We start from the raw sequence: 72089 nt of genomic DNA, 5'->3' as shown, positions 1-72089 counted from the left end.
GTGGAGCCTTTACCTCTATACACAGTCCTTTGCCTTTCTTGAGATGTTCCAAAACGAGGACGACTATTACTTTACTTTGGTAAACTAAATAGTTACCTTTTAATGCATTTTCGAATAATATCAAAAAACTTAATTTTTTAAATATATATTTTGCGCTAAATGAGCCTCACACAAATTATTAAAAGTAATAATTTTGCATGTTATTAAAGTACACTTACGTTAGCTGTGTGTACCATATCCATAGCGCCTAATTTTTAAACATTTTGCGCTGCGTTCCAGTCGATAGCCGTCCTTACAAGCAACACTATCCGAAGCAGAAAGAGGTCGTCCTCCAAACAGATTATTGTAATGGTTATTATCCAAATTGCTGCCAAGAATAGAGTTGATCAAGAGCATGTCTTTTTGTTCGAGATGACCAAAATCAGAATTTGTGGACGAAGTAGGCTCTTCATGAAAGCCAGGCCAGTACGGTATATAATCGTAAGGCGAAACAACTATATTTATCTCATGTGGACTACGCCAATCTGGTTTCTTAGGTTGGGGATAATAATGATTCAAGTACAACCGTTGACAATCTGTCTTTCGTGTTAGAAAGATAACTAACGCTAATGAAACAAAGAACTGAATTTGGAAGACATAATCATCTTTTCTTGTCTTGTTTCTGCTGCCGAATTAATTTATCGCACAAATTTATGTAAAATTCATACTAAAACATACTTAAACACATTTTTTTTTTAAATATCTGAATTACTGGCAAATATTTTAGTATTCTATATATTAATCGAAGGAAATACTTCTATTTTTTAAAAAACGAGACGAGAAATGTCATGTTTGTAGTCGACTCGAATTTTAGAATGTACTTCTTTTATCGTGAGCAACACTAATATCTGTGGTAGAAGCTGCATAGCTACCAGGAGAAAACTGAAGAAGGAGGAAAAACAGAGACAAGTTCATGGGACATTAGATACAGGGTTGACAATTACAATATTCTTAACCAATACTTGCTTGTTATCAATAAAAAAAAGTTTTCCTAGTTACAACAGAAACCCTATAGATCAGGATTCTCAACGTTTTCCAGTTGTGTACCGCCAGAACATACTAATTATTAATATCACCATAAGTCGTAGGTACTATTAACGGCGATTCGTGTACCACAGTCTGAGAAACCCTGCTATAGATCAGCAAAAATCTAATAACATACAATATACAACAACATACAATATAAAAAGATAACAGTGTCACCTGCATACCACGTAAAGGAGTTTGGTTAGATTAATGAAATAAACTAAATGGTATGCAATCAATCTGGCCTTTAGATACAGTTGAGTTGCACGTTACCAAGGGGCAGTTGTGACATACAGGCTTGCGTATGTATAATTTGCACACCGATAGGTAAATTGTTATGGAAAATAGTTATATTTAAATACTTAATTTGAATATCTAATTTATTATAGACTTTATATACTTTATATTTTAATTTACTAAACTTTTGGATCTACGGGCTTAAAATTAATAATTATTTATTTTATATGTTATATTTTATCGGAAATATATTAGCAATTAATTTAATATTTTATAATATATCTTTTATTACAATCCAATGTTGGGGGAGAAAAGGAATATTTTTTTCATTTATGTATTACTCTGCCTAACTCAAGTTCTCCACTCAGTTCACCAGTGACGGATCTAGCCCGGGGCTGGAGGGCCTAGGCTCCGCAGTTTTTTTGAGTGACAAAAACAATTTAAGCTATTATTTGTATATTTTGGAAAGTTATAGTATAATCAACATATACTTACTATAGTCTGGATTGTGGCTGACCGCCTCCCCCTTCAGATTTTTCCTTCAAGATCTGCCACCGCAGTTTTTCTACGTATAATAATTCATTATGGGAATAAATGGAGTGTCATATCTTCGGACCAACTGGATGGACGACCTCCATAAACAATCTCCATTCCTAACTTTTGACCCTTCCACAACCTGGCTAAAATTGAGTGTGATAAATCAGGTAGTTCACCAGAATTTTTTTGTTTTCTAAACCGTTGGACACTCGAAAAGACGAAGGAAATATTTAAAGCAGTTCTTTTAGGAAACCAAAATCTTCAAAAATTACTACTGAAAATTCACAATAGCGATTTGGGGATAACTGAAAGAAAAGTTAAAATCAGGATAATAAGAGTAGTGTTTCAAAACTCAATAAATTAGCATTTCTTTTACCTGTTGATTACTTAACGAATGTATATCTTTGGAATCCATATCCTGGGACTCTTCTGCATCTTCCATTCCAAGCCCTGTAATATCCTCTTCGGCAATGATGGTTAACATTTACGCCAACTGGTCTCATCCATTGACAGTTAACATCCATAACAAGAACAGTCAGAACTGTTATTAAAAGCAACACAACCAATTTCGACTTCTGCACCATGATCAACTCTCTACTTCTTCGGAAATTATTTTCCTAATACTTGAGATAGTACAAACAACAGCTTTGGAAGTCTATCAAAACAATAAAAGGAACTTTATATATGCGAAGAAAAATGATGACAAAACTATTTTGTAATGGGAGGAGGGTCTAAGGGAAATCATTATCAATAAAGGCACTATGAGTAAGTCAGATTGTCCGCATAATAGGATCACATGAACCATAGTTTGAAAGGCTTGAAAAGCACATGATCCGTTATCGGTTTGCGAGTAATAACTTCGAGGAAGTATAATAAAGGAACTGGTCATACTACAACAGGATGTATCAAAAGTTCGTGGTCAGTGGGCAATTCTGTTATGAATAAAGATACGAAAAAATTGAAAGACATGAAAGGAGGTGGCTTTCCTCACTCACACAAGAGTGAATTATTCTAAGTTAAGAAAACTCAGAGCTAAGAAGAAATTACCCTTGTGGAGTTGTACAGGTTAAATGAGTTATTCCATATTGTTAGGTTATTAACAGAATCTTTGTTTATCAAATATGAACAGATTTATCTTACGTTAGTAGTTTTTTGAGAAAACCGTCCGAAAAAAATAAAAAACTATTCCTCAAGAGTAAACTCCCCATCTAGAGCTTTTCAAGAGAAATGATTTAAATAGCAATATAAGGTTATTAATGAAATACTGATGTATGAAATATAATAAAAATCGTTAGGGTCGTTCTCGTCAAAACTAAGTCTCTTTTATTTTCATGTTTCGGTATAGTATCTTATTATTGGTGATAGGAATAAAATTTGAAAAACCCTCTGGAGAATCTTATAAATATCTCATGTTTAAATCTGTTTCGATTAAACGGTACACCCTATATAGACTATGTTTGCCATATTTCTCAATTGTAAATACAGGACACGTCTTAAAAAAATAAATAAAAAAAACTGAAAGCATATCCCTAAACATATACGATTCTCGTATTTACGACTTTGTTTCGGTGGGTCTTTGCAACTTTATTGCTAGAAATGTGAAAATTCTTCAAGATATTTCATTTACTTTAATATAGTAAATAAAATTTCGGGAAGCTTCTTAAGCCCGGAAGCTACCCTTAAATACGCTACTGCACATGTTATTTTGGCATTAAAAAGTATGTCAGTTTTTAACACTACACTTAATTACTTCACCACTCGATTAATAACTTCATGAGATTTATAAGGCTCTTTTTTTAACGCCAATTGATTATGTAAGTCCTCATTAGTGAAATCTTTTGCTGACGTGGCATTTCTCAGCAACTATTCGTCTTGTAACGTTAGTAAGTAAATGCAGGAGTAATAAACACCCTATATTGCCCTCAAACAGAACAAGAAAATAGATGATAAAATACAGGTCAATTTTGAATAGAGAGGGAGTTCATCTGATAAGTCTATCTTTAGGCTAGTGAACACTTTTACATCGTGCTGAACAAATGGTCAGATGAACAGGCGCATTCAAAGAAAAAAAAAAATTTTTTTCGCCATATAGGGGATATGAAATGTGTAAGTCTGTTAAAATCTCGAATTCGATTTTGTGTGCACTCTTAATTTTTCTATCGTCGTTAGAAAGTAAAAATGCACATAAAAATGACTACCGAAGCATAAATAAAATCATAGCCAATTACTAAAAATTGATGTGCAAAAAGCGAAACAAATTCTTGCAATTTTGAATAAAGGATGGATAAGTTATAATTAAATCAAATATAATAAGTATTATAGATAAGAAATATATTGTAATTAGACTAATATATTTTAAAAAATCAATAAAGCAATCAAGGGGGCTCATTAAGGGGGGGCAAGGTAGGGCGCTCGCCCCCCAGAAGAAATTGTTCTTCAGAATATCGAAAACCCAATAGAATTTTTACATTAGTTACAGCAAATTTTGAAGCTATATTTGAAAGGTCGCTTATACTTGCCCCCCCCCCCCTTGGAAACTACAACATGGGTGTCCTTGAAAGGAATATTAGTTTAAGAATCCTTTACCTGTTTAATTTTTATCCTTGCATTTTCCATTCCAAGCCATGAAATATTCTTTCTGACATGCGTGATTTGTATGTACGCTAGGCAGTGTTGCTGTCACCCATTGATACCTAAGATTTATCAAAATAGTTAGAACTATTATTAATATTAACACTATGCATTTACACTTACGCACCATGACCACTTTATTTCGCCTCAAATTATTCTCTCAGTATATAAGTATCTACTAACAATATTTTTAGACCTATCAAAGCAGCAAAAGGAAGTAACGTGTGAGAAATATTAGAAGATAAAGTTATTTGTTTATAGAGAAAAGGGAATCTGGCGGAAATCGTTGTTGATAATGCTATTATTACTATATTAGGTTGATCACGTATTACTTGAACACTTGAACAATAGTTTCAAATATATGAAAAATGCATTATATATTTTCGCGAGCAAGTGGACCTGACTTTGAAGAATAATAATAAAGAAACTGTTGGATATATATCTAAAAATATAGTAACCTGGGAACTTGAATATCCCGACCCACCTTTAATGAAATTTAATGCACGTCATTCCGTATGACCATCAGAAGTAAACACCTAACTCAAAGGTTTCGGCCTAGTTATTGCAGTCTCTCAATTATAAATTTACACAAGATTTCTAGTCGCGTAAATAAAACCAGGCAGTCGGTATTGGTAGCTCACTGGTAAAGCGAGGCAAGTACTATGTGTGTAGATTTTTTCGGCATTGTCGAATTTCCTCCTACTTTCTTCATTCTAACATTATCGTTCATCACATTATCACCGTAGGAGGCACGATAGTGCAGTGGTAGAGCGTTTACTGCTAATGCGAGGAGCTCCTAGTTCGATTTTAGGCCAAGTGAATTTGGAGTGGAAATCATGTCCGTGTCGTTCTCGTAATTCTCCATTTCCTCCTTTAATACAGTTCATAACCGTGGATGTTAAATTAGAGATATCATGTCATGTCATTTTCACCGTCTCCCTGAACATATCGGTGTATAATTGTTGAGCTTAAACTAGAAAAAAAACAAAAAAACAAGCATCTTCTTATCAAGAGACTTAGAAGGAACCATCGAAATAAGGAAATAGGAATTTATGGCCGGTAGGGGAGAACTTAAGTATGACTTCATAATTTACATATATTCCGTTGCTTTACTTGTATTAGTCCGCAAGAAATTTGAGCAACTAGTACAAAGTGTCAATCATTTTTCTTTTTATTGGGAAGTCCTTAAAGGATTCAGGTAACGGTTGGCATGTGTATGACCAAGCATTATATGCAGTTGGATTGTGCACAACGACAACGCACCTTATCCCATGGCAATCTCCATCAATGACTGTTGTCAGAGGAAAAGCATTTCAGTGATTCTAATTCCCTATTCACCGAATTTTAGTCCTGTGACTCCTTTTCATTGTTCTTGGTCAAAAACCAATAGGGGATTTCAACTTTGGCATTTTGAATGATATCTAAAAAAAGCGTAAGAGACCTTATGATTTATCTGAGATCTTCTACAAATCTTTTCAAATATATAATCTTGTTACCTCTTAGAAGTAAACTTACATGTATTATGTCCACCTCAAGTGTTAAAAGACGAGTAGGGAAAGACACTAGAAGATTTTTAAATCAACTGAATGTTGAATGTTTTCATCGAACATGATTCATAGTTTACAACAAGTCTTAATACAGTTATGAGGTTTCAAGCACAGGACTTGCATGATTATTTATGTTTTCTTTTAAAATTATTGAATACGTAGAAGAGAAAATATGTTCTTGGTCATAATATTTATGTATAATATACTGCAGGTTTAAGACAAAAATCGTAAAGAATATATCATTAGAACACGTAGAAAACTTAAGACTTTAAATAATGTTAAGCAAATTTTACATATAGCCCAGGAAATAAAGGGTTTTTGTCGAAAAAATTCGAGACAAGCTGAATTTTTGCCAGTTGTTAGGACCCAACTAGACGTGTATTTTCCCAAAAGTCCCCATCCCTCCCTCTTGTGCTTTCTCCTCCAGTCCCAATTTAACATCCAATTTGCAAGGTTTTCGATTATCGCTCATATCTTCGTTACTATTGATCCGATCTTCAAACTCTTTTTGCAGTCTTTATCCCTGAACCACCATCTAAAAAACGTTATTCTTAACAATTTGCGCAAGGTCTAATACTTTAAGAGATATTCGTAGAAATATGTAAAATTTTACATTTTTAAGTGTACTTTTTCCGTTTTTTATATTTTAACTTTTATGTATTCGATAATTTGTAAAAACGTTTCAAATAAAAGTTGTAGATCGCTTCCTTAGCTTTAAAACGGTGTAGATATTAATGTATTTAGAGGTATGGGAACATATAAAAGGGCACCTTAAGAGAGCGAAGGGCGCGCTCACCATTATTGCAAACTTCGCAGAGTTGTCGCGCCCTCGCTCGCCGCGTTTACCTCAAATATCGTAGCATAAGATTACATGGACCTCTACGCAATATCCAAAAGTGAGCCCTTTCATTATTTTTTCTGGTTTTGTTGGTCCCCTGAGCCGTGACATTAACTTTCCCTGTCTCAATCTACACTCACTATTGTTCTTGATGAATGAAGATCATAAATAAATATTTTCTGATTTTGTAGAATATATTACTAGTATTTTTTTCAATTTTGCGTATCTTTTTTGTCAGTTTTGGTTCGTGGGGCTTTTGTATAAGGTTATTCCATTATTCACCACGTATGGACCCACTATGTTCCAGACTGGCAACCGGTAACTGTGAATTGACACTATTATCTATTAAAAATAATCATTATCATTCACAGCATCACGTACCTCCCACCCACTGCTAGCTAATGTTACAATTTTCCTGTTCCTTATACACATTATGTTCATTTTTTGTTCTTGTCTAATTTCTGTCTATATTGAAGGCATTTAACAATATTTATAATAAATAAACGCTGTTATTCACAATCAATTTCGTCTTGATCTTCATCCATGGTTGCTGCGTTGTGACATGACTGCGTTGTGTTGCTGCATTACAGTGTTCGCACATAGCTGAACAATTCATATCTGACAACACTTCTCACAGTTTTGCAAGAACATGACACAACATACAACAAATCATGTGGTACAAAAGGCTTTGAAGAGGTAACTGGTTTAAGTACTTTTCTCCCTCCTCCATTTCCTATTACGGACTTTAGCTTTCATCCCCATTCAGTAGCTGACAAATTGACTCCCATCCATCTCTGTACTTGCAAATAAACCTTTAGTAAGTGTTGTTGATATGCTTCTATTGTTGGAGGTAGTTTAGCCAAATTAGTTTAGAAATTCGATCTCAACTTTGACTTTCTTGTGAGCATAGTAAATTTGAAGTATCGGGCATCATTCTAGTTTGAGTATCTGTTCAGTCCATACAAAGCATTCTGCACTTTTAAGCAATCATTCTTGGGGAATATTGTACTTGGTAAACATCAAAGTTTCAGACAAGAATTTCAACATTTCTACTGCTTTTGTTTTTCCTAAACCATAAAAGCAAGACATAGTGTCGCAGCCAGTCACTGCATGGGTAAAAAAAGAGGCTTCTAATTTCTTGGTTTTGTTCAACCAACATTGGAATATTGTAAAATACTTTGGTTCGATCCTTACCACCTATTTGTTTACAAAAAAAAATACGTATTAATTTTTCTTCTTTTTCAGGAGTAAGAGTCACTAAAAGGACCAATAAATCCATATCGGAGTCCACAACAACGATCTTGATACACTGATTTAGTTTTTCTATGGCAACTTCCACTGTATGAACATCAGCATCATCTTCTGCCGTGTACACTGATATATCCCTTTTGTTCAATGCTGATGCTACTGCCTGCAACATTTTTTTCTTGTTTTCTCTATTTCCTAAAAAGTTTTCTTTGCCTGTTAAATATTTTGTGTTTTCTTCAAAGTTTATTTTGCATGAAGTTTTATTTGCAGCTCTTCTGTTCTGTTCCTCGTGTTTAGTGCTCAAATGCTCCGAATATCCATCAAAAATTATAGTAGCTGTTCCTCCATGGTTAGATATTACACAGTCACAATAATATTTAACTACTTCCACACTATGTGGAATCACAAGGCCATCTCACATAATGAATCAGAAACCCTCCATCGACTACAAGTGTTGCATCACTTACATCAATATCTTCTTGCAAACCACCTTGGAATATCTTCAGTAATGAGGATTTCGTGCCTTTACGGGGTGACAAATCATCAAAAAGAGACGGCGGTCTAGATGTTAGCTCATGTGTTAGGTATTCTTTTAATTTGTTTGGATTGTCACAAATACATAATATTTTGTTGAAAAGTAGAGGGTCGACTGTCACTTCCTCTGACCAAACTTTCACTTTTTTTTTTGTTTAAACTTGAGTTTTCACCATGTCCCTTGACTCCCTTCTATAAAGCCGTAAATCGCTTAAAAAAAATTCATCGCTGCAACTCCTAATTCATAAGCCTCATCACAGTTAACAGAATCATCAGACGCATATCCAGATGATAAAGAAACAAGTTCCCCAGATAACTTAGTGAACGGATTGCGTTCTGTAAGCCATTTAGCGAACTTTTCCCAATCTGCCTGGTTTCTTTTTCTTCTTGTTTCTCTCCATCTTCATATCTCCACCCTGATACAAGAACCTCCTTTTACCTTTTCTGAATGTCATAATGTTTATACACTTTTCAAAATTGCTTTTCTTTTTAACTCTGTTGACGCATTTTAATCCTACCGATATATAATCCAAAATGATTTCCGTTTGCCCGTGACACTAATTCTTACATGTTACGCACACCGCAAAACACTTAACAGTTACAAGTTGCATAACATCTAGGCGAGTAATTTAGATATTCTTAATAGACGAGCTGAAGGTTTAAGGAAAACAACTAGTGATAAGTAGCGTCTAACGTGTGCAGCATTACATTACTTTCGCTTCAGTGCAAGTTCCGTTAGGCGAAAGCTATTGAATAGGAAATTAAGGTAGGTGGCAAACATCAAACAGACAATCAGAGCTACATGTATATTCAATCATTATTGTTGGGTGCTTTTCTACATGCAAATATTTGTTTCGTGATCGAAGGATAAAATGTCAAATCTTAAGTGGTATCTATTTTAACCGTTTTGTGGTCTTTAAAATATTTTGTTCTCTGGCTTATTTCAGGCGAATTTTTTTGACACATCAGTGAATTTTGAGTTCTTATATAATGTAGCTGATTAGTTTTAGTACTGATTTTTATTTATATTATTGTTTGAAATTAGCATCTTCCATTCCATTCCAAAACTTTACATCTTTTTAAAACAAAATATTGCATACATTTTTTGCATCTTTTTGAACCAAACTTTTGCACATAAAATTCCTAGGTCTACTCACTGTACCAGTTTCCGTCAACGAAACGGAAATTTGTGTTTTAGTTTGTAATAGTCGGCATAGCATGAGTTGCATTCAAATTCATAAGTTTTGCGTAGACCATTACAGAATTAGGCTTGTTATTGTTACACAAATGGAAAAGATTGTGAAACTTCAATTTATTCCTTATTTATTATAGTATGATATACCAGAGTATTAGAAACATAGTTAAGATTGACAAGATAGTTATAACTATTTTGGAATGTTCTGCGCAGATGATAGGAAACTTTCAGGAATATTCTCGTGCTACATAAAGAATCGCCTTAATCGTTAGAAAAATATAATAAAAAACTGTTTAATTTGTGGTAAAAAGTTGGGATATCTTTATATATTTTCCGTTCAGGTGGTGTTGGCTGTTCAAAACATTGAGCATTGACATCCAATACCACAATGACAACTATTAGAAGAAACATTGTTATTACGCTGAACTTTGTAACCATGGTACCAAGCACAATGCCTCCTACTTCTTTACACGTGGATCTTTTGTTTCTATCCGTTGTATATCTTCCATTGGAGAAGTCATTGGTTCGTATTACACTTCTGTTATGGAGAGAAAATTATTCAAACAGGATGTTCATTTACAACAGAATTGAAGGACTATAGAAAATGTAGTCTTCAAAGTTGAGGAAGCTGCACAATATTAATACTTGTACTATTAGACGTGATCTTCATAGCATCGTATTTCGAAATAACTAAACATATACTATATGGTTGTTGTTGATAAGAATAAGTATAATTTGTTAAATAGAGATTATAATCGAGACAAGTGGCATCATTCGGACTCTATGTGATATATATATATATATATATATATATATATATATATATATATATATATATATATATATATATATATATGTGTGTGTGTGTGTGTGTGTGTGTGAATCTTAGACAGTCTAAATGACGCAACTATACTGGATTTTTGTGTTTTCTTCAGCATCATCATTATCATCATGTGCATTTAAAAGAGCGTTCAAAATTTGTGTGTCCTTTTTTGGCGGTTACGCTAATTGCACATGATTGCTCTGAACACTCCAAATATGAATTTCTCAAAATAGATTCATGACCAGTCTTCGTATTTAGGCCTACCTAGATACTATTCATTCTACTTAAGTTCATAGACAGTCAAATAATTTTGCATTTGCGAAAAGACAAAAGTTAATTGTTCACAGTGTTTTAGAAAAATATCTCTTTATTTATAATATACTATTTCTATTCCACTGCAATGAAGATAAATATGATTGACATTTCCATTTGTATTAGATGATGAAAAGACACTTTAAACTCCAATTAAATATAATCAATGATAGCCTTATGGAATATAGAAGTAAGTACAATTCGGTTTTAAAACAAAGTACAAGTTTGCCCCCTTTTAATAACAAAATACAATGAAAGCGCTCCTTAGAACATGTTTGCCTTATCTTGAACTCAACTCAAGAAAGAGTCGAACTCACGGTAAAGTCAGCTTTTAAAGTAATTGATTTTAAATATATTCAGAGTTGTTTTTCATAATCTTAATTGCCCTTCTCCTTCTCGAGTGCACAAGCAGTTGTAATGTCAAGAGAAGGGAATACTAATACTAGTAGATAGTTCTATAGGTACTTAGAGGCAGTGGCGGATCTAGGCCAGGGCCAAGGGGGTCTAGGACCCCCAGTGTTTGAGTAACAAAAGTAATTTAAGCTGTTACTTTTTTGGTTTTGGAAGTGTATAGTGAATTCACGATACACCTATCATAGTCTGGGGTTTGGCTGACCCCCAGTTTTTACCTTCTAGATCCGTCTCTGGTTAGAGGTAGTTCTATTTATCGAAATTATTATTCTATGGATATGAACCCGACACCTTAAATCTATTAGATCTATTTAAACTGTCATTTATGTGTCAACATGTGTTATATAGAGGCGTTATGAATATGCTGAAAGAAATGTTTCCCATCGTGAGTTTCGGTATACAAATATAAAAGAGTGGCTCGGGCGAACATAATGGTAAGTACCACTTCCTGTGGAATTGAGTTATTGGGTAGAGTGAGTTGTACTTGAACTACAGAAGAGTATGGAGATAGTTTTATTTCGAAAATGTACCTACAGACAACAGAGGAAAACTTGTTTGCTATAGATGTAATGTGCAGAAATATTTCTCTTCCTTCCCTTCAAATTTCTCAAAATCTTTCTTCTCATATTAATTCATATACAAATAGAGCAGAAAAATTAGTTGAAAAGTATGTCAGTTTGCAGAAATATTTCTGCATTGCCACACATATATGTCCGTTTTATATAATGAGTATAACCCAGCATACACACACACATTAAGTATATATAAATATATATCCAGTGGTGACATTCAAATTATTTAACAACTGGTTCTATGATCAATATAGTAAATTGACTTAGTGTTTATATTATTACTATATGATTATAATTTTATTCAAATTTATATCACTCAGGGCCGTCGCGTGGATTGTAAGCGCCCGGGGCGAGAATTCCCAGTCGCCTCCAAGTGTGTTATGAAAAATAACCAGAGTTTATTCTGTACTGTACTCCTAGATTTAAATATGGAATGTAAGATCATAATGAAGGATAAAGGAAGTTAGTATTATGTCTATTTTTTAAACTAAATGACTTTTGTAGTTAAAACAAAAGCTAATGAAAACATTATTTTGAACTATTGAAATCGAGTGCAATTTTTTTGTTTATTTTGAACTAGATATACATCAACATAGTAATAACATAGACTATACAAATAATGATATAAATATTAAAGCCCAATGTGTAAATGATAATAAAAACTGTAATTTTCTGACTTTTCTTAACAACAACAAAATAAACTTTTCTTTCCTTGCGATTAACACATAAATTTTTCAGTAAATTCATCATAGCGTTAGAATACTAAAGTAACTTTTTCAGTTGACGTTTGTAATTATTTGTATTTGCTTCAATTCAATAATACAATCCTACAATTATGCTCAAAATCAAAATGTACGGTTTGTTAATGTTTGTTCTGCAAGACGATGTTAACGATACGATACGTTCGGAAAGTCATATAATGATAACATAAAAATACTAATAAATTAAAATAGAAGTGAGCAAAATTAACTGCATAATGACATATACCGTACATACTTTATTCAAACACTGAATGACATTCTCCTGACTTTTCTGTGAGCAAATGTGGACATATCTCCGTGAAATCTAACTTTCTGGCCACTGGCGCAAATCCTGGGTGGGACGTGGGGGACATGTCCCCCTCAATCTTGGACCTGGGGGACTGTCCCCCCAACAATCTGACTTAAAAACTGCTTTGATAAGTGTGATGATTTGTGTCCGACTGCCACAAAGGAATGTGAGATGAAATTGATTTCTCTTGACTTTTCCATTTCTTTTGAAAAGAATCGTATTCTGTAGTAATTAAAACTGAACGTGCTGTAGTGCGTTTAGTAGTCTCATCAATATGTGTTAATCCCACTTCCGCTACTTAGGCACAAATTGCAATAAATGCCAGAGGAGGATATGCTCCTCTCCTCATGCTCACTGGCGCAAATCCTGGGGGACGAGGGGAACATGTACCCCTCAACCTTGGACCTGGGATATTGTTCCCCCAATAATCTGACTTAAAAAGTGCTCTTTGTGATAAGTGTGATGATTTGTGTCCGACTGCCACAAAGGAATGTGAAATGAAATTGATTTCTCTTGACTTTTCCATTTCTTTTAAAAAGAATCGTATTCTGTAGTATTTCAAACTGAACGTGCTGTAGTGCATATAGTAGTCTCATCAATATGTGTTAATCCCACTTCCGCTACTTGGGCACAAATTGCAATAAATGCCAGAGGAGGATATGCCCCTCTCCTCATGCTGGAAAGTTGTCTCAGCTGTAGGTACGGGCACAAATTCCGGGGAAATGGAGAGACATGTCCCCCCCCCCCAACATTGGAACTGGAGGCTCTCCCAATAATCCGATTTGAAAAGTGCTTTTTGCAGATTAGTGTGATGATTTGTGTCCGACTGCCACAAAGGAAATTGAGACGAAATTGGTTTCTCTTGGTTTTTCCATTTTTAATGAAAATGAAGGTGTGCCACTGTGTGTGACGTAACCTGATGTAAAAACTTATCTCCTCCTCTCCCCTAGACCCTAGAACACGAAGAGTATATAGACTACCCAATGTCAGTGGAATCCATCTTTTCAGTAAATGCGCATTTCAACTATTTGTAGTATCAGCCTAGGCATCTACTCATGCTTCTTAAGCCAACTCTATGGCCTATGGAACCTGGAGGTTCAATGCCGCGTTCACAAAAGCTCTCCATTGATTTCTATCCTTAGCCAACTGGATCCGGTTTCTACTTTGTATTCCTATTTTTGCGAGATCCATCTTAATATTGTCCTTGTTTGAAGTGAACACCTAGCACATGTTAGTGCATGAATTTTACGCATGCCCGAAATGACGGTGATTTTACACAAATATGATTATTTAGGCCTATATGAAAAATACACAAACTTGTGCTAAGTGGCCACTGCAAGCATGAATTGTAACTATTCCGAGTCAAAGCAGAGCGAAGCTGGCGGGTTTGCGCAGCAGTGCGTTAGTAGGGAGCATGCTTAAACAAACGGTGGGCATGCATAATAACGAGTTTTCATGAGAAAACGCATACTAACACGTGCAAGATGGCTACCACAAGCAAGAATTGTATCTGTTCCACGTCATTACATGGTGAAGCTAATGGGGCAGCAGGGTGGTGCGTCCATAGAAGGTAGGCAGGATACTACGGTGAGCATGTCAAAAATATTAATCAGTCTAGTTTTGCCTAGACTTACTTTTATATCCATTTTCTATACAGTTTACTGAATTTCATGTGCAGATTTCATCATAGCTTACGAATTTTAAATTAGGTCTTCAGTGAGGCACCAATTAATGCATTAATTTACGATACTATATGTTGATTTGATATGTATATGAAATAATGTTACTATTTATATATACACACAGAGTGCTCCATTTACAATGATAGTAGTAAGTATCTCAGAAATCGTAAAAGGCGGAGAAGCGAAATTTTGTACCAAGAAACCATAGGGAGAGTGACAACGTCCTACGCAGTTTGTAACATCACCAGATGAACGGTGTTGCCAATCCAATATAAAGCTGTTTCTTCAAATGGCACTACGTCAAGTTATTACATACTTCAAATCTACATGTCGAACGAAAACTTAAAATACCACTTTTATTATTCAGTGTTGCAAACTAAGGGTGTTAAAGTATCACAAACATCCAAACTTTGGAATCCCCTATCACATACAGAGCACAACGGAGATAGACAGGGTAATGCACATCGAAAGTGTCTTAGCGTTGAATACCATGTTCATAATATGACTTGTTTCGAATGAACAGAATCGAAGTTACAAGGGCTTGAAATTTTGATTTTTTTAACAATGTTTATTTAAAAAAATGCTTAGATAAGTATAATATCTAGATATTTATATCATTAGCAAATATCAAACAAATCATTTTGCCGTTTACAGCACTTCAATATCTCAAACCGTCCCGGATATTAAAATTGATAAAGTTCGCAACACTGCTTAATTGCTTGTTGTTGTAATTACAACTACTAAAACGTATAAGTGTAATGTTATAAAAGAGAAGAAAAACAACTATCCTTATAAATATTTTCCACAAATACGCCATTTTAAACAGTGTTGTTAATTTTATTAATGTTTTCCATTACATCCGAGTGTGAAGGTTAGCTTCAGTGGAAGACAAAAAGTGGTTGTAATAAAGCAGTGGTTAATTTATGAATTATTTATTAGAAAGAAGATTACGACTTTCTGTGAGTATAGTTTATAAAGCTTTTTACTTTAATAAGTTGTATAGTCATGGAATAATGTTTATACTATCTACCTATATACAGGAACTTACAAATCAACTTACATGCTTTATAACGTATGTTGTGAAAGCTTTGACGATCCTGCATGTGAAGAGGAGTTTTATGTTTTTTCCTTACGAATGACGAATGTAACTTTTTTTTTTTTAAAAAAAAAAGAAGTTAAAAAGGTAAGGCATTTTCATTGAGAACCCTGACCGGCAAGTTTTTACTTTGGTCGTTTTATTCATTTTATTCGAGGCGTGAGAGTCCCGTGTTCGATTACCGGCTGGAGCTCATGTGATTCGGATTCCACGTTAATCAGTAGATCCCGTCTTATATAGCCTCGCTGCTGAAAGGGACGTTAAGCTCACAATCAACTCAACTCATTTTATTCGATTCTACGATTTAGTGATTTGGATCTTTTGTTTCCGGTGTAAGGGTTCGGTTCTTGAGTATAGTCTAGAAGGAGCTGAGCGATTGTAACAAAACTTGCAGGATTCATAGCTCTTCAGTCTACAATAAAAAACTCGAAAAAAATAACATTTTCCACTTGCACATGCAAGGGGAAAAAGGGGGCATGATCCTTAAAAATTGTTCAAGTGTGAGAAACTTACAAATGTTATTATGTGGTACTTCCTGAGATCAGAAATAATTTTAATTTTTATGTTCTTAATTTTCTTATTTGGAGGGAGCATAGGGGCATATTCCCCTATAAATCCTATGATTAAGATCTTGAGTCATTGAACGAAACTTACAGGATTCATACCTTTTCAGTCTACAATATAAAGGCAAAAAATAACATTTTCAATTTGCACATACCAAGGGGGAACGCGGGTATGACCCTAAAAAGATGTGCAAATGTGATAAAACGTACAAATTTTAATGTCGGTAACAGTCCTAAGAACAGAAATAATTTTCGAATTTTTGGTCCTATTTGGAGAGAGCAGAGAAGGCATAATCCCATAAGTTCTATCGTTCGGATCCGAACCATAGGATTTTATGGACGAATATCCCCCTCGGCTCCCTCCAAATAGCAGTAGAAACATTTTAAAAAATATTTTTATTCTCAGGACATTACTCGAATTAAAATTTGAAATTTTTTTCCTATTTGGAATTTTTTCGGTCTTCCCCACAGTCCCCCCTTTGTATTTGCAAATGGAAAATTTAAGTTTTTCGCGGTTTTATTGTTGTTTGATGAGCTGTGGATCCTGCAAATTTCTTTCCAATCGCTGAACTCCTTCTAGGCTAGACACAAGAGCCGAATAATAGGATTTTGTGGAGGAATATGCTCCCTCCAAATACCAGTCAAGAAAATTTTTAAAAATTATTTCTGTTCTGAGGACGTTACTCGGATTAAAATTTGTAAGTTTTGTCTCATTTGGACAAGTTTTGAGGGTCTTGGCCCAGACCCTTCTTTGTATTTGCAAATGGATTTTTTTTTTCGCGGTTTTATTGTTGCCTGATGAATCCTGCAAGTTTCGTTCCAATCGCTCAATTCTTTCTAGGCTAGACCCAAGAACCGAACCCTTACCGAATACGTTGTTAATTTAATGTACGATGTAGTATCACACTTAACAAACTATTTACATAACATTGAAGGGATCTGAACCTCCAGAAGTTTGAGCATTGCATTTATTTAATAAAACCATTATAAAACTAATTTTTACCACTTAGAACTATCCTACATTTGAAGAATTACAATAATTTAACGGATGAAAAATATAAGTATTTCAAAAACCTGAGCCCTGACAAAATGTTTGCTTTACCAGTATGTTGAGTTTATGGCCAATATAATCATTCTTACACTTCTTTTCCTTACAATTCTAGGATTCTATTCTAGAATTAGCTTTTTTTTTTAGTCCAATATTGTTGTTGAATGTTTTGCAAAAATAAAACGAATCCTTACTCTTTTTTTCTTTTCCTTAAGTATACAACCTCCAACTTTTAAAAGAAATGTTAAACTCTTTAACTAAATAAAGTGAAAACGTACATAAAATTGAATATTTCTTTTACTTTCACACTATTTTATCACTTAAATATGTATTTCACTAGTAAATTTCTTCTAATTATCAGTATTCTATAAATCTAAATTATCCTAATGTAAATCTATGTGATACACTTGGATAACCACCACTGAGAGATAATTTTATATTTATTAAACAATTAAAAAAAATATATATATAGACTACGAAATATTTAAGTTATATACTTGAAACTTCAACACAAATTTGTCAGAAAGAGTTTCTCTCCACTCCCAATACATGAATAATTTTGGAAATTTATATGTTTCAGAAAATTAAACTTTTAATTTTGTTTTACCTAGTAAGAAAAAATAATCTTTATTCATGTATCTCAGGTAATAGTAAAGTACGTGGATATAAAATAGCTTGAGTTAATATTAACAGAAATAATATATTTTTAATATAATATTGGAGTAATATAAATGTTGTTGTGTATGTGAAATAACTACATAACTCAGTTAATAACATATTAGCAATTGTTTGTGAGAATTCTCTCCATGCCATTAAATTCCAAATTTCTCTCATCGAGCTCCGCTTGAATTACACGTGAGTCATCTTCTGTCAGGTCTATGCCAGGACGAACACTAACAATTGTGAACTCAAAACCATGGAAATATTGTACTTTAATGCAGTGATCAAATACAACATATCTGTTGTAATCTGCTGCTCTAACTCGAAAAACAATATTTGAAATACAAAATTTTAATTTTTAAAAGTAATATTACATGAAAAGCACCAATATATACCGTGCATACATATGACGAAACATAAACTGAGATAGAACAATGTTACATGACAATCATGTAGTTCTCTCATAGTACACCCTACACCCTATTATTGGTTTCCGGGAGTCGCTGGAAAAGGTTAATTGGCAAAATATGTATTTTTCGGTCATCGGAAAGATTATTCGTAGATAAATACTTATCTTTCGAAGGAAGATAGCTTTCCGTGCGAGGCACCGGTTACGAAATGGAAAGTGTTTTACTTGTGAATTCATACATATTCAGATAAAATTCCAATCACATACTGTTGAAGATAAAATGGTGAAACAAATAATTAGAAATGAAAATTATAAAGAAGAGCGCCGAATAGAGCGCTTTTCTTGCTACACAGGGTTCCCTGGGGACCATCTATAATATGATATACAATTAGAAGAATTATTGAGAAGCAAGCAAGCAACTTTCGTACGAAAGAAGTTTTTCGTATGGATCTTTATTTATGAAATGCTCACCCTTTAATTGAAAGTTTATTTCACTACACACAAACTCGCAATGAAGTGGTATCAGTTTCGTAAACGGTGCACCACACGGAAACATTTTCCTACTGAAGTTGTTTCATTTTCCTTTATCCTTTCATTGATGCATCAGATTACAGGCTAATTAAAACTTTCCGTATAAGTGTACCATCTATACGTACTTTCCGTATGCAACAATATAGGCGGTCAGGATCTCACATACAAATGGACGTATATAACATTAATCTGACGAAGGTAACACACATATATGAACCGGTATGTAATATAAGGAAGACTGTTAGATATGAGTCATCCTGCAACGGCATTATGTAACATCTAAAGGCTGTGCCTATGTAGTATATGGATAACGTGTTTTCCGTACTGGTTTCTGTAGTACGCATAAGGATTCCGTATATTTGTACAATATACCGCTGTCCAGAGAACGAATTTTTCTCAGTGTAGGGCTCTCAGACGTCTTAGTCTAGCCTGCCCAGCTCTAGATTTACATAATGCGTTCTCTCAAAAGTTGATCAACTCATCAAATTTTTCGATTTTTCTCCGAAACTTAATTAAACATAATTCGTGCAATATTTAATAAATAGTGTAATACGAATATATGTACTCTATTCTTACTCTCTTTTGGTGAGTACGTACTATATAAATAATTCTGATTTTCAGCAGAAGGCAAATGCAGAACTTTGACTATTCTGCTAATAAACATATGGAATCCCGGTTTTCAGTGCAAATTTTCATACAATATTCCGGGTTTTTAGTCTGAAAATCTGGGAGTCCTGACCAAAGGTTTATTTTTGATAGAATGTTAAACTTTTTAACTAAATACGAGTGAAAACTTAAATAAAATGAGTTTTTCTTTTACTTTCACATACTATTTCATCACTTAAACTTTTACTGTACTAGTTCATTTCTTTCTAATTACACTTAGAAAAATCCGTTATCCGGACATGGGTATATTGTGCAAATATACGGAATCCTTATGCGTACTACAGAAATCAGGACGGAGCATATGTCATTCATATATACTTTCCTCTCTTAGATATTACATCATGCCGTTGCAGGATGTCTGTCATCTAAGTCTTCCGTACATTACGTAGTATACGTATGTTGCGTACGTGATCTATATGTTCCATACGTCGACCTGTAGCTATGTGAAATCCTGACCGCCTATATACAGTTCTTTCGTTTGTACGAAAAGTACGTTTATTTGTAACACTTATCGGAACGTACGTATAAAATAGATTTTTCAGCTATACGTTTGTTGTATGTTAAATCCAAAAACTACAGAATTTACACAAGTAGCCTATGTTTTTACATGCGCCACATACGTTTGTTTTCTCTGTGTATCAATATTCTACAAATATAAATAGTTCTTATTTAAGTCTATGTTTTACACTTGAATAACCACCGCTCAGAGATAATTTTACCTAGGTTAACTAAGTTTAAACAAAACATACACGAAAGATTTAAGTTATATACTTAAAACTTCAACAGAAATTTGTCAGAACAAGTTTTTCATCCCCTTTCAATACATGTAATAATGAAGAACTATGGAAATTTATTTGTTTCAGTAATTCTGTTTTTGTTTTTCTTCTTCTTGTTCAGATTTCTTTTAATTTTGTTTTAGCTGCTAAGAAAGAAAATAACCTTTATTCATGAGTCTCAGATAATAGTAAAGTACGTAGATATAAAATAGCTTGATGTAAACATAGCAGAAATAATAATATTTTGGTACATAATATCGGAGTAATACAAATGTCGTTGAATAACATGTGAAATAACATGTCATTGGATAATGTAAAATAACATATGATTCAGTTCAAGATATATTAGCAATCGTCTGTGAGAATTCTCTTCATATCATTAATTTCCAAATTTCGGTCATCGAGCTCCGCTTGAATTACCCGTAAATCATCTTCTGTCAAATCTATGCCAGGTCGAACACTAACAATTGTGAACTCAAAACCGTGGAAATCTTGAACTTTAATGCAGTGATCAAAGACAACATATCTGTTGGGATCTGCTGCTGTTACTCGAAAAACAATCTCTGAAATTAAAAAAAAAAAAATCGAATAGTTAAAAGTAATATTACATGAAAAGCGAGAATACATGTTGAGATACATGTTGCGAGTATATACAAACATGTTGAGATAGAAACATAAATTGAGATAGACAATCGCACACATGACACATCGAATACAGTCATATACTTCTCTCACAATGCTCCTTATTATTGGGTCCCGGGCTTCACTCGAAAACATTGATTGGCCAAACATGTATTTTCTCGTCATTGGAAAGATTATACGTAGATAAATTAAGATCTTTCGCAGGAGAAAAGCTTTTCGTGCGCCGTTTCCGAAATGGTCAGCGTTTTACTTGTGAACTCATTCACATTCGGATAAAAGTCAAATTACTTAAAATCACAAACTGCTGAAGATAAAATGTGAAACAAAAAATTAGATATAAAATTATCAAGAAGAGCGCCAAATATAGCGCTTTTCTTGCCGCACAGGGCTCTCTTTTATGAAGCCCTGGGGACCATCTAAAATTTGTTGCGCCATTAATAGGATTATGGAGAAGCAAGCATCTTTTGTGCGAAAGAAGGTTTTGGTACGGGTCATCATTTATAAAATGCCCGCCATTTAATTGAGAGGTTATCTGACTACACAAAAATTTCTAATGAAATTGTGTCAGTTTCGAAAAGACGGTGCAACACTCTGAAAATGTTACTCTAATAAAGTAGTTCCTTTACATTGATGTATCAAGTTACAGTCCTTACTAGTTAAAATTTTCAGGTAGTCACAAGGTACAATGATAAGGGACCCTTTGGGCAAATCATAACAAACCATTCGATACCCATTCTGTAATTTCCAGGTGTAAAAGTGAATCTGAAAAGGTAGAGGGATGTATGACGTCACGCTGTCCCTAATGCCTATCTTTGCTCATTGTTAGTTTTTGGAAGCGGGAGAACGCCATTGAAAACTTTTGGAAGTGGCGTAACGGCGTCCTCGCGCGTCCCCCTTACTTTTACACCTGGCCATTGCTATAACCATGTTTTTTTCTTAACCTCTTTCTATCTAGCAGTGCGTGATTTATAACAATTCATGTTTTGTGTGAACGTGCAGTCCGAAACAATATTAAATATGGGTTGGAGCTATAATTTCTTATACTTCCAACCTATACTTAATATTAACCTATACCTATAGATTCTGACTGTACATGAACTCACAAGTAAATTGTGATAATTTCATAAACAGCGCCCCACATAAAACCCTTTAACCTGAATCACAAGGTAATTTATTCATACACTCAAAGACGTGTGTGTATATACGTATCCAACACATACAGAGCATATATGTCGATATATATGCCCTGTGTGTGTTGGATACATATAAATGATATTTGTACTTACAATTAAGTGACTATCCCTAAAAAATACACGATGTTCTTGAGTTTCTTAAATAGGCAAATGTTAAATAAAGAAGCTAAAAATCTACAATAAATTGCGAAAATTATGTAGTTACTATTGCAGATACGATCGCCTGCATTAAGTAAATGTAGCATAGATATATAAATCTAAAGCCCAAACAAAATATTAAATTGAGAAAAGAAGAATTAAAGTTCCAACCCTGAACCGAACTCCAGGTCCTTAGAGCTGTGAAGCTATCCTAAACATTAACGAGGCACAATACACAGATAATGAATTTAGTTTATATTAACAAAACACTGTAATGGTTTTTTTTTTTTTTTTTTTTTTTACTTTCAAATGACTCACTTGGTAGACCACTAAAAATATAAAATATTGAAATAATAACCCACCTTTAAATGTTTCTTATATTGTTTAAGGATCTAACTAAAGAATTTTACATTCAAATCGGATCAAGTTTTCTCATTGTATAAAAAAATATGTGCTCATGGCTAAGCGGTTAACGTACACACCTTTGACGTGGAGGATCTAGGTTCAATTCCTCGCGGGAGTTCATGTGGTTCAAATTCCATGTTTAAGCTCTAAGTCCACGTCTCATGTAGCCTCGCTGCTGAAAGGGACTGTAATCAAATCAAATCAAAAAATACGAGAACAAGAGCAGTGGTCTAATCAAGATCCCATCAACAATAATAAAATAATGGATTGGTTTACTCGCAGCGAGTTAAGGAATTTGCTCAAAACGACCAGATTGACTTATTAAATACACGACTGTATTTAACACGACTCAGTTAGAATAAAGGAAAATACAACATATAAAATATTATTATATCACAGCTTCCCAAACATCTGCTCTGTGTACAATAATAGTTGCTGGATGCCTAAGCTAATGAATTATCTCCCAAAATATCATTTACACATAAAAAATATTTATACTGAAAGACACTAAGCAGAATAAAAGTTACAAGGGAGAGCCAAGCATTCAGCATCTTTATAAACCATTACTATAGAAATGTAGTAAATAAAACACCCATGAAAATGATTAAGAAAACTATAACGCCAAAAACTTACGCTATAATGATGCAGGAAAGCTTTAAATTTAAGATCATTGCTGAATTCCAAAAACGATTTGATAAGGGATATACTATATTTATATATTGTACATCAGAAAATATTTTTTTTTTAAATGATGACTTATAGGGCCTTATGCAAAGTCATTTTGACGTATGATTAGCGTTATATTAAAACCTGACTACTGCAGCAAACATTTGTTAGTCGAACTCTTTAGTATGGCACTAATCACGTGTCAGAACGACTCTGCATAAGGCTCAAAGTCTTTAAAGTAATCACATAGTATTTAAAAGTTATAAGTAAAACTTTTGTGTGTGTAGGTAGTCATAGGTAATGGGACAAACGACAGGACAAAATGAAATGAACGTGAAACTTTGTAAAATTTGGTTTAGTGATGAACCCTCTTTTGGAGGGATAACTTAGGACTATTTTAAGACTCCATGTGTTGTAATATTCTAACTGCCATTCTGAACATACACACATAAAAAGAAAGTAAAAATTAAATCAAATTTGTTTCCTATACAGCACTCTCATTCACTGAGAAATCGAATACTGTAGTAACATAATCTGTGCTATTGATTTCAATATTAAAATACATTCGGATTACCGTTTATGTATTACAACTCGCTCATTCTTAAACGGATCACTTCCTTCTCCCCGTAACGTCCAGCAGAGGAGAAAAGGAAACACCCCAAACAAGTTGAAATTAAGCATCATATTTCCAGGGGAATGGGATTCTAATTGTAGAAATTTCTCGAGACTTCATATTGATAAAAATTTTCCTTGAAGACAAAGGTCAATCTTCCCACACTTAGGTTTCAATTATATTCAAAGAAGAATCTTGTGTTTAGGCATTGCAATAATCCGGAAGTTACGACGACTGCCATGCAGACTTCTGATTACTTTAATCAAAAACATAGCTTAATCGACCAAAAGCAGCCTCTTTTATCAACTTCAGTAAGGCACTTCAACATGGTGCTTAATAAGTCATAAGTGACGATGTAGGGTATAGCGAAATTTCAACTATGCCGCTAAATTAGAATAATAAAATGTTAACAATTTACGTGGTTTATAAATTTACGGTACTCAACCGGTATCTTCTTTGAAGACATGTTTAAAATCATACCTTTTCTTTGATACCTTTTCTTTTCTTTTCTTACGGTATCTTCTTTGAAGACATGTTTAAAATCATACCTTTTCTTTTAAATGCATGGAGCTTTGAAATGTAACTCGTTGTTCTAATTCAACTGCTCACAATGTACGCCAAAACTTATGGGAATCCGAGGAGTGAAGGTTAAAATTCTGTGTTCAAAACAGCATTATAGTCATTCAGGAGATGACCGATAGTTGGGGAATACCGACACTTCTAAGCTTAAAGTGCTGTCAATTTTACTTGGAAGAGAAGAAGTTGGCTTAATCAGTACTAAGTGAAACTGTGGGGTGTATGGAATGTATATCTGTAAAATCTTAAAAATAAGTAAAATAATTTGACTAGAAAGGTCTAGGTTTATAAGGTAAGGTGTGAGAGATATGTGAGAAGTCAAGAGCCATTGTAAAATTTGAGTATGTTTTATTAAGCACTTGTTTGGAAGCAAAAGTTGTATTGTTCAGCACTCATGGTGGACAACATATAGCTGAAAGTTGTGCAAGCACAGGTAGTTGGTTCATCAGTGTGCAGTATTTCTAACTTGCAAAAAATATAGTTAAGTGTAGCATATACATTCGGGGTACTATCGACACTCACATTTGGGGCACGTTCGACAGATGCTTCGCCCCCTTCCGTTGTGATTAATAATAACTATATATCAAAAATACTACATTAGTATTAACATATAGAAAATAAAATGTCTATTATCCTTTTTCCATTGCATGAGATTCTCCTGGAATTTAGGAATATGTCAGTAGCCATAGAGGCCGTAAAGAATGCAATGCTACTTGCTACTGCTTCAAGAGCTTTTCAAGTCCCTCGGATACATTACGTGACAGGTTATTCAAAGTTAACTGCAAAAACATTTTGGTGAATATATAGCATTTACTGAAAAAGACGAACACGCACTAGAAGAAAAGTTAATTATATTAGACGGGTATGGTTCATCCAATAAAATGAGATGTGGTACTGTAAAGCGGAAGACAATAGAAAACTAAAGGGAAAGGAACGATAGATCCTGATGGAAGGGATGTGAAGAACACTTTCTTCTTCCACTCTATATTTCATTCAACCTAATTATTTCTACTTGTAAATTCTCCAATAAATGGAAAATAACAAAGTTTGTCCCATTCCTAAGTCTAATAATGGTAAAGATATTCAAAATTATAGGCCTGTATCAATATTGAGTACTTTTGCTAAAGTGTTTGAATCTATTCTTTATAAACGGATTGAAAACCACATAAAACTATCAATTTCAGAATACCAGCATGGTTTCGTCCAGGGCAGATCAACAGTCACAAATCTCAGTATTCTTAACAATTTTATAGCAAGCATCCTAGATCAAGGTGGTACACTATACACGGTACATATACACCTATTTTGCGAAAGCATTTGATAGAGTAAATCACAAGGTACTAATAGAGAAACTTCGTCAATTTAACTTCTCCGCAGAGTTAATTGGGCTGTTCAAGTCGTATTTGAGAGACCAAAGGCAGTTCGTTGTATATAACGGATACAAGTCAGCCGAATACTTGCAACTATCTGGTATTCCACAAGGGTCAAATTTGGGTCCTCTACTATTTGTTATATAATTATAAATGATGTATAACGTATTCCCACAAATTGTTGTATGCCGATCTCAAACTTTTTAGATGTATAAATTCCATAAATGACTGTAATCAACTTCAACAAGATATAAATTCAGTAGTGAAATGGTGTCAAAGTAATTTATTGAATGTAAATATTAGTAAATGTAAAATCATGAGTATTACAAAACGTAAAAAAACAGTGCAATTTAAATATTCAATTAATGATACTCAACTACCCGTTGTAAGTACTGTCAATGATTTAGGAGTAATGTATGATACGAAATTTACATTTGAACCTCGTATTGATAACATAATAAATGAAGCGACCAGAAATCTTGGGTTTATTCTAAGAATTAGTGGGGAGTTTCGTAAACCTGCCACTCTTCAAAAATTGTATCAAACTTACTTTCGATCCAAACTCGAATACGCGACGCTTGTATGGAACCCAGATACAAAAACTAACTCACTAAAAATAGAAAACATCCAGTCCAAATTTCTTAGATATCTTGTATATAAGGAAACAAACATTTTCCCAAGAACTGGAAACTCTAATTCATTAAATAGGAAGTTTGAAACTCTAACCCTCAAAGAAGAACGTTATCTGACATGATATTTTTATATAAGATACTTAATAATAAGCTAGACTGCAACGAATTGCTTTCGAGCTTTCAAATAAACGTACCAGGTAGAAAAACACGTCCAGAAAACTATAACTTCTTTTATTATGCAAAAGCAAGGACGAATATCCTAAATAAGTCGCCAACATGGAGGATTAGTGAAACCTACAACAGACTCTTAAAAATGACAAATAATATAGATATTTATGCTGATTGCTTCACAAGGTTTAAAAGGGAAATTGTAAATATATTATTTCATGAAAGATGAACACTGTAATTGGGTATAATACCTGTTGTGTTCTGTCTCAATAAATAAATAGTGCCAGACTTTTAACATCTGCACAGAAAATAGTAAAATAGAAAAACCAAAAAGTAGTGATACATAAAAGAAAGTACAGACATAAAAATGTTGCAAAACACAGTAACAAAAATGAGAAAACTTAAAAAGAAAATTATTGTGCTATCTGCCGAGGTTAGTTTACGGCAAAAGCAATCCCTCTGATTGAGTTCATTGTAGAAAATACTTTCAGCTGTTTAACGAGGACTGTGTTCTTCATCCAGACGATCCCTTCTTTATGTGTCAATAATGTGAAATCTCAGTCAAATATGAGTACAATGTTCGCTCTTTCCTGTATATGAAGCTAACACTAATATTTTAATTTATAACCATACCTTTGATAACATATGATTAACATAAATTAACAAATACTTTCCATGAAGTACAGAGTTTTTGTGCTCTTTGCACTAGCTGACATTAGCATATTATTTTTAAAAAGAAATTCTTGTTTCAAATATTTCTTGTAACTGAACAAATTTTGCTATTATTCTTTCCCTCATTTGTAACTCCGTGACATTTTTTAATATTTTCCGGAGCTGCCAATAAAGGTATTCTACATTCCTAAACCGTGTTTGTTTAAAGCACATGAACTACTTTACAAACAGTAATGTGCGTTGTGGAATTATTAGTGACATTATCATAGTACGTAAGGTTTCAATGTTGATGTCGGTATTACCCCAACAACCTGTCGGTCTTTCCCATAGGATTGGGGTAGTCCGACACTTCTCCATTGTTCATTTCAATTGTGGCTCCACAGCCACACAATGCTTTTGTGTGACATGTATTATATCTGTCAACTAGTTGAAATAATATACTTAACCCTGGGCTATAATTCGTTTCTTTAATAATTCATTACAATCTTGTAATAGTGCTAATGTCCTTAGGGTGTCGGTATTGCCCCAAATGACCATATACGTACATTAGTTGCCAAGAGCACGCGCGAAACCAAAGGAGAGAATGGAAGCAAGTTTAAATAGCCAATGAACATTTTTAAGATAAATTGCTTACATGGTAATTCCCAGAAATGGAAGGGATAAAACTAACTGAAATGCCTGGTACGAAGGTTTGAAGGATTAAACAGGGAAACTATTTTAAAATATGTACATTATTCGAAAGAACCAAGTAACGGTGAGGATAATTTAGAAAAATACGAAATACGAAACTTACGGACAAAAAAAGGGGAAATTTTCTCGGATATATAATATGTTGAGACAAGAAAACATAAAATGATTTCTTTTCTGAGAATTGTTTTGTTTAAAAAACTAAACATATGCCGAATAAAATTTGAAAGAAGTCATGTTCATTCCAAACTAAAAAAATTTTAAAAAATGTAAAGCTCTAGTGACATGAACGAGCAGAATTCAGAAAATTGCGAGAAAAAATGTTAAAAATGTTATAATATAGAATCGTAGAAATACCGAAACGTAACTAGCCTGAAAGAGTATAAATTCACCCCCGCACCACCCGCCCCAACACACATACAATGCACATACACAAAACCGGGCTTCAACTTTCGCCTATTCAAGATTCGCCTAATACCTCCTACTTATGCAAACGTCAATCGAAGCAATGACTCAGAGTTGATTTTCTTATTAAGCGAAATTTGAACTTTTTTACAAACTTGATTTAGCTCGCATACGTTGGTAGTCCTGCACCTTACTGATAGTTAACATTTCTTCTTCAAACTATTTTTGCACTCTTTTTAAATAGTCCAGTATGTATGTGAAAATTTTGAGAAACCCAGCAAAAATTATTAGCTTAATGAAACTTTCAGAATAGTTTCCTTTCATCAAGTAGACTAACATCCTAAAAGTCCCCGAACATCTCACTTGAGCTCATCCAATATGGCTGTAATATCCAATTTGGCCGCCACCATCTATAGAACAATTATGTTTTTCTTGATTTCTTACACTCCTAGGTTCACTTCTACTTTCTTGGAGCTTGTAATAAAATAATTTGTAAATAAGATTTCCTGTGTTTGATATATAATTCAACTCTGTCTACAAGTGATAGAGTAGGTTTGTATTGCTTAACCTTTTACCTGTTTTCTTCAAGCGTATTTTTCTGATTATACATACAATATTTATAAATAAAATAATAAAGAAAATATGTCAAACTCTCCATAACTACAATAATTAATATGTACAGCATATGGTACATTTCAGAATAATGGGACATATACGGAAGATTCTCTAAACTTATTTTGCAAAATAATCCGTAGAGAAATTGTTATTTAATCAAAATTAAGTTTTTATAAAAGATAGAAATAATTTTTAACACATAGAAGACACACAAATTAACCCATCCCTGGCACGGTTCATTGCTGAGACATAAATGATACTGTTGGCTTGAATTAGATTTACTGCTGCTTCAGATGAAAAGTGTAATTGAAACAACGAGTTTTAAGGAGAGCGTTTAAATTTTAGTAATTAAGGTTTCATATAGGTCTAATAAACTCTGCTTCTTTCAGAATAGGAAGGGTACCTATTACACTGAAAAACTAAAGGAAAAAAAAGAAAGAACTTCGAAAGATTCATAAAGATAACGTATTATTGGAGAGTAGTTCAACACTAAGATAACACCAATATGGCACTTTCAGCCTGTTGTTCTTTGATTTCTAGAATGTAATTTCCTTACAATTAACGCACATATCTGATTAAAACAATCTCGAACATCATTTTCTCCGATTCCCAATCAATTGCTGAAGTATCTTGCTTCAGCCAAGCTTGTTCCTAATGATACATCTTCACAACGTGTCGTCTGCTCGCACTTGCTCTTATGGGTAAAACTGAGGAAAAGTGACTGGTGTGAGATAAGTCTTCTGTATGTGAAATATCGACAGAAAGCCAGTGCGTCACCATCAAGCGATGCATGAAATGTAATTGGAAATGTTATCCCACTTTTAGTAGTTCTTCAGAATTTGTAATGGGTATGTTGAATACATTCACAAACTGTTGCAATTGACTGTCTATCTCTCGAGTAGTTTCTAACAAGTTTTCTTCCATTTCTTGAACAGAGGCAATGTCGTGTCGCTTCCTGAAAATGGACGTAAAAACAGTTTAACATGATCCATGTTTACTTGTGTATTTTCATGTATTTAAACATTTTGGCTGGTTGATGAAATCTGTCTTCAGTATGCAAGAGTTAAAAAATCAGAAAAATACGCTTGAAAGAAACAGATATAAGATTAAGCGACGCAAGCCTACTCTATCGTTTGTAACTTTATATCTGCGATGCAAGGGCGCCCACAAAGGGGGGCTATGACGCAAACTGCGTCATTGAAATATTGGGGGGGATAAAATCTATATAAATATGTTTGAGGGGGTGTAAAAATTAATCGAAAAGATTTTTTTTTTTTCATGGAAGAACACCTACGGATAGGCAATTGAGGGGAGTGCGTCATGGACATGAGGGGGCTGGGCACCACTGCAGAGATGTATCATATATCAAATAAAAGGAAACTTTATTTACAAAATATTTTGTTATAAGTTTCAAGACTGTATAATTGAACCAAAGGTATGAAATCACGGTAAATATAATATTTTACTTTACTTTGGCAAACTAAATAGGTGTTTTTAATGCATTTTTGAATAGTATAAATTAATTTCTTTTGTATATTTTATAATGATGAACCTTCACACAATTTACTGAAAATAAGAATTTTACATGTTATTAAAGTATACTTACGTTCTTAATTGTGTCTTCTACGTCCAAAGCGCCTAATTTTTAAACACTTTCCATTACGACCCCGTCGATAGCCAACCTTACACATAACAATGGGAGCAGGAGAAAGATGATGGTCAGGCCTCGCCGGTCTATCAACGTAAGACGGAACAACTATTGGTACCTCTTGTAAACTACGCCTATCCGGTTGCTCAGACTGGGGATAATAACGATTGAAGTGCAACCGTTCACAATCTGTCTTTCGTGTCAAAAAAATAACCAACGCAAATAAAACAAAGAATGGAATTTGTGAAAACATAATCAAAATCTCTGTCTTGGTTCTGCTCCCGAATCTATTTATGGTGCGTAATTCAAATGAAAAGATATGCAATAGCACGTTTAAACACGAAGTATTCTTGTCATTTGAGATACTGGCAAATGTTTTAGTGGTTAGTATGTCAATCAAATGAGATACGCCTATTTTTATTTTGTTTCTTTGTTAACCACATCTTCCGAGGAACTCGGAAAAACCATTTCCTTTCCGTTAGATTATGTTCCGTTGCTTAAGTTTGAATACGATAATGCGTTTGTTAATGTAAGTTTTACTAAAGTAAACATTTTCAGATTCCTGTCTGTAAAAATAGCTGCTAAAGCATGAATGCAAATAAGCAACAAAATTTTACTAGCCCATCAAAGAAAGCTGCTAGCCCACATCCCAAATAGAAATCATTTATTTACCTTGAAAATAAATAATAGTGATATTAAAAACTCGCCCGCACCGATGAACCATTCACCCTGGGCGAGTGGTTATTTGCATCCCTGTGCTAATGCTTCCGTCAAGAAAAGACAAATCAAGAAATAAAGTTTTGTAGTAGTATCATTCGCTTCGAGGGGACACGGTGCCTGAGTGGATGAGCCCTTACCTCTGGTGTTTCGGGTTCCTGGTTCGATCGCCGGTGAAATAAGTTTGAGGCCGACAATATCGTGCTCGTGAGTTTTCTCGGGGTACTCCCGATTCCTCCCACTTTCTCATTTGGCCAATTCTTCCATCATCATTCACTCGCTTAATCATCGTCTCCCTTAGCCTAAGCGGCATAGCCGTGGGATCTTAAACACTAAGGTTTCATTTCATTTCATTTTCATCTCGCTTCGATTCTCGGAGAATTCTTTCTCGTTTTGATTCTCGGCAAGCCTTTTTCCGTCTGTTATCGAAAATTTTCTCGTCTGCTTTTGTAAATTTATGAACAAAATTTATATCCTGCTTTTCTTAACTTCATCTAGACGTTGTCATATTCCTTCCGCGTTGTGAGTGGTCTACTAAAGGTGTGATATAATAATAGTCAAACCAGATTATTAATGATATCCTTAAGAGGCCTCATCACTGCGAAATTAAAATACCGCTAATTTTACAGTAATTATGTGATATCTTCAAATAAATAAAAGATAATCGAAAAGTGGAACAAGACCTCCCTAGACAATATTATTTTGCGTGAGATACCGTTATCATGACTCATTTATCTGCTTTCGATTTCCAGCCATATTGAAAATCGGCATTTATTTTCGCGTTTCTAAATAACTGCAAACGGAAAGCTACTAGGTGACTCGTGATAACGGTACCTCATGCAAAATAACATCGTCTAGGGAGGTCTTGATCCACTTTTCGATCATCGTTTATCTATTTGAAGATATCACATAATTAATGTAAAATTAGCGGTATTTTAATTTCGCAGTGATAGGGACTCTTAAACGTTGCATATCTTTAAACGTTTAAAAATACTGTTCGTTATGTTTGTACAATCCTTTATCAATTTATAGTTTTTATAATGTGAATTATTTAACATTTAAAAATGTTTTAGATCTAAAAGTCGTTTGAATTAGTTTTGACCACCTGACTCGAGGAATTGCTCGTCTCGTGTCATAAAATTTATATTTATATTTTAACCAGCTGATATTCAATAGTATTGTTCCTTGATAAAAGATTTTTCTATTACTTAGTTTAATTAATCGCTACAATTGATCGCTATTTAATACTTTAAACATTTGCTACCAGGTGCCCCGATTTCAATTCTATTACAATCTCATTCATTAAACAAAATACATATTTCTGTTCTAATTGGTCACTTATAATTGACAAACTATTCACTGACACATGAACAAAACTTGACTTTCTGTATGTCTGGGCTTGGCGCCGGTCTAAACTCAACAGTGAGGTTTTCTTTCTGTGACAACGAAATTTATGTATCCAAACGTTTTACCTGAATAAAGTAAAGCAAAATTGCAGGCATTTTAGCTAACGTTACTGAAAAGAAAGAAAAAAATCACTGCAATGATAATATTATATATTACCAATGTACGTACATGGTAATCCATTATTATATTCCTATTTGTAATTCAATTATTTTTATTTAATAATAATAATAATAATAATAATAATAATAATAATAATAATAATAATAATAATAATAATAATAATAATAATAATAATAATAATAATAATAATAATAATGTTGAAACTATTTTATATTATATTATACAATTATTATGACATAGAAAAATATTAAATTACTTATTTAGTTACTGAATATTAATAATGAATATGCAAAATGCTAGCAAAGGTCCTAGTTCTATCCATGCTGGGGTAGCACCAAGGTAGGAAAAGTGACAATAGCTAGGAATAGTTAAAAGATGGTGAACACAGAAGAAAGGGGAAACAAATGACAGTAAAGGAAAAACGTTTTATGAGAATTTGATGCAGACAGGTTGGGTTACCTCAGCGAAAAATGCCGGGCTTCTAAAGAGTTGTTATTGAAAAAGCTAGAACTGACCTTTCCCCTTCGTTGCTTTGAAATCCCAAAATGTCTCTGAGGCAACATCATTTTGTTTCTGGTTTGTCGTATAGTTCAGAATGATGTATCATTAAGCTACAATAACAACCAAATATAACATCTTGTCGATTTATTTGTATTAAGGAACTGTGACATGAGGACAAAGTTCGATCGAATCCATAGTTATAAAAGAGTAATTAGAGACCTTTTGAATAACATACTGTGGTCAAAGGGAGCCGTGTTACATGTGTTAACCAATTTCCACAACTATCATGAATGCATTCCTAGTGTATGAAAGCTGGTTTTAGCAGTTAAAATATCGTAATGAATTCCGGAATCATCCTGTGGTGAAATACACATAGTAATAACTCCTTTTGGCGCATACATACGACTTCGCGATTAGATGAGTTCAGAGAGAGGAGTAATTGCGGTAGATGTTTTGGGTGATTCCATTGTTGCAGACTGCAACAATATGAAGAATAAACACCTCATATGAGCCTCATTTCCCTCTGATATTAAAAGAATATTTTGAAAATGAATTTTAATAGCAGAATTGTTAAGTGTCGCGGAAGTATCGAATGACCGGCGAGACCCTGATTTTATGTCACGAACAAAATTACATCACTCTTATGTTGTACAGTATCAAAACAAGTAGCATCAATTTTCACGCCAAACTACGAGTATTCTAAATTTGACAGTATAAAGGTAACCAAGAAAGATCTGTCGCTTTGTGCAGATCTGTGTTCAATTGGCCCTCACATCGTGAGCTCAATGAGAAAGGATATAAGCGAAGGTCAGTTGTAGATGTGGTTATATCGAACATACTAACCTGATTATGGCAGTTTAGTTAGACCGTGAACTTGCGTAAGGACAGAGTGAATATGGGACCTCCACAGAACGTCATAAGAGCGTGCACGCTGTAAGAGTTCAATCTTAGATTAAACGCCGTTGGAGCGGGGCCGAAGATATGCCAGGCTTTTGTGAGGGTGTCGTGACTACGTGGACAAAGCAGCGGTAGTTTTACAAGTTTAAGAACGATAACGAACACTCGAAGACGCACAGAGTGACGGAAGACCATCACCTGTACAAAATGAAGATCTTAAGGCAGCAATTGAGGCGAACAATGACCAAACATGTGAGGAACTGAGACTACAATCCAGTGTGAATGGAGAAACCATTCGACAGCATCTCCATCAACGTGAGAAACACTACAAGTTAAGTCGATGGGTCCCACATGACATAACCCCGGGCCAGAAGGCAACGCGAGGAGACACCTGTGCTTCTTTGTTGTCTCGTCTAAGGAATGAGCCATTTCTGGACAGGGTGTTCACTTGTGATGAGAATTGAGTCCTATACGAAGACCCATGGCATCAGCATCATTAGCGTCCCTTAAACTGGTTCCATAACAGCCGAAAACAGCACTGCACCAGAAGAAGGTCCTCCTGTGTGTTTTGTGCACTGCCCGCGGCATCGTTCATTGCTCCGTTCCCGGACATTGCACCCGGACCTGTTCCATTCCTTAAACATTCACCTTAAAGGATGCCAGTTCAAATCCCTAGTAGAAGTGCAAAATGCACTTGATACCTTCTTCGCTTCACGGTCTACCAAGTTCAACGGCGATGGAATCTATGTCCTTCCAGAAAGTTGGCAGAAGGTCGTCTATGCTGATGGGGACTATTTTTGACCTTCTAGGTACATCTTAGGTGACATATCGATGTTCGAAGTTGGTGGGTGAAAAAGCGACAGAACTTTCTTGGTTACCTTTATATATTACGAAGTTATAAGAGAAACAATATAAAACAATTCCTTAACTAAAGTTTACGTTGTTACGTAAGAAAGAGTTACGTTTAAGCAATGTATGTAGAAATAAATATATAGAAAAATATTACTTTATAACATACAAATATAGTAGTTAAAGAATAACATATAACCAAGAAATATATTTCTACATATACATAAATACGTTAATTAATTTAAATTTATTAAATTAAAAATTGATCTATTTGTATACTGTTTGTGTGACCGGATCCCTACCCTGAAAAATTTATATTTACGTTATTACGGCTTATTGATGACTACACAACTTCTAGAAACTTAACTCGTAACACTATCTATAATGAAATAAAATGCACGGTGGTTCAGTGGTAGAGCGTTCACCTCCGGTGCTTGGGGTCTCTGGTTCGATCCCAGCTCGCGCCGTGTGGACTTTGTGGTGGACAAAGACCGTGTTTATGGGTTTTCTCGCGGTTCTACCATTTCCTCCCGCTTTCTTCATTACACCGTTTCATTCATTTCTCATCTTCACAGTCTCCTTTAGCCTCACCGGCATAACCGTGGGGCGTAAAACTCAAATTTCTCTGGCGAAGATACGATATAACTATGGAGGGAAAACCGAAGAACGCGAAAAAGGGAGGCAAATTTATGGAACACTAGAGATGGGGGTCGATAAGTATAATGTAGCTACTTAACTAATATTTACTTGTTATCAATAAAAAGTCTTCTTGGTTACAATAGAAATCCTATAGGTTAGGGAGTTTCAAGTATTTCCAGTGGTGTACCACCAAAACAAATCACCGTAAGTCGTACGTACCACCAACAGAGGCTCGTGTATCACCAATGGTACTCGTACCATAGATTGGAGCTCCTCCGTAGGTAAGCGGTTAGCGTACGCGCCTTTTGCGCGGGAGACCCGGGTTCGATTCCCGGCGGGAGCTCATGTGATTCGGCTTCCACGTTAATCAGTAGGTCCGCGTCTCCCCTCGCTGCTGAATGGGACGATAAACTCAAAATCAACTCAACTCAACTCGTACCATAGATTGAGAAACCCTTGTATAGATAATCCAAAATGCAAGAACAATATAAATATAAAACAAAGAGTAGTGTCACGTGTACACTCAGTAGAAGAGTTTGGTTAGAATATTGAAATAAATTCATGCAACCAATTTGACCTTTAGGTACAGTTGAGTGGCATACTCCCAAGGGACAGTTGTGACATGCAGACTTGTATATGCGTACTTTGCATACCGATAGATAAATTCTTATGAAAAATTGTTATATTTGAATACTTAATTTGAACATCTCATTTAATGTAGGTATTTTAAATTTAGTAAAAATTTTGGCTCTAACGACATAGAATTGAGAATTATTTATTTTATATTTTGGCAATTGGAAATTTATTAGTAATTAAAGGATATTTAATAATGTATGTTAATACAATCAGGCATTCATGTAGTCAAGTGTTGGAGGAAAGAAGTAACATTTCTTTCTTTTAAATATTACCCTCCCTACCTCAAACCCTCACACCGTTCATCAACATTAACCTCCTATGGGAATACATGGGGAGCTATATCATCGGACCAACTGGATGGATCACCTCTACCAACAAACTCGATTCCTAGCTATTGACCCTTCTACATTGTGGCCAAAACTGATGGTGATAAATCAAGGTAGTTCTCGAGAACTTTTTGTTTCCCAAACCGTTGGACACACGAACAGACGGAGTAAATATATAAAGGAGTTCTTTTAGGAAACCAAAATCTTTAAAAAATTACTACTGAATATTCACAATAGCCGCCATTTGGGGATAACTGAAAGAAAAGTTAAAATTAGGATAATAAGAGTAGTGTTTCAAAACTCAATAAATTAGCATTTCTTTTACCTGTTGATTACTTAACGAATGTATATCTTTGGAATCCATATCCTGGGACTCTTCTGCATCTTCCATTCCAAGCCCTGTAATATCCTCTTCGGCAATGATGGTTAACATTTACGCCAACTGGTATCATCCATTGACAGTTAACGTCCATAACAACAACAGTCAGAACTGTTATTAAAAGCAACACTACCAATTTCGACTTCTGCACCATGATCAACGCTCTACTTCTTCTGAAGTTATTTTCCTAATACTTGAGATAGTACAAACAACAGCTCTGGAAGTGTATCAAAACAGTAAAAGGAACTTTATATGTGCGAGAAAAAAATGATGACAAAGCTCTTCGTGTGGGGGAGAAGGGTCTAACGGAGATTACTATTAATAGAGACACTATCAATAAGTCAGATTTTCCTTATACAATCACATGAACCATAGTTTGAAAGACTTTGAGAAGCACATGATCTTTTATCGTTTTTCTAGTGCTGACTTTGACCAAGCATAATAAAGAAACTGGTCGCACTACTACAGGGTGTATCAAAAGTTCAGGTTCACAAGCTAACTGTGTTATGAGTAAAGATACGAAAACATTGAATGAGAAAACAATTGTTGGAAATAAATAGTTTTCCTCACCCACACCAAGAGTAAACTATCCCTACACGGAGAAAAATATATAATCCAGTCGGCATGTAAATGCTGTTTTTACCAGATTACGCGCGTCACCACATTAAGTAATGTTGTTACATCCATAGTACGATCTACACTACCGTCCAGCGAAAATTTTGTATTGTGGGACCACCATTTCAAATCTAGAATTAACGCCATACCCATTCCGACGGAGGTAACTTACGTATATAATGTTGTTACCACCTTCTTACGACTGTACCCTCTTGGTTCTTTTTAAATCTGTGACTCCCTACCTTACGAGAGTAATAAGACGTCATATTATTCTGTGAGAAGGAAAGATGTTTTTAACACGACGCCGAACTCCAGACTTGGCATGGTGTTCCCACCCGCTGTACTTTTATACATGAAATTACATTACTTAAGGAGCGCATCCGCATAAATATGATGTATCCACTCGGAAATCCTAGTCCTTTTATTCTCAGTGTAGTAATGAAAACTTACGCCAAGAGGAAATTACCCTTGTGATGATTTTATTCCAGGTTAAATGAGTTATAATATATTGTTAAATTATTAATGAATTCTTTATATATGAAATATGACCAAAGTCATCTTACTAGTGTTTCCTGCTAATTGTCCGGAAAGAATTCATCCCCAATTGTAACCTTCCCATCTAGAGCTTTTCAAGAAAAATGACTTAAACAGCAATATAGGGTTATTAACGAAATACTGACGTATGGGATATAATCAAAATCGATAGAGCCGTTTCTTTTCTTTTTTTTTTTTTTTCATTCTTCAATATAGTACCCTTATTTTTGATGGTACGAAGAAAATTAGAAAAACGCTCTGGACAATCTTATAATAACCTTAAGTTGAAAATTTGGTGAGGTTAAACGGAGCAATTTTTAGACTAGAGTTGTCATATTTTTCCATTCTAAATAGATTACAGGCGATGAATAGAAATTTAAGCACTACTACTACTACTACTACTACTACTATATTATTATTATTATTAATAATAATAATGAAGGCGTATTTTTAAGCATATGCAATACACATGTTATTTGGGCATTAATAAATATATCAAATTTTAAACACTACACTTAATAACTTCAGCATTTTGATTAATAACTTCAGGAAGTTTATAATTCTTTTTTTAAAACGTCAATTGATATGTATGGTCTTCACCAGTGTAATTATTTGCGACAGTGGCATTTCTCAGCAATTGTTTGTCTTGTAATACTAGAGTAAATACAGGAGAAATGGATACTCTGTCGCTCTGTGTAGCCCCCAAACAGAAATGGGAAGTAGATTGTAAAATTCAGGACAATCCTGAACAGAGAGAGAGGATATCTATCTAGCAATCCTACCTTTAGGCTAGTGAACACATTTACCTTGTGATAAACAAATATATTGTGATAGATAACATGCGGACGAGCATTCAAAAATCCTTTTTGTTTTTGCATTTATAACGACCATGAAATGTATAAATTCCTTGAAATCTAAAATTCGATTTTGTGTGCACCATCACTACACTTCCTTCTCCTATAGTCGTTCGAAACTAAAAATGTACTTAAAAATGACTACCAAAGAAAATAAAAAAAATAAACGTATACCCATTTGCAAAAAAGCGAAATAAATTCATACAATTTTGATGACAGGGTGGACAAGTTATAATTAATACAAATATCATAAATATTATAGGTAAGAAACGTATTACAATTGTTACATGCGTAGGATCGACACTGCGTAGCATCAACACTGCGTAGAATCCAAACTGCGTACGATCGAAACTAAAACCGGCGTAGGATCGAAAACAGATAAGGTCATATGATCGAACAATAAAAAAAAACAATTATTTTATAATCACAGAATATTAAGTAATAGTATTTTTTTGAAGTTATATAGGGAAAAACCGGAGTAGGATCAAAACTGTATACGACCGAAACTGCGTAGCATCCACACTGCGTAGAATCCAAACTGCGTACGATCGAAACTGCGTACGGTCGAAACTGCGTAGGATCCACACTGCGTAGAATCCAAACTGCGTACGGTCGAAACTGCGTAGAATCCAAACTGCGTAGGATCCAAACTGCGTAGAATCAACACTGCGAAGAATCCACACTGCGTACGATCCAAACTGCATAGAAACGAAACTGACAAATAAAATAGTGACAAATATAGAATAATTAAATAATCATACAGGGGTGTACCCAGGAAGTTTTTCTTGGGGGACTATGACTTATTCAGGAGGGCCAAAAAAGCTAAGTCTTGTCTCAGCAGGGAGAAAGGGGAAGAAAGGAGAAGCCTCCCCCCAAAAGCCACTACTTCTGATCAAGTTGGCAAATTCGTTATTCAGAAGATTGCCGTTAAGTTCAATTGACTTAGCTTAACATTTTCTTAGTTACCTAGTTGCTGTGAATTGTCACTTCTTTTATAGACTTTGCAGGTGGCACAATCGAAGGTTCATGTAATTAGTTCAGGTTTTTGCTAGTTTGGGCTTCGTCCCAAATTTACTAACTTCCAGAGTTGTTTTGTTTAAAACAAAATATTTAAAACAAATGATTAAAACTTTTTTTAAACAATTGATTTTGTTTAAAACAAATTTTGTTTATGTTTTAAACATTTTGTTTTAAACACGTGTATTTTGAAGACTTGTCTTAAACATATGTTTATTTGCATTTTATTTTATGTTTGTAAAAAAAAAAAAAAAAAAATCTTTCAGAGCAAGAGAACTGTCCAAAAGTGCTCCCCAATCAGAAGACTATTTTCTTCCCATGTGAATGGTTTGATTTCTCGTGGCTACAGCAGGTCAATGTGGTGATCTACAATTTATTTTGTTTCTTTTCCCCCTTATTTTTAACGTATATTGTATTGTTTAAATGCTTCTCAGTTAACTTGCGAGAAAGTGTCGTAGTCGAAGGTTGGACTACTTATAGAACTGATATCTATATATATAAAAGAGAACGTACAAAATCCTTTGTCCGCTCATCACGCTAATACGGCTGAACCAATTTCTTTCATTTTTGGGGGGTTATTAGGATTTGGACCCTAGATGGTTTTTATCATATCACTTTAATTTTTAATTACCAGTGTCTTGAGATAATTGACCATTCAAGTGTCCATAACGTACAAATCCTTTGTTATTAGTTCATCATAGGTAAAAATAAACGTATTTATATGCAACCCGCATGACCGTGTCACTCGGCGGGTTAACATAAATGACAGGCGATATACAGCGGAAAATAGCTTGAATCTTCTGTTTAAAATTTTTTAATTGATTTGCTTATTTTTACAGACACTTTTACAATATGCCAGCACCGGGATGACCGCAGCGAAGCGGGGCGGGTTAACATAAATGACAGGCGATATAATGTTAAGATTTACTGCAATCTTCTATGGTTTTTATCATATCACTTGAAAGCGAAAAAGTAAAAATTATCTAAGTAACAAAGTTTATTGCGTTCCGGGGTGACCGCAGCGAAGCGGGGTGAACGCTGCTAGTTAAAAAATATCATTAAGTTTTATGTCCGACTGTCATCCTGGGTAGGCTACAGGAGACGCAAATGATGAGAATAGGTTCTGCCAGATTTACGCTTATCGACTGTAATCGTTTATTTATTTATTTATTTATTTGGGAGGGAAGCAAGGTATAGTACATTTCAGTCATTACACATGCAAAAAGATGCTTTATGGTAATTGTTTTTTGCTGAAATATAACTTCGGTATCTTTTGTACGTGTTTAGGAGCTTAGATTATTATCTGATAATTATAAGGAAGATACAAGTTTTTTTAATTTTTTTTTTTTAAAGGAAGATACAAGTTTTTCACCTTCGTACAATAATTCATGTTTAATAGGCGTATAGAAGGGGCTCATTCCCAAAACATTGGGACTCCATTTCTGGGACCCCATGGTGGGGGCCCGGTTCCTGACCACCACTGTGCTGAGGGGAATCGGATCTTTCCAACGTCACCATCTGTATGCAACAACTCCATGCTTAAACGAGAAATAGAGTGGACTCGAGCCCAACATTTCGGAACCATATTTTCTGGAGCTTCGAGGCCAGGGCCCAATTTCTGACATTACCGCTTTCGTTAATCGACCCCGACCTTTTAAACGCTAACACTATAGTACAACACCATGTTAAATAGGCAAATAAAAGAGACCTGAACCCAAACTTTTGGGATCTCATTTCTGGAGTCTCAGGTCCCGGAGCTTTCCAACACCAAAATATGTATCCAATAACTCCATGCTTGAAAGAAAAACATAATGAAGCCAAGCTCAAAATTTCCGGACACCATTTTTGGACCTTTGAGACAAGGACCCAATTTCTGACGTTAACACTGTGCTCAGACGACCCGAACATTTCCAACTTCACCACCCACATACAATTCTATGTTTAATAGGCGTATAGAAAGAACCCGCGCCCAAAACTTCGGGACCCCATTTTTCTGGAGCCTCATGGCTGGGGCCCGGTTTCTGATATCACTACTGTGCTCGGGAGACCCGGACTTTTCCAATGCCGCCATCTGCATTCACTAACTCCATGTCTAACACGGCTTCCCCATTGTAGGAGGGTTTTGATGAATTTTCTCCAGGTTCTTTACAACTATTTATAACGTTTCAAACTATTCATAAGAAATGAAATTTCAATACATTAGAAACTATGTTCTTTTAAAATGTTCAAAATGGGTGTCAGCATTGATTTCCAGTAATAATTGTAAACTTTCGTAATTTTATTCTCTATTTGAATAATAGTTTAATTTCGAATCTTTTACGGTTAAAAATATTTTTGTGAAATGTAACGGAATACATTGAAATGCTCCTACTCCCACGGGTACGTGTTCCAATTATAAATCGATTTGAGGTTCAGTGTACAAATGAGAAACTCCCAAAGCGAAGTACAATATTGTAACGTTGTTGACATACATATGAATAACTGGTGATTAGGTCGTTAAGCTGTACATAAAATCATATAAATTTTCATTCATATTACGCAGACAAGTACACACAGAACAGCATATGAATCTTTGACTTTTGTTTCTCTAACTTTCTGACAGCCTTTACGAAATAATATCTTTACAATCGAAATATTCGTTAAACATTATTATTATTCTTATCCTTCAATATTCATCATACATCATATTCTTCATTACTTTAAATTCTTCATATTACATAACTATTTTACATTATATTCCGTCGAAGCTGTTCAAAGTTAGTATTACACTTCTGACATAGTCATCATTACAAATCATAATTGATTCTCAATCCATACGCCTGTAACTTGTCCATCCTTTGAAACGAAGTTTGCAATAGTTTTTCAATATTTAAAATCTCATCTGGTCAGTTAATTCACAGTTATCCATTTATAAATACTAAAATAGTCGGAATTAGCATTAGATATGTTGATTCGAGGTTTGATATAATTACAGTCACATATTCTAAAATAAAATTACCGATCACAAGATAACATACTCACATATTTATAATCAATCCGGTTATGATCAAGGTTCGTATATAGGTTATGATCTATTATCGATTCGAAAAAGTTTTCTTATGTTTTAATTTTAATATCCGAGGGTACAGACCAATATCCATATCGCCCCTTGATATTGCTGGGCGCCGCGTCGTTTATTCATTTTCAACACTTTTCCTTTCTTCTTGCTCGTTCGGCGCCCCTTGCTATCAGCGCCCGGGGCGAGCGTCCCGCTGGCCCCCCTCTAGCTACGGCTTTGATTGAACGTGACGACAGTCTTCTAAGTAATAACTGCCAACTAGGCATTTAATTTGCAAACTTGTTCAGAAGTTGGTAAATTTGGGACGAAGCCCCACCTAGCCAAAAACCTAGACTAATTACATAAATCTTCAATTGTGCCAACTGCCAAGTCCGTAAAAGAATTGCTAATCCACAACAACTGGGTAACTAAGAAAATGCCAACTCGATCAGAAGTCGGTGACTTGCTCCCCCTTTCCTCCCTTAGCGACGCCCCTGGTCGTATGCAGTGTGGATCCTACGCAGTTTCGATCGTACGCAGTGAGGATTCTACGCAGTTTGGATCCTGCGCAGTTTCGATCGTACGCAGTTTAGGTCGTGTGGACTCCATGAATATAACCCTAATTGATAGCTGCACAGGTTAAACAAATTAAAGAGAGAGAAAAATATATATATATTGTTCAAATTTCAATAAAGTAACATAAATTTAACAATTCTTTACCTGGAAGTACGGCTTTCAAAAAGGAACGGCTACTCTCGAAATACAAAATAAAATGTTTGACCTCTTGGAAATGAGGATACGTGAAGTGCGAGCTTCTCCACTTCAGAAAGTTCAGCAAAAACGAAAGCAAGATAAGGGAAGCTTCTGTAGTTAGCTCATCAATCGCTTAGTTATCAATCTATCCGACTGTTCTGTACAGTGAGTTTAAATATAAGCACTTGTTGATTTAGTTGCTGCAATTCAAGATAATTTTCATTGCTATCTACACATAACATCAATATAAATTTACAATTCAAAATAGGGAATTACTTTCTATAACATTCTAGTGGAATTTTCAAAGATGTATTCAGCAGTGTGGTATGTTTATTTAGGAAGAGAGTGCTTCACAAGCTATTCAAATACCTTTTACGATATGTGGATAATCTGCAGTGAAGTGTAACTGTTTGGAAAATTCATACTAGTATATTAGTCAAACTAAAAGGCAAGAAAGAAAATACTAAAGCCTTTTGATACTATTATATTTGAATAGAAGACATTTGAGTAGAGTTCAAATTCAGTTTAACCCCTTACCGCATGCCGTGCCGTATATGGCACATTCCCTTTTTTTCCACTTTAACTTTTGTGTGATTTATCAAAGAAGCCAAATGACTGTTTCGTCTGCTATGTGAGATATTGACGTGTATGAAAAAGAGATTTTGGTGTCATCTGGCATGTTCTTTGTGAGTTATATTAGAGGGGGAAACGTTGACATGTGTTTTTTTTTGAAGCAGTGGATTTTTGTAAGTGAAAATAATTTTCTTATTGACACATTGTGCGCAGTTTTCCCAAACAAAAAATATTACATTCAAGATAAGTACTTTGAGATATATTTCCAACAATATGATATTCATTTTGTATGTTCATACTGAAGGAATGTGGAAAGAAACGTATGTGCCATGTATGTCACACCATGCTTTTACGGGAACTTTTATGCCCTTGAAGTGTGGAAGTGACAACTACAATAGTTGTTCTGCAATTCTATCTCAGCAATGGATCCAGGGCTTCTTTTAATGATGGACGCTCGTAAGTAGCTGTTAGACAACTTCCAAATGGTGAAGATAGTGAATTATCAGATTTATCAGAAGATGAATCAGCACTAGATCCAAGAAATACCAATATTTTGTTATCGGACTCGGATGAAGATTCTGTTGCTCCTGCCCCTGAGAGGATCATCATACTCAATTCTGATGATGCAATGAATTCAGATGCTGATGATGTCCCTCTCTATCTCATAAATAATTCTCAGGATAGAAGGTCTACGTCATCGAGCGATTTGAAAAACATCAAGCGGAGACCTACACTGTAGAAACATGGAAAAGTCCCAAGAAGATGTAACATTTCAAGGACCTCAGGACTTACCTGAAGAAATAAAACATATATCAACGCCTATTGAATATTTCAAGTACTTTGTTTTTACCCGATGGAATTCTTCACTACGCAGTTGAACAGTCAAACCTATATCAAGGCAAGTTCGGCCAACAAAATCATTTTGTATAAGTACAAATAAACCTGAACAGTTTATTGTATGGTTTGCTACGTGTCAATTATTCAACTTGCAGCTACTAGACATTACTGGAACGGAAGGCTTGGTCATAATGCGGTAAATCAGGTGATGAGTTGTGATCGGTTTGAAGAGATCAAACGATTTATTCACTTCAATGAAAGAAAAAGTGGCTGTAGCGGAAGACGTTGAAAGTCTACTACTTATGACATTGTACGATAACAACACTGTAAATACGTTGTCGACATACATAGGAAGCAAGCCTACAATGAGAAAAAAGTATTTCAGAAAAGAGAAAAATGCCCATACTCAATTTTCGTTTACACTAGTCATTACAATGATATTGTTTATTTTTTAATATCATTATTTGTATTTTTAATATCTTTACTGGTATTTACGGGCAATATGTGCTATTAAAATATGCACTAGTCAGCTAAAAGAAGAAGAAGAAAATATAAAAAAGAACTAGAATTAATTTTCTTTTCTGATATTATGATTGATGTTCTGTTAATATAGCAATCTGACGATATGTGTTATTGGTCGTTATAGCAAGGAGAAATATAAGATATAACAAAAAGGATCCATCTCGTGTAATCTTCATGCATGTTATTTAAGGGGTGTAAAAGTTTCCTTCTTTACGTATTATAATAAAAGGTAATATCAATTTGATGTGTTTAAGTGAATTTTGGTAAAATAGTAGACTAGATTTTAGACATATTTGAACTGTGGACCTCATATCATATGAGTGGTAATGACCTTTTAGACTCAATGTTATTGTACTATGGGATCAATATTAGATCAAAGAAGGGGTACCATAAAATAATGTTCCACTTATTTGATTTAGTGTGCGTCAACGCCTGGCTTCTTTGGAGGAAAAATACGAAAGAAACAATATCTTTAGTGGGCTTCACATTATCAGTAGCACTAGTCAGGTTCAAGAAAACGAGGAAGATCAAGCAATGAAGTAGAGAAGTAGTTGAACAATAAGAAGAAAAGGTGGAAAAACTGCTGTTGTTCCTATGATATATATATATATATATATATATATATATATATATATATATATATATATAATCGAAATTGTAAAAAGTGCAGTAAAATGAAAGTTTCGTACTGAAAGCAACAAATATGACAATTTATTTCCTAAACTTTCGTAATGAAGAAGTATATATGTATATGTAAGATACTTGACGCATAGTATTAGAGTCCCAAAGAACTGAGAGTATAGTATATAGTAACCCTATAGTAACCCTATAGTAATCTTATAGTAACCCTATAGTATAGTATAGATACCACTGCATGAAGTGACATATATATGGCACGATCCATCCCCTACACACTTTTAGGAAAGTTGTCCTTACTGCACAGTGTGCCACATACACTAGTTAACAAATTTAAACTTTTTGTTTGTTACATGAGAAAAATCATCTGATCTTAAAGGAACTTTTTGCGCTGAATTCGAATATGCACTCGGTTTCTCTCCATCACGTACAGTTTTCCCGTAACAGATGGATTTTCGGGAAATTCCCTCAAAAATTTCCCTTTTTCAGATATTTTATTCCCCTAGCTCCTGTCCCCTTACATATAGTAACATAGAAATTATACCTAAGTATACCTTGATTTATATTTAATAAACCCTAAAAGTTTCGTAAAAATCGCTTTGTTCTTTCTAGAGAAATAAATATATTTGTATGTATACTGTGTGCACTGTTTATTGCACCTGATACTAATGCTTTCAGTTCTCCTGAGTTGGGGTAAAAACGATTTGCTTTATTACTACAAACACAGACATAAAAATGAATATTTAAAATAGTCAACAACACACTTGTGTTGGTGGAGAGAACCCACCAACCATCTGGATGATTGTTATTTTTGTCTCACAGTAGTTAAGGGACATTCTAAAAAAAGCAAATACACAATAAGTTATCCCAACGTTAAATCCGCAATTAGACCTATTCCGCACGGGGATGAACTTCCACTTCCCGATCCCCCTACCAACTGGGAAGAGATATGGCCAAAAGACTCTGATGATGATCATGACCTTGATGAACCATCGACATCAACATGTACATCCAAGGATCCAACGTTCATCCCTGACTGTGTTCGCGAGCCACATTTCATCCGGCAATGTGAACTTAATGACCTAGTCCGTGATTTGCACCTGACAAAACAAGAGGCGGAACTTCTGGGATCAAGGCTTCAGCAGTGGAACTTATTGGATGCAGAAACGAACATATCAGTGTACAGGAAAAGGCATGTTCAATTTTCAAGTTATTTCTCAATGCAAGATAATGTGTGCGTATGTACGGATATAAATGGGTTGATGGCGGAGCTAGGAATTCCTTACGTTTCAGAAGAATGGAGGTTATTTATCGACGCGTCAAAGGTCAGCCTTAAAGCTGTCCTTTTACATAATGGAAATAAAAAACCTTCTATACCACTTGCGCACTCAGTGAAGATGAAGGAATCCTATGACACCATGTCAACTTTGCTAAATCTTATAAATTACAAGGACCATTGTTGGCAAATATGTTGTGATCTCAAGGTAGTTGGTATTTTATTAGGACTGCAGTGCGGTTACACGAAGTACCAATGTTTTTTATGTTTATGGGATAGCCGAGCTGATGACAAACATTATGAAGTGAAGGAATGGGAACCTAGAGTGAATTACGTACCTGGAGAAAGCAACGTCAAATACTTTCCTTTGGTAGATCCTAATAAGATATTACTACCGCCACTTCATATCAAGTTAGGACTTATGAAAAACTTTGTCAAAGCCATGGACACATCTGGTGAAGGTTTCAAGTATTTGCGAGATAAGTTCCCTAACCTGAGTGATGCTAAGATTTCAGCGGGAGTGTTTATTGGTCCCCAAATTAGGAAATTAATGCTTGATGATAGCTTTGACAGCAAGTTAAACAGTGCTGAGCTAGCTGCCTGGACAGCATTTAAGTGTGTTGTGCGCAACTTTCTGGGCAATAACAAAGCTGAAAGTTACACAGAAATCGTACAGGACATGATACAGAAATACAAAGAGTTGGGTTGTAGGATGTCTTTAAAAATCCACTTTTTGCACTCCCACCTCAGCTTCTTTCCTGCTAACCTAGGTGCTCTCAGCGACGAACAGGGGGAAAGATTCCACCAAGATATAATGGCAATGGAGAAAAGGTACCAGGGACGATGGGATCCTTCAATGATGGGGGACTATTGTTGGGGTCTTGTTAGAGAATGCAACATTTCTTACAAAAGAAGGAAGTAGTGTACGTTTTTGTAACCCAATGGAAGTTTCATATATTGTGATAGTTTTGATTGTCTTTTCATGACCTTTTGGTACATTTGTATTATTGTTTATTGTAAATTGTCACATTTGTAAATTATATTGTATTATATTTTATATATGTGTTTGTGGTAATAAAGCAAAACGTTTTACCTCATCTTAAGAGATCTGAAAGCATTACTATAAGGTGCAATAAACAGTACACACAGTATACATACAAACATATTTATTTCTCTAGAAAGAATAAAGCGATTATTACGAAACTTGGAGGGTTTGTTAAATATGAATCAAAGTATACTTAGGTATAATTTCTATGTTAGTATATGCAAGGGGACAAGATCTTGGGGTGTAAAATAAACGAAAAGGGACATTTTTGAGGGATTTTCCCGAAAATCCATCTGTTACGGGAAAATCGTACGTGATGGAGAAAAACCGAGTGCATATTCGAATTCAGCACAAAAAGTTCCTCTAAGAACAGGTATTTCCTTTTATGTAACAAAACCTTTGTTAACTAGTGATATGGCACGTACTTATTTCTCGTTGGAATTAAATGAAAAACCTAAAATTCAAGTTTTAATTCATTTTTCATGTTCTCATATGAGGATGTTCAATACTGATTATGCCTTTTTTCGCTGAAAGAAAAAAATCATGCGGAAAGGAGTTAAGGAATCTGACGGATAAAAACATTTTACAACTTTACAAGAGTGAAGAAATAGAAGAGGAGCCATGGAAATATTGAATATACAAGGCAAAACACACGTAATACGAAGGGATAATCATCTACTAAGATTTTCATTCAGTAAGCCAACTTTTAACCGGAACATTTGAAGAAGTATATATTTTTTTATATAGTGATATCAATATCCAGTAATATGTGTATATACAGGAACACTAAATTTAAAATCAAATCAAATCGAATCTTTCAGGTTTGTCCTGATCTCCGCAAAATGGAGCCAGATTTCATGAGGTTTGTCAATACCTAGCGGGTAATCACACAATATCTTTGATATTAAAGTGGAAGATTATGTTATGCATAGATCCATGTATCAAAGAAAGTCCGAAAGGGATAACCAGATTATAAATATGGAACTCACACATACAGGAATATATATGAAGTGAATATACCTCGAAGTAAAAAATTTCACTCTACTGACGGAAAATTGAGAATTATTTATTAATTGATTTTTTTAGTAACTAGTAGAATATTTAATAATATATGTTAATAGAATCAAATGTTCCTATAGGCATGGACTTGACAAGAGAAGAGAACATTTCCTTTATTTAAATATTACTCTCCATGTCTCAAGCTCTCCACACAGTTCAACTATAATAAACTCTGTGAGAATACATGGAGGTCATCGGAACAACTAGACGGATCACCTCCATGAACAAATTCGATTCCTAACCTTGACCCTCTTCACCCTGGCCAAAATTGGTAATCTATCAAGTATTTCTTGAGAGTTTTTTTTTTTTTTTTTTTTTGGTCTTCTGAATTGATGGACACACGGACAAAAGTAGTACATATTTAAACTTTTTGTTTCTTTTTTGGTAAACTAAACTCTTTAAAAATTACTGCAGAATATTGTCCACAGTTGTCTGCGGATAACTGAAAGAAAAGTTAAAATTAGAATAATAGTCGTTTTCAAAACCGAATAAATTAACATAAATTTAACATGTTTTTACTTGATGATTTATTATCCGTGTAATTTATATGATTTTCTGCATTTCCCATTCCAAGCCCTGCAATACCCTTTTTGGCATGTGTGATTAACATCTATACTACTCCTCATTGGCCTCACCCATTTACAGTTAACATCCGTAACAAGAACAATTAGAATTGTTATTAAAGTCAACACTATTAATTTAAACATGTACACCGTGATCACCACTCTATTTCTTCTTAATTTTTTTTCTAATAGTTGAGATATTACACTGTAAGCATCAGCACTGTAATAGCAACACTGTAAGCCTAGCAAAGTAGTGAAAGGAACTTTACATATGCGAAAATATTGATGAAAAATCTCTTTGTGTGGATGGAGTTGGGTCTAACGGAAATTGCTATCAGTAAAGATACTATCAGTAAGTGAGATTCTCGGCCGTTCGCGAGTGGATCCTGACTTTAAGAAAGCATAATAAAGGAACTGCTCGTAGTACAACAGGGGGTATCAAAAGCCTGGGGTCAGAGGCCAACTCAGTTATGAGTAAAGTTACGCAGGAAGTAAAAGAGAGGAAAGTTGATGAAAATAGGAGACTTTTCTCACTCATCCCAAAAGTAAACTACTCTCAGTGAAGGAAACTCAACTTCAAGAGTAAATTAGCCCTGTGGATTTTTTAACGTTGAACGAGTTATCCTCAGAAGCCTAAGGTACTCACACAACAATTTTTATAGAGTGAGTTTAACTAGGGGCAAGTAATTTGAAGTACTCACAAACTACCTCTATAAAAATTGTTGCGGAAGTACCGCAGCATTCTGAAACATGGATATTTGGAAAGGGCACGTACCAGTTCCTAAATAAAGTATTGACCCGACTACGGTAGGTCCCATAGTATTGGAGCTAGGGACCCTTAAAGTTATTATTTTTTTCATGTTTTTCGCAGCTTATAACTCCGAAAGGAAGCATTTGTGCACCCAGGCTGGTCTATACTTTTTGTCTTATCTTGGTGCTAGGAATCACCTTCCAACGTTGTCGGTGTTGTTTTGAAACACTCTGGCTGCGAAGAAAAAAAAATCTGTTTGCATTTACAATTTAGTAACTATCCCTAAACGAGCCTACCGAAATTAAAAATAAAAGTCTAGCACGATATTCCTGAGTTTCTTAAAAAAGGAAAATAGACACATGTTAAATATGTAAGGAAACTAAAAAAAATATATATAAGAAATTACGAAATATATGTATTCACTATTGCAGGTACGAACACTTGCATAGATATAAACGTGGCATAGATATAACATTCTGAAGTCTAAACAAAATACTGGATTTAGAAAAGAAGATGGAAAGTTCCAGCTCGGAATCGAATTCTATGTCCTTAGTGTTGTCAAGCTCTCCAAAAATAAACGAGACACAAAATACAGATAATGAATTTAGTTTGTACAGACAAAAAGCAGTAATTTCTTTACTTTCAAATGACTAATTTGTTTGAAAACCTTGTAACGGTATGGATTGGCATGAATTTTTAAACCAACCCTCGTATTATTCCAACATCAATTCTTGGAAATGAAATGCGACTAATCAACAGTAGAAGGAGAACAAAGCTTAAGAATTTCTCACCCAAAAGGTACCTCACTTGTCCAGACAGTCTTGCTTCCTCTCGTCAGTCCATATATGGTTGAGGTATTTAGCTACCCTCGAAAAAAACGCCCACGCAGTGAACTCTCATGACGATGACAGAGTTTTACGTGACAATGTGAAGTCTATCAATAATCGTCGATTATATAACTTATTGGAACTATCAGTGTTGTAATGTGATTTTTATTAACTTATGAACCATTCATTATATATAATTAGCAATATAACAAAGCAAAAACTCAATGTTCTTTACGAACTATATTTTAGTTTTGTCAGTGTATTCTTGCGCTGGGACCTGGCAGCAGTGTGGCGCGCGAGGAGGCAAAGGAGAGCGTCAACTTCTGGAGAACCACACGGACGGATTGAACTAGCTCTCATGTAGAATTAATAAATTGAATTGAATACTTTTCAAATAGTGCTGCACCAAGTTTGTATATTAATAGTGGTGATAGTGTGATATCAATAATGTAATGAACACCATCACAGTTAATATCAATGAAGAAACTCCCCTTTGATTCGTCGTGTATTCCTGAAACGAAACCATCGAGTTATCATCTTCAAGTGACAATATAAGTGAAATCTTCCTCATGAACGTGTATGGATGTTCACCGTTACGTCTGCCGAAATTGTCGTGCGCGGTTCGTGTCGTTCCGAATTCTTTGGGCCAATACATCATTGAGTAAAATATTATCCACAATTTGCAAATGTTATTATTTTCGATTTATATGTAATCAATACAGTCAAAATGAGTGATAATATAGTGCTACTTTAAAATCCTTGTTATTATTCATAAAATGATGATAGTGCTAACCAAATGTGTTTAATAAGTCATATTCTTCTTTTAGCGGCTCAAATGTGTATAAGTTAAAGTGTATGCGGCATAAAGTGTTTGTCAACAGGTAAGGTATTCTTAAGCAGTGGAGAACAAACATTACTTTCGTCTCCCACTACTCATCTGGCGTAAATCATGTATTGCTGCCCCACTTGTATTCTTTTACAGGTAATAATTGATATACCTTGAAGCTGACGCATCAGCGACGGTGGGTAAACGGCAAATGTCTCTAGTTAGTACTACGCCCGAATCCTAGGATCGCGGAGGAGTGAAGATACTTGTTTATTGCTAGTCTCTTACGTCAATTTACTAATTTGTGCATTTGAATGATGATGTAAAGGAGATTTTTGAGAGATCCAAGGTTCGAATCCTAATATTATTATTAGTTAGTTTTCTCGAACTGGAACAAACGAGTATCGAACCCCATTCCCTTTATATCTGGCTTCCCTTACAGGAACACACATTATATCTGGCGCTTCGAACACGGACATCCGGAACTCGAACCCAGAACCGGCATTCCCATTATATCTGGCGCTTCGAACACGGACATCCGGAACTCGAACCCAGAACCGGCACTCCCCTTATATCTGGCTAGGCCCTTCACAGGGACAAATAATCAACGAACTCGGCACCATTATATCTGACGCACCGAACAAAGACAGATGCTTTAGTGGGAAGAAAGCGAATATTTGAACTTCACAATTTTGTATTCAATGCCTGGCATGTTGTATTTTTAAGTATAATATTTTACAATGTCAACGCTCAAAGAAATGGAAACACTGCTTGAAGCGGTGAAACAATTGTCCGCAGATTTGGCTGCAACTAACCAAATGCTAAAATCAAATCATGAAGAGTTGACTAAACAATTTGAGAACATAAGAGCAGATGTAGTTGAATTACGCGAAAAGGTTGAAAGTAATTCTCATGAGCTGTTAAATCAGCCAAACACCGGCGAACAAGCGCAGGTAGGTTCCAGTTTATGCATACAAGAATGCGAAACAACCACTGAAAAATCAAATTGTAAAACTAGCAATTAATGTTCTGCGAAAGAAATACTCCCTTGCATCTTTTTTTTTCATATGTAGTGTTATTTACATTTTTATGTTTTTGTGTTCATCTTAGAGTATATAATTCAGAAATCCACGTACAAAATGCTAGCGCTAAATTTAATGAATGTAAGAGCACAGATAGAATTACAGTACGCTAACGTAATAAATGAATATAAATATAGTACTGTTCCATTTTGTTTAGAAGAGTTTCAAAATGTTTTAGGCCTTGATTCAGAAACTCATAGTTTCAATAGAGTAGCGAAAATCGCTATTTGTGAACATGTATTTAATTTTAATTGTGAATATAGGAAAAACGTAGAAAAGGAGGTCAATCTCCGTGTACGTGGTATACGTAGAAGTAAGGAATACGAAAAATTGAAAGAGAAGTGTGCTCGCGGCAAAAATGTATATTTTCAGTATGTAGCAAAAAAGTTGAAACTTCAATGTGATGACGTTAATGTCAAGAATAAAGTCATTGAAATAATAGTTGAACGGCTACAGAAAAAGTATCCTAATGATGTTAGTTCTTGTAGTGATCAGGATAGTACGTTCAATGAAAAGGAGAAAGAATTATTTTCAAGCAATGTTGACAATTCTCCTGAAAGTGTGGTTAGTAGTATCAAACCTATCCTCAAAAAACGTAGTAAGGATGTCAATTTACATACTATGTCATGTAATGTGGGTCAAACCGATAAGGAAAATAGAATTCCGAAAAAAGTTAAATTCGCAGATGAATTTAACGTGTACCCGTTAGCACATGTTCGTCATAGTTGTCCTTCTGAGGTTAGAACTAAAAGTTGTAAGAGAAAATTGGAAAATGTTGACGATGATATTGATTTTTATTCAAACCCTGTCAAGAAAGGTAGGTTATCTGAAGTCCAAGAGTCACATTTTGTTCAAATTAATGAAAGTGAAAACATTAAGTGGAATGAATTGTTTCAGTTGTTGGAAAATAATTCCGTACAATTACAAAGCATTACAACCAAGCTGGAAAATATTTCTGTTTTACAGAGTAATGATGTCTTTGCTCAGGGAAACGAAGTAAGTAATGAAAATGTCAATGTAAATGTAAACACCGTGCAGGTTGACTTCATGGAGGCTACCTCCAACAGTAGTATGAGTGTGGTTAACGTAACCACCACTAGGGAAATAAAAGGTGATACTGTTGTAGTATTTTCAGACGAGATTAATGTCTGCACTTGTCCCTTATGTGATAGGAAGTGGGTGGATCAGCTGTTTCCCCCCTCCAGCTCAATGCTACGTGTTCATAAGAAATGTTTGTCTGTAAGTCCTGTAATTTTTGTGGTGTACACACGGCATGTTACGAGTTTTCCCAAAGTAAGCTGCATTAGGCAACCAATTCAGATTGGTGAGTTGCATTACTTTTCCAGTGGTAATATATCTTTAGCGTTGCTGAAAGGTACAGTATGTATATTCGTAATTGTATGTTTTAATAGAAATGAAACCATCCCATGTTCGCTTGGCATACATCGTGCAACTTGTAAATCGATGAAATTTAGATCTAGAAAAGGTAAGAAAAAGTGTATTGAACTAAGTCAAAACGTTCAGATTGAATACCCACCAATCAATAATTTACATTCAACTCGAAATATTATTAAGAAGTTCAGGAACAGTAATTTCAATTTGGCAACCAAGAGAGGTAGGCAAAGGTTTTTCCACCGTGCGAAAATGAAAAATAATGTGGAAATTGGCAAAAAGGTCCGTAAAGTAAGTAAGATATTACACATACGTAGAAAGTGTAAATTCTTTGCTACCAATATTTGTAATGACACTCAAGTGGTAAATGTTCCGAGTGTACAAATAAGTCGTAAGGTAACTGCTAGTTTTCATAGTAAGGTAGCACAAAAATCTACTGTTTACAGAATGTTGCGTTCTTGTACTAACAAAAATCGGTGGATGCCGTGTATGGAAGTTAAACTTAAAATTTTTGAATGCATGAGAATTTTACTCTACGATGTTGTACTAAATCCAATACGAAAAGGAATTGGGTAAACGACATTAACACATAGCCGGATTGCCCATTTTCCATATTTTTGACATGGCAATGAAAATAAATATATATCCATTGCAAAAGTTCTTTGTACAAAATTTCTTTTGTTGTTAGTAATTATTTTTCATACCATAAATATTTTTTAACACTGTTAGTGTTTTATAAAATTTTGAATCTTTAAATAAAAACAATAATATTTTATTGTGTGTATCACGTTAATGGCTGTAGCCGATAAATTCAGGAAAATTTTCAATATTAATTTTTCCACTTCATACATTGTTGCACCTTATAAGATATTGAAAATGTTAAATGAGAGATACCATTTTTAAAAAATCTTGATATTTTAAAAATACGTTCTACGAAATTATTTGTAATAGCATATTTTTTCGTTAATGCGTTCACGATGAAATTTCATTTTTCGAATCATAGAAAATATAGTATTTCTTTTCGAAGTGCAAGAGTGCATTTGCGTAATGAAAATTATCAAATATAGTGAAAAGAAATAAATTTGCGTAGTGAAGATGTGGAAAATCTCTAGTGAGTATTTCATCACAGTGTTGCAATTTTTCAAAATTAAAATGTTTTGAATCACAAATTTAAATATTCTGGTGAGAAACCATTCGGTAATAAACCTGAATAAGCACATTTTAAATTAATGCAGTAAAGATTTCAACTTTTAAACAACATCCATGCGTTAATTAATAGTAATGTATATTTACAATGTGTTATCTCAATTTATTTGTTTTAACCAATCAGTATGCCTCTGGGATTACTAATCAGCTGAGGATACTTGAATTTTGGTGTGGTAAGTTATGGTAGTTATCTGTACCAACCTTCAGGCGCGTTGTTAAGTTGAAAAGAATATATAATGAGACATCTTATTATGAATGAATAACAAGTAAGTTGTGTATGTGATAATTGTTAGCAACCATTGTTGCATTCACTTTGTATTAATCTTTTCGTTGAATACGAAAACATTTCAAGTAGTACTTGAAGACATTGAAGCAAAGGTCCCTCCACTATTATGGGTTACTCATATTATGTAATGCCCGGAGTAGGCAATTTTCTTATTAGTCCCCTCTGTATTATTTTTGAATTCTAACCCAACATTCTATTTTTCCACTTTGCTTCGGGGATGGAAATATATTCACTAATAAATGGGATAGGGTCTTGTCAATGTTATGCAGGCAGTATATTTTTATATACTTTGAGCGTGACGAGCTCACATGTGCCTAGTCTTTCATTTTAAATAAGTGAAATATTTTTAGTGTTATATTTATATATGTGCTTTTAATATGTAATCTTAATAAAGTATGAACTTATCGTGTGCATTATATCATATGTTTTAGTTGTGTTGAATTATTTTGAATATTCTTGATAAATGTTTTGTGTTGATATGTCAAAGAACATATACTTTTGAATTTTACGAATAATATTGGTGTTTCAAATATAATAAATTTTTATGCATTTAGGCGTAAGGAATATTTTATCTTTATGAAAAGTAAAATCATAATAAATTGAATTACTTAGTGATATATGCTATTTTTGAGCGATATTATGTGTTTATCTGAAAATTAAGAAGTACTATTGCAGTAAATTTACCATTTCAAATTTATTGGTATACATTTAGTTTGTACTTTACTGTGTATTCTTAAATATGGCATTGAATACAATACCTTACCAAATGTAATGTTTTATTAAATATATTGTCGCATTGAGTATATTAATATGTTTGTGTAACTTGGTTTGAATTTTGAAAAACATTGTGAAGAACGATGTTGAATAGTATTTTCAACTACTAATAACTATCGATTTATATTCAACCATTGAAATTATCTTTGTGTTTACATTTCAAGAAAAAAAAAAAAATAATATAAACAAATAATAAAAATAAAAAAGAACTCAAAAAACATTTACAAAATGGCCCTCGCGTTCGTTATTTTTCGAATTTCGCGATCATGTGCGTCCGAGTGAACTTACGAACTGTTCTTCTTCAGTGTGAACGAACTTGAAATGACATTAACCCTCTATGGACTAATGGAGTGTTGTGATTGCTGTTGTGTTGCAGTGTGATTATGAAGATTTGGATTCCAGGGTTCTTGCCCACTTCTGTGATACCTTCAGTGGACAGTCCGTCGGGCCCCATATGTAACGGTATGGATTGGCATGAATTTTTAAACCAACCCTCGTATTATTCCAACATCAATTCTTGGAAATGAAATGCGACTAATCAACAGTAGAAGGAGAACAAAGCTTAAGAATTTCTCACCCAAAAGGTACCTCACTTGTCCAGACAGTCTTGCTTCCTCTCGTCAGTCCATATATGGTTGAGGTATTTAGCTACCCTCGAAAAAAACGCCCACGCAGTGAACTCTCATGACGATGACAGAGTTTTACGTGACAATGTGAAGTCTATCAATAATCGTCGATTATATAACTTATTGGAACTATCAGTGTTGTAATGTGATTTTTATTAACTTATGAACCATTCATTATATATAATTAGCAATATAACAAAGCAAAAACTCAATGTTCTTTACGAACTATATTTTAGTTTTGTCAGTGTATTCTTGCGCTGGGACCTGGCAGCAGTGTGGCGCGCGAGGAGGCAAAGGAGAGCGTCAACTTCTGGAGAACCACACGGACGGATTGAACTAGCTCTCATGTAGAATTAATAAATTGAATTGAATACTTTTCAAATAGTGCTGCACCAAGTTTGTATATTAATAGTGGTGATAGTGTGATATCAATAATGTAATGAACACCATCACAGTTAATATCAATGAAGAAACTCCCCTTTGATTCGTCGTGTATTCCTGAAACGAAACCATCGAGTTATCATCTTCAAGTGACAATATAAGTGAAATCTTCCTCATGAACGTGTATGGATGTTCACCGTTACGTCTGCCGAAATTGTCGTGCGCGGTTCGTGTCGTTCCGAATTCTTTGGGCCAATACATCATTGAGTAAAATATTATCCACAATTTGCAAATGTTATTATTTTCGATTTATATGTAATCAATACAGTCAAAATGAGTGATAATATAGTGCTACTTTAAAATCCTTGTTATTATTCATAAAATGATGATAGTGCTAACCAAATGTGTTTAATAAGTCATATTCTTCTTTTAGCGGCTCAAATGTGTATAAGTTAAAGTGTATGCGGCATAAAGTGTTTGTCAACAGGTAAGGTATTCTTAAGCAGTGGAGAACAAACATTACTTTCGTCTCCCACTACTCATCTGGCGTAAATCATGTATTGCTGCCCCACTTGTATTCTTTTACAGGTAATAATTGATATACCTTGAAGCTGACGCATCAGCGACGGTGGGTAAACGGCAAATGTCTCTAGTTAGTACTACGCCCGAATCCTAGGATCGCGGAGGAGTGAAGATACTTGTTTATTGCTAGTCTCTTACGTCAATTTACTAATTTGTGCATTTGAATGATGATGTAAAGGAGATTTTTGAGAGATCCAAGGTTCGAATCCTAATATTATTATTAGTTAGTTTTCTCGAACTGGAACAAACGAGTATCGAACCCCATTCCCTTTATATCTGGCTTCCCTTACAGGAACACACATTATATCTGGCGCTTCGAACACGGACATCCGGAACTCGAACCCAGAACCGGCATTCCCATTATATCTGGCGCTTCGAACACGGACATCCGGAACTCGAACCCAGAACCGGCACTCCCCTTATATCTGGCTAGGCCCTTCACAGGGACAAATAATCAACGAACTCGGCACCATTATAACCTGGACATATTTAAAAAATTAAATAGTAAAATAATAACCAAATAGTGAAATAATAATAATAAACTAATTGCCAAAAGGGTGTCCGAGTTGCATACATATTTTAATGACTCATTTTAAGTAAAGAAAAATAGAAGAAACAATATATATCTCAGCTTCCCAAGCACCAAACACCAGCACACTCTACACAAAAAAAAAAAAAAAAAAAAAACCCTTAGCTAATAAATTATTTAACAAAATATCATTTACGAATAAGGAATATTTAGTGTGTTCGTTTATTGTTCATTCCATTTACATGACAAAACGCACTTGAAACAAAATACACGTTAAATCGAAGCAAATAAATCGCAGTTTTATGTTGGAGAAAATATTCCTCGCACGAGCATAAAGTTCTTCAGCATCACAAATATAAAATCACACAATAATAATCTTGGTGCACAAATGTATTATGTAATCCACAAATATAAAATCATACAATAATAAGCGGGGTGCGCAAATATACTTTGTAATATACACATATATAATACTATAAAAAGCACCTAAATTGAAATATTTTATATAGAGACAACAAAATATGTTCAAAATATACTTAAAGACACTAAAAAGAATAAAACATATATGCGAGAGAGAATCGTCCAGGATCTTTATATACTATTACTATAGATATTTAGTAAATTAAACACCCATGGAAATTGTTAACGAAACTGTAACGCCGAAAATTTACCCTATAATAATAAAGGGAAGCTTTAAATTTAAGATCATTGTTGAATTACAAAAACGAAGATTTGATAAGGCATATCTGTCTATATTTCAGGGGAGGTGTATCGGTGCAGGTGCATCCCCCTTTGTAGTAAATATACACTAACTAAAATGATAAGCTTGCAGTGAAAATAGCAACACTTCCATAAGGACTCTGTCAATACAAATACTTCTGTATTCATCATATTCCGAGTGTCCATTGTTAAGGGCATCTCTCTGGATAGTCCCTATGTAAAGGGTTCTCTCATGCTCAAAGCTGGATGAATGCGTTGCATGGTCACCTGAAGTCATCACAAAGAATATATTCTCAAATTTCCAGCACATGAGAGATAGGTGGATTACAGAAATCAATATCCTCCTCCCACGTGAGTTCAAAGTTTATAGTCGTCTTGCCCCTTTGACGACTTCCCCTGGTTATGGCCTTTAGAACTCAATTTTCTCTGCCATCCCCTTACCAGAGGATCTTCTATCATCAGATAAAAAATTAAATGAAGACTGGGAAAGAGTGTTCACAGCCTCTCCTGAACCCGGCCAAGCGGCACATCTGAAAGAGAGACAAGAAAATATACAATGGTACTCACCTCTGCCTCCAGGAACATGGACATCTAAAAGATCACCACTCCAAGATAGACTTACGAATATCTATTTTATTGAACACTAAATCACGGACACTAACAAACACTATACATCTTTTTATACACAAAAACTAATCTTTGTAAGCAAATAAACGGGGATCGATCGATCACAATGTGTGTACTTTTTGTTAAGCTTTTTTTTTTTTTAAAGAATTTCTATTTTCACTGTCATTGTCACTACACTTTCACTGTATGTAGTCCTCTTCTCTTCTATAAATAAGTCTTCGTCACTCGAGCTAGACGCTACTGCTTTCGTTTTTTTTTTTTTTTTTTTTTTTTTTTTAATCTTTTGGACGATGTGATGTTCTATCCTCGAGATCTTTGATGTTACCACATTCCATTTACTCGGTTAGCATGATGCTTTTTTTTTCAAGGCATTTCTAGCGAAGTCCTTCTCGCCCTGAAATTTTGTCGTCTTGTCTATCAAGAATTAATAACGCCGAACGAACACAAGATGAAACACAACAACAGGCTAGTAGTTACACTGTTCATTACACTTCATCTGATTCAAGTTTCATGTTAATTTATTGGTTGAATTTCACTATCGGTTATCAAACAAAATTAATTTTCTGAAAAGTAACGATAATCAATAGTAACTGATAGTTATTATTAATATAATTATTGTTTTTAATAGTGAAACACTTTGTTGAGAGTTTTCGGCGTGTCAATCATAGCGTTAACTATACACTATCTGGACCGCACTTTATAATCAGAACTAAACACATCTTCCCACGAGAATGATTATGTGCTTGAAGTGAACGGGCCGGTGGTTAACTAAGAACTAACTGTTTACCCCTTGAGCTTCAGTATTTACTTCCGCTGGTTGTCTCTGAAAAGTCGTAGAGACTCTCTCTACCTTCATTGTTTTTGGGGTTGTTGATCTTTTCCCCTTTGTGAGGTGCCACCCGCGTTGAGCCGGCGACATTTTTACAAATTTGTAAATAATTCAAAATTTACATACTGTCACTCCATTTTCTGTATTTGTACGTACACTTAGCGTTTATCCACACTAAGCTTACACCATGATTAAAGAAATTCCTTATCTAAAGCAGCAAGCTAATTATATATGAACAACACAAAGTGGCCGTGATTTAGTTAGTAAAGCGTTGGCTTTGTATTCGGAAAGTCGCAGGATCGGTTAAGGAGACCGGACATTGAATATTTGCAGGGAAATGCTTCATTCACACCATAGACATCTAAAAGCATTTAAAAAGTTCAAATTTAATTCAAATGCACTGGTAGTTTCTGGTGCATCCCCGTCAGAAAATTCTGGAACCGATTTTGTATCTCTCTCTCTCTCTCTTAGAGACCTGCACGGGCCGGGCCTGGCCCGAAGCCCGGCCCGGCCCGCGGGCCGACTGTGTTATTTCTTTGGGCCGGGCCGGGCTTGGGCGGGCCGACACTGTTATTTCTTTGGGCCGGGCCGGGCTTGGGCTGACCGACACTGATTTCTCTTCAGATCGGGCCGGGCTGGGGCCGATCAATTGCAATTTTTTAAATAATTATTGACTTTCGTTAAACGATAATTGGAATAAAGCCAAACGTTGAAGAAGTGTGTCCGTGAAAAATGTACAAAGAATGCAATAGCTATTTACAGTTTGTGTTGCTTAGCGGCTCCACTTTCACTATAGAGGATTGCAGGCATTATGCGGTAAATTGAGCTCTGACCTTGATCGTCACTGAACTCAAAATATAAAAAGAAGGGGGAATGTTTTGCCTGTCGCTAAACAATATTGCCATCTTCACTTTATGCTAAAAATCAATTAAGTTAGATTTTTGTTACAGGGAATGGAGTTTTTGTTCTCTCGATGACAGGCAAAATTCTAGGAGGCAATGGTACCATTCGGGAGACAAGCGTCAGGTTGTGAACCAGAGTTTAGAAAATGTTTCTGAGGGTTAGGTCAAATTTAGAACTAAATTTTGAGAAAGATTCGAGCTCGAGCTAATGTTTTAAAAAATTTATCGGGCCGGGGTCGGGCCAAAAACTTTTAAAATTTATCGGACCCGGGCCGGGCTTGGGCCAAGAATTTTGAAAAACTTATCGGGCCGGGCCGGGCTCGGGCCGAAAATTTCCAAAACTTTTCGGGCCCGGGCTGGGCCGGGCCTAGGTAAGTTCGGGCTGGATTGGGCTCGGGCCGAAAAATTCGGCCCGTGCAGGTCTCTACTCTCTCTTTCTCTCTCTACCTATCTATCTATTATATATAAAAAGATATAGTTACATCGGGAAAAATTAAAAATATGACGACTTATATCTTTATAGTAATCACATAATGTTTAAAGGTTATGAGTAAAGTTTCTATGTGCCTAGGTAGTCATAGGTGGTGGGACAAATAACAGGACAACACGAAATTAATGAAACCTTACTAAAATCACATTGTAAAATTTGGTTTAGAGATGGAGCCCTCTTTTGAGGCATAACATAGGACTAATTTAAGACTCCATGAGATTTACTAAATTTACTGTCATTCTGAACACATAAAAGAAAGAAAAGAGAAGGTAAGAACAATTTTGTTTGTTGTACACTCTAATTCACTGTTGCTATACACTATCGTAAACTATAGTAAAATTACCTGCACTGTTGCTTTGAACATTAAAACACGTTCGGATTACCGTTCATGGATTTCAGCTCGCTCACTGTCAAAACGGATCACTTCCTTCTCCCTGTAACGTCCAGTACAGGAGAAAACGGGACACCACAAAGAAGTTGATATGAATCATCACATTTCCAGGAGAATGGAATTCTAATTATAGAATTATGTCGAAACTCCATATTGATCCAAAATTTTCCTTGAAGTCGAAGGTCAAATACATTTTCCGAAATGCGAACAATTATTCATCCCAAACTTAGACTTCAATGATATTCGAAGAAGTGTCTTGTGTTTTGGCATGGGAAACAATATGGAACTTACGACGACTTCTATACGGACTTCAAATTACTTTCATCGAAAACATACCTCAATCGACCAAAAGCAGCCTGTATATCTCACTTCAACAAGACCCTTCAACATGCAGCTGAATTGGACATGAGGTGACGATACAGAATAAAGCCAAATTTCAACTGTACCGTGAAACTAAAATAATGTCATGGATTACAAATTTACAGTATTATATCAGCTATCTTTGTTGAAGACATGTCCTAAATCACATGTTTTTTCTTAAATATAAAGAGTTTTGAAACGTAGCTCGTCGTCCTATTTCAATTTCTCATAACGTACTCCCTTTTGGTACAGGCCATAAAAGCCTAATTTTTGTTTGTAGAGTTAAGCGTTCCACATTTTCTTCACTTAAGCACTCACGGAGGTGTGATGTAATTGGCACTATGCTGCTTTGGTCCCTTTACTTCCCCACGTAGACCCAGATATCCGTTTTACAGATGCTGGGTGAACCACAGAACAAGAATGGAACAAGGAAAATTTCTCATCTCCACTGGGAATTGAAAGCCGTCGTAAGTAGGGCTGTGCGATATTTTGATTAATCGATCGATATTTTCAAATTTCGATTTTTTTTTCTGACCGTTTTATCGATCAAGTCTTGATATCTTTTTTTTCGATATCCAAATTCGTATATCACACTACAGTCCTATTCATAAGTACTTGGCACTTGGAGGAACCGGATTCAATTCCAGGTAGGAGTGGAAAATTGTTCTTGTTCTACCACCGTTTCAAAGCGATTCTGCGGTTCTCTCAGCGTCTTTAAAATGGATGATAAAATGAGAAGTAAAGGGACCAGAGTGTTATCCTGACTACATCACCTTCATGAGTGCCGGAGTCAACCAAATATGGAGTCTTTAATTGTATCTACACACAGACCTTGGCTTTTCATTGCATGTCCCGAAACGGAGACAATTTTGCTATATTTAAATAAATTAATAGGTAAATTTTAATGCATTTTTGAATAATATGAACCAACTTAATTTTTTTAATATTTTGTGCATAATGAACCTGACACAAATTATTAAAAATAGTTTTGCATTTTATTAAAGTATACTTACGTTTTAATTGTGTATACCACGTCCAAAGCGCTTAATTTTAAAACACTTGCTGTTACGCCCTCGTCGATAGCCAACCGTACAAGCAACATTATCAGAACCAGAAATAAGTTGAACAGACGGATTTTTGTAATAGTTTTTGTCCAAAACGCTGCTGGGAATAGAGTTGAGTAAGAGCGTGTTTCTCTCTTCCAGACGACCAAAATCAGAATTTGTAGACCCAGTTGGCTTTTCATGAGAACCAGACCAGGACGGTCTATCATTGTAAGGCGAAACAACTTTTGGTATCTCAAATAACCTACGCCAATCCAGTTAATCAGGGTGGCGATAGAAACGATTCAAGTCCAACCTTTCACAGTGTGTCTTGCGTGTCAGAAAAATAATCAACGCAAATAAAATGAAGAATTGATTTTGTGAAGACATAATCAACCTCACTGTCTTCTTTCTGCTCACGTATTCACTTATGATGCGAATTTTTGGAGAAGAGATATTCGACAACACATTTTTTTTTTAAACAAGAACTTTTCTTGTCAATCAAAGGAAATACCTCTTTTTTTATATATATAACGTATTTTTGTTTCTAGTTTAATCAGAACTTCCGAGGAACTCAGGAAACGATTTCCTTTCTGTCAGATTGTGTTCCGTTGCTTAAGTATCAATAGATAAGGCATTCCATATATAAGTTTAATTAAAATATATATGGCTAACAAAGTTAATAATGTTTCACGCAAAAAGAGATGAATCAAGATGTAAAGATCTTCGTCTCAGCTCGCAAATTCCTTAGTAGTCTCATTTCTCTTCAATTCTCGAAGAATTATTTCTCTTCTAGTCTCGTCTCGATTATCGGCAAGATTTTTTTTTTTTTTTTTGCCTGGTAAAGATTTTTTCTCGTTTCATTCTGTAAATGTATGCACAAAATCTATACCCTGATTTTTTTTTTTTTTACTTAGTTTCATACACACGTTATCACAACACTTCCGCGTCGTGATTGGTCCACTAAGTGAGTGCTATAACAACATTCAAATCTTATTTATTAATGAAATATATTCTGTAATGACTTGCATATCTTTAAACGTTTATAAGTGATCTTCATTATGTTTGTCCAATCCTTTATCAATTTATAGATTTTATACTATGAATCGTGTAACATTTAAACAGTATTTGAGATCTGAGTCTTATCTGAAGTAGTTTTTCCCATGACACTCGAGGAATTTATATTTTTGTCCCGGCTGCAAGATTTCCTTATTTCATAGTTTAATTACCAGGTGTCTCCATTTCAGATTTTAAATATTTGCCTTGAGGTGTCTCAATTTCAGTTCTATTAGAAATTTATTCATTAAACAAAATAAATTGTTCTGTTCTAACGATCACTTAGGATTGACCCACACTGAGAAAAATCATTTCTTCGGACAGCGGTATATTGCACAAATATACGGTATCTTTATGTTTACTACAAAAATCAGTACGGAGCATACGTTATCCATGTACTGCTCTTAGATATTACATCATGCCTTTGCAGGATATCTGACACCTAACAGTCTTCTTTATATTGCATACGTATATAGATGTTACATACGTTAGCTATATGTTACATACGTCTATCTCTATGTGAGATACCGACCACCTATATACTGTTCTTTCGTTCATACGGAAAGTACGTTTCTTGAGAATACTTATACAGGAAATACGTATAAATACACTTTTTCCGTTATACGTTTACTGTACGTTAAGTCCAAAATCTACAGGAATTACACATGTAACCTACGTTTTTACGAACGCCACATAGTTTTTTTTTTTTTTTTTTTTAATCAGTGCACTATCCAGTGATACATGAATAAAATTTGAACCCCTCTATGTCTTTTACTTCTGTGACAAAGGAATTTCGATATCTAAACTTGTAACCTGAATAAAATAAAGTTAAGCAAAATGTCAAGTGTTTTAGTTAGGGTTTCTGTAATAAAAGAAAAAAATACTGCAAAGCTTATATTATATATATCTAATGTAACACTCATGTCCAAATTGATTGTCGCATGTCTATAAATATGTTGTTGTAGGAATATAATTTGATAACGAATTCGCCTGGTATTTCTTATAATGTTAGTATGTATATAATCTGCAAAGACATGTATGTAGCAAATTTCATGTCAAAAGAGCTGTAAATAAGAACAATAAAACGAAAATAAAACTTTCTTGTTCATTTAGCAACATTTTGTTTTACTCATTCTAATTTTCGTATTTATAATTCTTTTCCTATGAAATTTACCACAAATTTACATTTTCTGATTACACACATAATATGACTATTAAAAGTACCCTACAAGATCCTATCAAATTATATTCTTACAAAAATACAGTTATAGATATGCGGCAATAAGTTTGGACATGAGTGTACAGGTTGATCCAATGTTATGTCCCTATTTCTAATTCAATCTAATTTTATTTAATAATAATATTGTTGAAGCAATTACCAATAGTTTCTATTATATTATACAATTATTATGAAACAAAATAATATTTATTTATTTATTTACTTAGTTACTGAAAATTAATAACAAATAGCCAAATTGCCAGCATGGCTCCTTGCTTCTGTCCGTGATGGGGTAGTAAAGAGTTTGGAAGAGCGACAATAGCCAGGAATAGTTAAAAAATGATGGACAGAAGACAGAGAAACTAGTAACACTAAAAGAAAGCGTTTCAAGCAAATTTGTTATTGACAGATTGGGTCACCTCAGCGAAAAATGCCGGTCTTCTAAAGAGTGTTGTTATTGAAGAATCTAGAACTGACCTTGCAGCTTCGTTGGTTTGAAATCCCAAAAAACTCTCTGAGATAGCATCATTTTTTTTCTGGTTTATATTATAGTTCAAAATGATGTATCATATAGCTACATGTATCATATGACAACCATAAAAATCATCTTGTCGAGATATTAGCATTAGGGAACTGTAACGTCAGGATGAAGTTCGGCCGAATCCATACTAAGACTTATGGAAGAGTAATCAGACATCTTTTGAATAACATATTGTGGTCCGAGGAATAACGTATTGTGTGTTAACCAATTGCTACAACTATCACTAATGTTTCCCTAGTGTGCAAAAAGCTGGTTTTAGCAAATTAAGATTTAGTATTGAATTCCACAATCACCGAGTGGTGAGATATGCATCTTCTTGACCCGTACATACGACTTCGCGATACGATAAGTTCAGAGAAGTAAGACTCCTGTTGATTCCATTGTTGCAGACTGGAACAATGTGAAGTCTGAGCACCTCAAGTGTCCCTTATTTCCCTCTGACATCACAAGAATATTTGGAGAATGATTTTCAACATCACAGTTATTATTATTATTATTATTATTATTATTATTATTATTATTATTATTATTATTATTATTATTATTATTATTATTATTATTATTATTATTATTATTATTATTACGTGTCGCGGACATATTGAATGACCGGCGAGAAGCCCTGATTTTATAAGCTATGAAGAATTTGCGAACGAAATTACATCAGTTTTATGATGTATTAAGGCAAGGGTTGCAGGAGAGAAGTAACATTTATTTTCTTTACATATTACCTTCCCTACCTCAAGCTCTACACACAGTATATCTATAATAATACCCTATAGGAATATATGGGGTGCCATATTTTCAGACAAACTGGAAGGATCACCTCGATAAACAAACTTGATTCCTGACTTTTCTTTTAACCCTTCTACATCCTGACCAAAAATGATCGTGATAAATCAGGTAATTCTCGAGAACTTTTTGCTTCCCAAACCGTAGCATGCACGAACAGACAGAGTAAATATATAAAGGAGTTCTTTTTTCCGTTTTGGTAAACCAAACTCTCTAAAAATTACCACAGAAAATTCACCATAGCCGTCTGCGAACAACTGAAAGAAAAGTTAAATATAGAACAATTATAATGTTTCAAAACTCAATATATTAATATTTCTTTTTTTTACCTTTTGATTGCTTATCCTTGGAATCTACTCGTATGTATTTTTTTGCATTTCCCATTCCAAGCCCTGTAATACCCTTTTCGACATAGATGGTTAACATTTACACCATTCCGAATTATCAATTGACAATTAACGTCCATGACAAGAAGAGTTAGAACTGTTATTAAAAGCAACACTATCAATTTATACGTTTGCACCATGACCACCTTTATTTCTCCTCAAACTATTCTCCTAATATTTGAGATATTACAAACAACAGCACTGTAGGCCTATCAAAACAGGAAAAGAAACTTTATATATACGAAGAAAATATGACAAAACTCTTTGTGTGTGGGGAGGAGAACTAACGGAAATTGCTATCAATAGAGACACTATGAGTCGGCTTAATTCAGATTTTCCTCATACGATCACACGAACAATACTTTTAAAGACTTGGGAAGAAGCACATGATCTGTTATCGGTTTGCTACTGATGACTTTGACGAAGCACAATAAAGGAACTGGTCGTACTACAACAGGGTGTATCAAAAGTCCGGGTTCAGAGGCCAACTCTGTGTTTATGAATAAAGATACGGAAAATTAAAAGCGAGAAAAGTTGTTGCAAAAAGGTGACTTTCCTCACTCACTTCAAGAGTAAACTGCTCCAAGTGAAAAAAACTCACAACCAAAGGGAAAATACTCTTGTGAATTTTTTCAAGTCAAACGAGTTGGGGCATATTGTTAGGTTATTAATGAAATTTTCAACGAACTTAAAAAGTTCGTTACTGAATTCTCTCCCTGTCTCTCTCTTTCTCTCCGTGTGTGTGTGTTTGTCTGTCCGTCTGCCAGCTACTTGCGATTTTTTTTTTCAATTTTGAGTCCTCCATTCGATAGAGCATCAAAAACTATCTGACAAAGTGATGGAATTTTTCGTGTTATCTTACCCTTCCCGAGATACTGTCCAAAAGCAACCGATTTCCTGAGAATTTAGAAGCCATATCTCGGGAACCATAAGCTATAGAGAGATATAATATTTGTGCTGATCAATACCTAAGAGGATAGTGAACATTTTGGTACCAAATAGTGAGAAAGAGATCATATTGGTGTCGATCAATATCTAAGAGGATGGTGAACACTTAGGTACGAAATAGTAACAGATGGTCACTAATATTGGCAAAAAGAGTTCGAATTTTGGGAGATTTAAGGTGCCATATCTCGGGAACTGTAAGTCATAGGAAGATGATATTTTGCGAATTTTTGCTATAAACAGAAGGTGTGGATAAAAAGATTTACTTTTACAATTATGAAAAAAAATTACAGTTTTCCTTCCCCTCCATCTCTTCATTGTTTTTAAGTTCGTCTGGCAATGCTGTTAGAGCATTCTCAACTGGTTATTTATGAAATATAACCAAAGTCGTCTTAGTAGTTTTTAGGAATTACTTGTCTTGGTCTGAACAGAATTCATCCCTAAGAGTAAACCCCACATCTAGATTTTTTTTAAAAAAATGTCTTACATCACAGTATAGGGTTACTAATGAAATACTGATGTATGAGATACAATCAAAATCCTTAGAACCGTTCTCGTGAAAATTATTCTTTTTTTTTTTTTTTTTTTTAATTTTCATTCTTCAGTATAGTACCCTTATTTTTGGTGGTACGAAAAAAATTTGAAAAGCCACCTAGAGAATCTTGTAAAAGCCTCAAGTTTAAAATTTGATGTATATACAACCTTTAGACTAGGTTTGCCATATTTCTCCATTGTAAATACAGGACAAGTTTTGGAAAGAAATTTATTAAATTATTATTATTATTATTATTATTATTATTATTATTAATAATAATAATAATAATAATAATAATAATAATAATAATAATAATAATAATAATAAATGAAAGCTTATTTCTAGACATACGCAATGCACATGTTTTTTGGGCATTAAAAATATGTCAAGTTTTTAATACTCCATTTAATTACTTCACCATTTCGAGTAATAACTTAATGAAGTTCATAAGACTCTTTCAAACGTCAATTGATACGTATGTACAGTCTCTGAGCAACTGTTTGTCTTGTAATACTAGGAAGTAAATACAGGATAAATGTGCGCCCTGTGTAGCCCTCAAACACAACAGGAATAAAACAATCCTGAAAGGAGAAGGATATCTGTCTACCTATAGTATATTTTTGGATAGTGAATACATTTACAACGTGATGAACGGATGGTCAGAACAGGCTTACAAACATTCAAAAATCCCTGTTTTTCGCCTTATAGGTGCTATGAAATGTACTATTCCGTTGAAATCTCGAATTCTATATCTTGTGCACTATTGTGTGTGTAATAGATCAAAATATCGATGAAAAGACCGTTCTATTTCGTACTCACTGCTTCGAAGGTGCATATCTCCGAGACTAATGAAGATACCGGAGCTATTCAAAGTAGGTAGGTAACACACGTAATACGCATTAGACAAGTAACAAATTTGTTACACTCACAGATACCAGTATCCCCGAATTCATATTCAAATTTCTATCTGCCCATTCAAATTTCTGTATGCACGAAACAATTCAACGTTGTTTGTTTTCACAACAATACAAGCAAGCGGAAAAAGTTCAGAGGTGTTTGCACAAGTTTGATTTTTTCTTTCACTCTTGGTTACGCGCGCGCGTGTGTGTTTATGTCCGGGTGTAAAAACCGGTTGGGCGAACTCCTAATATTTTAACAGCCGGTTCTAGCAAACCGGTGCCACCACTATCACTATCACTTCATTATATTTCCTTCTCTTATCGTCACTCTAAAGTAAAACTAAACGTAAGACAATGACTACAAAATAAAATAAAAAAGTAAAGGAATAACTATCTGCAAGAAACTAAGGCGAGAAAAGCGAAATAAGTTCATGCAATTTTT

General features: G+C 34.5%; 1 protein-coding gene and 1 long non-coding RNA gene across 4 annotated transcripts in view; both read right to left on the bottom strand.

The window, feature by feature from the left end:
* Window positions 1-2573, bottom strand: part of LOC145694120 (uncharacterized) — a 7353-nt gene extending 4780 nt beyond the window's left edge. The window contains exon 1 of the long non-coding RNA XR_014132935.1: window positions 2216-2573. This is a non-coding gene — a long non-coding RNA (uncharacterized LOC145694120). The remainder of the gene's footprint in view (window positions 1-2215) is intronic.
* Window positions 2574-17850: 15277 nt separating this feature from the next.
* LOC145695015 (uncharacterized) lies at window positions 17851-69401 on the bottom strand. 3 transcript variants are annotated; one of them, XR_014133104.1, is made up of 3 exons: window positions 43374-43416; window positions 37279-37549; window positions 17851-20994 (listed from the first exon to the last, which is right to left on the bottom strand). XR_014133104.1 is itself a non-coding variant. In XM_081771841.1 (2 exons), the coding sequence occupies exons 1-2, from the start codon at window positions 69306-69308 to the stop codon at window positions 20777-20779; spliced, it is 315 nt and encodes a 104-aa protein (XP_081627967.1). In that variant the 5' UTR covers window positions 69309-69401; the 3' UTR covers window positions 17851-20776. The 3 variants fall into 3 exon arrangements, 1 of the variants encoding a protein (XP_081627967.1); XR_014133103.1 differs by lacking the exon at window positions 43374-43416 and having other exon boundaries at window positions 37279-37768; XM_081771841.1 differs by lacking the exons at window positions 37279-37549; window positions 43374-43416 and adding an exon at window positions 69212-69401.
* Between the last annotated feature and the right edge of the window lie 2688 nt (window positions 69402-72089).

This window comes from Thermobia domestica, chromosome 9 (assembly GCF_964235325.1).
Source record: "Thermobia domestica chromosome 9, izTheDome1.hap1.1, whole genome shotgun sequence".
Classification (NCBI taxonomy): domain Eukaryota; kingdom Metazoa; phylum Arthropoda; class Insecta; order Zygentoma; family Lepismatidae; genus Thermobia; species Thermobia domestica.
Note: the sequence above shows the minus strand (reverse complement) of the source record. Positions and strands in the feature narration are given on the sequence as shown.

Coding starts and splice junctions, on each gene's coding strand:
- LOC145695015 (XM_081771841.1), bottom strand. CDS start 69,308: ATGTTAACCATCTATGTCGAAAAGGGTATTACAGGGCTTGGAATGGGA. Junction 20,995..69,211: donor CAAGGATAAGCAATCAAAAG/GTAAAAAAAAGA, acceptor TTTTAATTTCAG/AGATTGTTTTTCGAGTAACA.